Source organism: Heterodontus francisci, unplaced genomic scaffold (assembly GCF_036365525.1).
Source record: "Heterodontus francisci isolate sHetFra1 unplaced genomic scaffold, sHetFra1.hap1 HAP1_SCAFFOLD_157, whole genome shotgun sequence".
NCBI classification, from domain to species: domain Eukaryota; kingdom Metazoa; phylum Chordata; class Chondrichthyes; order Heterodontiformes; family Heterodontidae; genus Heterodontus; species Heterodontus francisci.
The window spans coordinates 1,751,254-1,823,342 of NW_027140118.1; the positions used below are offsets into that span (position 1 = coordinate 1,751,254).

General features: G+C 43.3%; 1 protein-coding gene across 1 annotated transcript; it reads left to right on the forward strand.

Moving 5' to 3' along the window:
- The first annotated feature begins 27,530 nt into the window (after nucleotides 1-27,530).
- Nucleotides 27,531-43,296, forward strand: LOC137358855 (scavenger receptor cysteine-rich type 1 protein M130-like). The gene is made up of 4 exons (XM_068025073.1): nucleotides 27,531-27,669; nucleotides 35,284-35,598; nucleotides 37,927-38,233; nucleotides 43,215-43,296. The coding sequence occupies exons 2-4, from the start codon at nucleotides 35,376-35,378 to the stop codon at nucleotides 43,294-43,296; spliced, it is 612 nt and encodes a 203-aa protein (XP_067881174.1). The 5' UTR covers nucleotides 27,531-27,669; nucleotides 35,284-35,375.
- The last annotated feature ends 28,793 nt before the right edge of the window (nucleotides 43,297-72,089 follow it).

Genomic DNA, 72,089 nt, shown 5'->3' on the forward strand with positions numbered 1-72,089 from the left:
TCAGTTTTTAGCCGTTCAGATAATAATCTGCCTTCCTGTGTTTGCTGCCAAACTGGATAACCTCGCATTTATCCCCATTATACTGCATCTGCCATGCATTTTCCCACTCACTCAACTTGTCCAAATCACCCTGAAGCCTCGCTGCATCCTCCTCACAACTCATCCTCTCACCCAGTTTTGTGTCATCTGCAAATTTGGAGATATTGCATTTAGTTCCCTCATCTAAATCATAAATATGTATTGTGAATAGCTGGGGTCCAAGCACCGATCCCTGTGGTACCCCACGAGTCACTGCCTGCCATTCGGAAAAAGACGCATTTATCCCGACTTTTTTTTTTCCTGTCTGCCAACCAATTTTCTATCCATCGCTATAAAGTACTCCCAATCCCATGCGTTTTAATTTTACAAGCTTATCTTTTATGTGGGACATTTTGAAATGCCTTCTGAAAGTCCAAATAAACCACATCCACTGGTTCCCCCTCATCATCTCTAATAGTAACAGCCTCGAAGGATTCTAGTAGATTTGTCTAGAATGATTTCCCTTTCGTGAATCCATGCTGACTCTGGCCGTTTCTACCACTGTTCTCCAAGTGTTCTGCTATAAAATCCTCAATAATGGAATCTAGAATTTTCCCCACTACCGACGTCAGGCTGACTGGTCTATAATACCCTGCTTTCTCTTTACCTCCCTTTTGAAATAGTGGGGTTACATTAGTTACCGTCCAATCTTTAGGAACTTTTCCAGCGTCTATCCAATCTTGGAAGATGACCACCAATGCATGCACCATTTCTAGGGCACTTCCTTAAGTACTCTGGGATTCAGACCAGCAGGCCCTGGGAATTTATCAGCCTTCAATCCCACCAATTTCCCATCACCATTTCTCTTCTGATACTGATTTCCTTCAGTTCCCATCTCTCACTAAGCCCTGTGTTCCCCAACATTTCGGGTATGATATTTGTGTCCTCCTTTGTGAAGACAGAACCAAAGCATACAATTAGTTGGTCAGCCATCTCTGTGTTCCCCATAATAAATTACCTGTTTCTGACCGTAAGGGACCTACATGTGTCTTCACTAACCTTTACAGTCAGTTTTTATATTCCCCACAAGCTTGTTCTCATACTCTATGTTCCCCTTCTTAATCAATCCCTTGGTCCTCCTTTGCTTAATTCTAAACTGCTCCCAATCCTAAGGTTTGTTGTTTTTTTTCTGGCGAATTTATAGGCACCTTCCTTGGATCCAATTCTTTCTCTAATTTCCCTTGTAAGTCATGGATTGGCTACCTTTCCCGCTTTACTTTTGCACCAGACAGAAATAAACAATTGTTGCAGTCCATCGATGCACACTTTGAATGTTTGCCATTGCTTTTCCACCGTCGTCCCTTTAACTAACGTTTCCCAGTCCATCATGGACAATTTGCGCCTTATACCATCATAGTTTCCTTTACTAGGATTCAGGGCCCTCATCTCAGAATCAACTATGTCACTCCCCATCTTGATGAAGAATTCTACCATATTATGGTCGTTCTTCCCCATGGGGTCTCGCACAACCAGATTATCAATTATTCCTCTGTCAATACCCATTACCCTGTCTAGGATGGCCTCTTCTCCAGTTGGTTCCTCAACGCATTGGTCCAGAGAACCACCCCGTATATACTCCAAGAATTCTTCCTCGACGGTATTGTGACTAATTTGATTTGCCCAATCTATAGGCTGATTAAAGACACCCGAAAATACAAATGTTGCTGTATTGCATGCGTCTTTAATTCCCTGTTTAATGCCATTCCGAACATCACCACTACAGTTTGGGGATTTATATACAACCCCCACCAACTATTTCTGCCCTTCAGCGCTTCTCAGCTCTACCCATACATATTCCACATCGTCAGAGCTAATAACCTTCCTGATTATTGCATTAAAAACCTCTTTAACCAACAATGAAACTCCAATGCCTTTTGCTTTTTATCTGTCCTTCCAAAATACAGAATAGCCCTGGATGTGCATTTCCCATCCTTGATCACCTTGCAGCCATGTCTCCATAATCCAGACTGTATCATACTCGTTTATCTCTATTTGAGCAATGAATTCATCCACTTTATTGTGAATGCTCCACGCGTTAAGGCACACAGCCTTAAGGCTTGTTTTTAAAACATTAGTTGGCCCCTTCCCACTACTTTTCACTGCGGTCATGTTTGATTCTGGCCCTTGATTTCTCTGCCTTTCACTTTTCCTATTCCCCTTACTGTCTTTTGTCCTTGTCTTTGATCGTCCCTCCTCTGACTCTTTGCAAAGGTTCCCATCCCTCCGTGTGTTTGTGTGTGTGTGTGTGTTTGTGTGTATCTCTGTTTGTGTATGTCTGTTTGTATATCTGTCTGGCTCAGATACTGGGGTCTGGTCGGTGTGTGTGTGTGTGTGTGTGTGTGATTCTCTTTGGCAGTCTGTGTATGTCTTTGTACATCTGTCTCGCTCAGTGCCTGGGGTCTGATCGGTGTGTGTGTGCCTGTGTGTGTGTTTTATCAACATCCTTGCTCGTAGATTTGCTAGTGCTGTTGGGGTGGTTGGGGGTGGGTGGAGTTGCTGTTGGGGGTTAAACTAATTTGGCAGCGCAATGGTATATGACTGGAGGTACAGTCGGGATGATGCAGTCAAATAAATAAGAAAATCTAAGTCAGTTTGGAAGGCAGAGCAAATACAGACCTGTTAAGGCACGAGTGAATAATGCAAGGATGGATTGCATCTATTTTTTTAATGCGAGGAGTCTGACTAGCAAGACAAATGATTTGATGGCATTAATTAGCACATGGGATTTTGATATTAATGCAATCACAGAAACATATTTGTGGGAATGGTAGGACTGGCAGCTCAGTATTCAAGGATATAGAATCTTCAGGCGAGACAGACGAGGGGGTAAAAGAGGAGGTGGCATTGCACTGTTGATCAAGTAGGTCAATTACTGCAGTAAGGAAGGATGATATCTTAGAGGGATCCTCAAATGAGGGCATATGGGTAGAACTTCAAAACAAAAAAAGGGGCAATTACTTGGCTGGCAGTGTACTGCAGGCCTCCAAACAGTCAGTGAGAGATAGTGGAGCAGATACGCAGGCAAATCTCAGGCAGGTGTAACACTGATAGGCCTATAGTAGGGGAGTTCATGTGCCCCCAATATTAACTGGGATATTCTTTATGCAAAAGGCTGAATGGGGGTGGATTTCTTAAAATGCATATAGGACAGTTTTTTGAGCCAATACATAGAACGTCCGACAAGACAAAGGGCAGTCTTGGACCTAATCCAAGGGAATGAAGCTGGACAAGTACTAGAAGTATCAGTGGTGCAGCATTTCGTGCTTAGTGGTCATAAATCTGTAAGATTTAAGGTAGCGATGGAAAAGGACCAGGAGGGACCGGAAATGAAAGTACTGAATTGGGGGAAGGCCAGTATCAATATGAAAAACAGGATCTGGCTAAAGTGGAATGGGAGCACCTACTTGAAGGAAAGTCTACATCAGGCCATTGGAAGTCATTCAAGGAGGAAATAGTGAGACAAAAACAAGAAATGCTGGATTCACTCAGCAGGTCTGGCAGCATCTGTGGAAAGAGAAGCAGAGTTAACATTTCGGGTCAGTGACCCTTCTTCGGAAATAGTGAGAGTTCAGAGCCAGCATGTACCCGTAAAGGTGAAGGGTAGGTCTAACAAGCCCAGGGAACTCTGCATGTCAAAGGATCTCGAGGATCGGATCAGGAAAAAGGAGGGCTTATGGCCTATTTCGAGCGCTGAAAACAGTGGAGGCCGTAGAGGAGAATAGAAACATAGAAAATAGGAGCAGGAGTAGGCTATTCTGCCCCTCGAGCCTGCAGAATGTGCAGGGAAAGGAAAGGCCCAAGGCGTTTTATAAGTATATTAAGGGCGAGAGGATAACTAGGGAAAGAGTAGGGCCCATTAGGGACCAAAGTGTCAATCTGTGTGTCGAGCCGGAGGACACAGGTACAGTTTTAAGTGATTAGTTTTTATCTGCTTTGACGATGGAGAAGGAGGATGTAGGCATAGAGACCAGGCAGGGGGATTGTGATATACTTGTACAAATTAGCATTGAAACGGAGGAAGTATTAGCTGTTTTAGTGGGATTTAACGTGGATAAATCCCCAGGCCCAGACGAGATGCATCCCAGGCTGTTATATAAAGCAAGAGAGGAGATAGCAGGGGCCCTGACACAAATTTTAAAATCCTCTCTGGAAACAGGAGAGTTACCAGAGGACTGGAGGCTACTGAATGTGGTACCATTATTCAAGAAAGGGAGCAGGGATCCAACAGATAATTGCATCAGTGGTATGGAAACTATTGGGAAAAACATTCTGAGGGTCAGGATTAATCTTCACTTGGAGAGGCACTGGTTAATCAGCGATAATCGGCATGGCTTTCTCAGGGGAAGATCCTGTCTAACAAACTTGATTGAAATTTTTCGAGGAGGTGAATAGATGTGTAGATGAGTGTAAAGTGGATTCTGTAGTCTACATGAACTTCAGTAACGCTTTTGCTAAGGCCCCGCATGGGCGATTGGTGAAGAAGGTAAGAGCCCATGGGATCCAGGGTAATTTGGCAAATTGGATCCAAATTTGGCTTCGTGGCAGGAGGTAGAAGCTGATGGCCGAGGGTTCGTTTTTGGGGGTGCAGACGTGTGATCAGTGTTGTACCGCAGGGATCTGTGCTGGGACCCTTGCTGTTTGTAGTGTACATTAATGATTCAGACGTGAATATAGGAAGTATGATTAGTAAGCTTGCAGATGGCACTAAAATTGATGATATTGTAAAAAGTGAACGAGGAAAGCCTTTGATTACAGGACGATATAGATGTGCTGGTGAGATGGGCGGAGCAGTGGCAAATGGAGTTAAACCCTGAAAAGGTGATGCATAGGAGGGCTAACAAGGCAAGTAAATATAAAATGGATGGTAGGACCCTTGGAAATAGAGGGTCAGAGGGACCTTGGTGTACTTGTCCATAGATCATTGAAGGCAGCAGCAAAGGTAGATAAGGTGGTTAGGAAGGCACATGGGATACTTGCCTTTTTTAGCCGAAGCATAGAATATAAGAGCAGGGAGGTTATGATGGAGCTGTATAAAATATAAGTTAGGCCACAGTTAGGGTGCTGTGTACAGTTCTAGCCTCCACCTTATTTGAAGGATGTAATAGTACTGGAGAGATTGCAGAGGGGAGTCACCAGGATGTTGCCTGTGCTGGAGTATTTCAGATATGAAGAGAGACTGAAAAGGCTAGGGTTGTTTTCCATAGAGCAGAGAAGGCTGAGGGGGGACGTGATTGAAGTTTACAATATTCTGAGGGCACTAATAGGTTAGATAGGAAGAAACGTATTCCTTCAGCTGAGGGATCAATAACCAGGGGGCATAGATTTAACGTAAGGGGCAGGGAGTTTAGAGGGGATTTGAGGAAAAGAATTTGAACCCAGAGGGTCTTTGGAGTCTGGAACGAACTGCCTTAAGATGTGGTAGAGGCAGGAACCCTCACGACATTTAAGAATTATGTAGATGAGAATTTGAAACGCCATAGCATACAATGGTCCGGGTCAAGTACTGGAAAATGGAATTAGAATAGTTAGGTGCTTGATGGCCAGCACAGACACGTTGGGCCAAAGGGCCTGTTTCTGTGCTGTATTACTCTATGCCTCTCTGATTGACCACCGCACAGTCCCTCTGGAGCCAAGGTCCTGTCTTTACATTGAGGTATACTCACCATTGTAGTGTGTGGCACTGCCACCATGCTAAATGGCATAGATTGCAAACAGATCTAGCAACTCAAAACTGGGTATCCACGAGACGCTTTGTGCCATAGGCAACAGAAGCAACAGCAGAATTATATTAACTATTTCCAGCACTTTCTTATTTAAGGTCAGTGTTTATTGGGCTGCCTGAGTGTTACATTATTATCAGGGATCCCAGAAAATGACATTGTTGGCACAGAGATCCTCACATTTCTGCTTTCATACTGCATTCTCTTAAGTATTTGAGAAATTCTGAGGAGATCTTGCATGTGTAACATAATTTATATAGTTTCTTTGCTGAGTATCAGTGCTGACTGCAATTTCCTTGGTTAGTGTGACCATTTTCAGCATGTTAATGTGTAAGTGCCACTGTATGCAGGATTGATCAGCTCCTCACAGATACAAGAGATTGACCCAAATATCTTCAATCTCCATCATTCTGTGCGTTTGCTTCAGGTTTCTCTGACAGCCGGTTGCTGTCAACATCCATGTCTCATTCTGAAATTGTCAGTCTATGATCTCTGTAAAACACACCTCAGGGGGACAAGTCTATCAGATTGGGAAAGACTGGATACAGCTGCAGAAACCAAAGAGTGTGTGGCAGTGTGATGGGGCGCATTACCTGGTTTCAAATCATTTCTGTCTGGATTGATAATACAGTTTGTGGAATTCTTTTATTCAATGTCCATTTCGGGAGAGTCTTTGTTTCATTCTTTGTGCAATCCAGGGAATTAATCATTTGAAGGTTTTCTACCTGTTATAACTTTACAGTGGCAGCTCAGCTGTGTTCATTTATTGATCTGTTTTCGTTCTTCAGACTCTTTTCATTACCCAGATCTACTTTCACTCCCAGAGAAATCAGGCTGGCATTAAATTTTATTTATTGGGGTGCAGTGGACAGTTTATTTTGAAGCAACTTTCAATCTTCAGATCCCCTCTTTGAATTGAATCACAGCAAATTAACTACTGACATTGACACAGGCTGCATTTCCAGTGATCGGATCACAGAGAGTTAACGCTTTACATTAAAACAGGCTCAATCCTCCTGATTGTATTTGATTATTAACAGTAGTCCTGCTTCATTAACCTATACAGGAAACGGCCTTAACATCTCATGGCGTCTTCTATTTTAAATTAAAACCACAGCGAGAATTGATGCGTTGGTGTATCTGACTTTACTGATTGAATTGGACTCAGAGTGATTTATCGTGACCTGTTGATATTGTGTGTTATTCATTCGGAAATTGTACACAGATTAAAGCAATTATGTACTCTTTGTGATAAGAGATACGTTTATTTGCAGACACTCAGCTGTCAAATATTTCCAGTGAATTAATGATATTGCCCAGACATCCCCCGATACATTGTCCTTCTGGATTTTAGCAACGTAAGTTCAAATTCCAAGCTGAAACATCCTGCTGCAGTATTGATATTGCAGAGCAGCAGGCAAGAAAAACAGAAGCACTGAAATCACCACAACGCCAGGTGCTTCCTCTCAGTAGAACTGAAAAACACACAGTGACTGTTCTGAGGCTCTGCAGACTGTGAGCTGCTTTTCACATATTTCGGTATTGGAAAGCCTTTCTTGACTCCAAGTGATCACCTTCCAGAAAACAGACTCCTTTTTTGAGGGAACACATCACATCCCTCCCTGTATAGATCAACGATGGTGAAAATTCACAACTTATGATGACCAGTCAGTGTCTCTGTGTGATCTGCGTTTTTCACAGTCTTAATGAGTGAACACATTTCCTCAAATATTTGGCAGGTTTCCCGATAAAGCTGCACAGTCCTTATATGAAGTGCAGCAGTTTTGAGAGGAATGGCTCAGATACACTCTGCTGTTCTGCAGTGGGCAAATACAGCAAGAGTGATTGTTGTATTGCTGTTAATAGTGGTAATAGTAATCGAGGTGACTGCCCTCGGTATCAAGGCAATATTGGATCAAGAGTGTGCCTAAGGAGATTACTTTCCTGATCCTATCATATTCTCTTTTCTCAGCCTCTCCAAAGTTATTGATCTATTGTGTGTATGTTTTTCATTCAATTGCAACCTCACCCTATTTCCCCATGATATCATCTTCCTTAAAAAGTCAAAATACTGAGGATGCTGAAAATCTAAAATATGAACAGAAGATGTTGGAAATACTTAGTCGGCATTTTGAGAAAGGGACCGAGATTTAACCTTCCCCGCTGGAGAATTTTCTTCAGAACTGGAAAATGTTGTGCTGCAACAGTGTTTCAGTGAGCACAGAGGCTGGGAAAAGGGGAATGGAGGAAGGAGATAAAGAGAGAAACTGTGATGGGGTGGAAGGCATCAGTGATTAAATGAAGAGCTGAATCATTCCCAGAACCTGCTGTCAAAAATAAATGGGGGCAGTAGTTCCCACGTGATTTTATTTTTGAAGTTGATGCTGAGTCAGGAAAATTGAAACAGTGTAGGAGGCTGAGTACAGAGGGGCCAGCTGGGAGTGGGACAGGGAATTATAATGGCAAGTGAACGGAAGCTAAGGGACTTAATGACTGCTCAGCAAAGCCATTGCAGAATGTATGCTTCATCTCCACGGTTTCGAGGACAATTGTTAAGAATTAATACATTGATGAAATAAAGTAAAGTACAAGTAAATCACTGTTTGTGGGCCTGACGGTTGAAAGAGAGGAGGTGAAAGGGCAGGTAATGCATCTCCAACATTTGCATGGGAAGGTGACATTGGAAGAGTAGTGGGTGTTTCGAGTGATGGAAGAGTGGGTCAAGCTGTACCTTCAGAATGCTGAAAATGGAGAGGAGGATGCCTGGTGGTAGCATTGTGGTGAAGTTGGCAGAAGTGATGGAGGATATTTCATTGAATGTGGAATTGGTGGAGTGAAAGTTGAGGGTAAGGGCAACTTCATTGTGGTTAAAGAAGGATGGAAGGAATGATAGTGTAACTGGAATGGAAAGGTTCAAAGGCCCTTTCAGCCACGGTGGCAAGGAGCTAAAACACATTTCTAAATGGAGAAGAATAATTCTGTTTGCTTTATAATGCCCGATACATTTCAAGTAAGATGTCCTTCTGATACAGGCCTGGGCTGATATTTGGTCAGTCACATTCGCACCACACACATGCCAGTCAATTACCTTGTTCAACAGGACAGATTCCAACCACCTCTTCTCGAAATAAAACGACGTTACCATCGTCGAATACCACAACATGATCATCCTGGGGTTTACAATTGACCAGACACTTGACAAGACCAGGTATTTAAATACTGTGGCTACAGGAGTAGGTCAAATGCTCGGACCACTACAGACAACAACTCATCTACTGGCTCCATATACACCATATACAAAGCACAAGTCAGGAGCTGGTAGAATACTTCCCACTTGCCTGCAGAGTGCAGCTTCAACTATTTATAACAATTAGTTGCAGTTCCATGGAAAACATGCGGTGACTGCACTGCTCTCGGTCCGCTCACTAATATCAAGCTGCACCTTTCAGTCTCACCAGAAACAGATAGAATTCTGCTCATCGAATATCAATCCCAGTATTTATGAGGAATGAAGGACTATTTCATTGTTACATATAGTTACCACAATCGTTTATATTTTAAATAAACTGCTGTTCTAATGTGTGAACTGACATGTTGCCACTCCAGATCTATCCAAATGCAATTGTCCATCCAGCTGAGGCGTAGCTGGAATAGATCACTAGAGGGATGGGGACGGACTCGCATCAGGAATTGACTGTCTGGAGTGGTTATGGATCTCACATTCTCCTTTCTGCCTCGGAGAAGTCAATTTAAAATGTAAGCGTCGCTCCACGATGAACCATTACTGGGAAAGGCGTTAACTGGGATTAACTGCAGGCAATGGGAGTCAGAGGGAAAAATCTCCACTTGTGGGAATCATACCTCGCACAAAGGAAGAGGGTTGTGGGTGTTGGAGGTCAATCATCTCAGTCTCAAGGCATCTGTGCAGGGGTTCCTCAGGGTAGTGTCGTAGGCCCAACCATCTTTAGCTGTTTCATCAATGACCTTCCCTCCATAAGGTCAGAAGTCGGTATGTTTGCAACAGAAAAACTATATACTGGGGGATTCGACACGTGAATCATCTATTCACTAATCCATTCAGAAAATGAGGTGTTAAATAGTTTAGTGTTTATTATACACCCCCAAAAGTGAGCACTAGATTATGGAGTTATTCTGTCAGGGAAGTTAAGAAAAACATAAAAATGGTTACACCTTCAATTACAATAATATAGTCTGGGACAGACCATAGTAATGGAGAAGGTGTAAAACAAGATCTACAATTTCTTCTTTATGTAGTGCCCTTACATAGTTAAAATATCCAAGTCATATTATCAAACACAATCTGATAGCGAGCAGCATTGACAGATATGATGGCAGGTGACCAAATGCCTGGTCAAGGTGGTAAGTTTTAAGCAGCACCTTAAAGAAGGAAAAAGATACAGTGAGGCAGAGGTTTATGGAGGGAATTCCAGAATTTAGGATCTTGGTAGATGAAAACATGAACACCAGCGGTGGAGCGTTCAAATTTGGGAATGCTCAAGATTCCGGAATTCAAGGAGCACAAATATCTCATAGGGCTGAAAGAGATTACAGAGATAGGGTGGGAAGAGCTCATGGCGAGATTAGAAAATAAGCGTGAGAATTTCAATATTGTTCAGGTGAATAACCAGAAGCGAATGGGAGTGCAGCGGTGATGGGTGAACGGGACCTGGAGTGAGTTGTGCGTTAGCCGCAGAGGTTTGGATGTCCTCAGGTTAACTGAGGATGCAAAGATGGAGGCTGGCCAGGACGAGCATTGGAATAGTCAAGTCAAGAGGTGAAGATGGGGAATTAAATGCTGCACTCACTGGATGAAAAATGAATTGTCAGTTAAGGGAAAAGAGAAAGAAGAAATTCATTACAAATTCCATTTCAAGAATATAATCTAAAACCAGATAGAAAGCATAGTGTACAGGGAGAATTGGAAAAGAATACAAGAAGGACAAAGGGAGAGCATAGAAAAGATTAGCAGCTACAAATCTTGTAAAACATGTAAAAGTAAAAGGCATAGTAAAAGGAACGGTGGGGCGGATTATGGAGAAACAAGTAAATATTCCTGTCGAGGCAGAGGGCATGACTGTGGTACTGAATAAGTAATTTGCAACTGCCTTCACAAAAGTAGAGGCTGAAATTAATGTCGCAATCGAGTAGAGGGAAGCAGAGATATTGCATAGGATAAAATAGATGGGAAGGCGTTGCTAAACAGTTTATCACTAAATGTCGACAGCAGCCCTGTTCCAGATGGGAAGCATCCTAAGTGGATGAAGGAAGCTGGGTTAGAGATAAGATCAGCTCTGACCACAATATTTCAATCCTCCTTGTTTATCGCACTGGGGCCAGAGGACTTGAATTTGGTAAATGATAGACTCCTTTTCAAAACGAGAGGAGAGGGTAAGCCTTGTGACTACAAGCTGATCTATCTGACGGTAGTGAAGGTTGAGAGATCGACTAGAGGCCCCCAACAAGGACAAAATTAATTCTCACTTGCAGAAGCATGGGGTAAGATGAGAAAACCATCTCGGATTTGTTGAAGGCCAATTGCGTGCAACTAACCTGAATGAGTTGTTTTATCAAATAAGAGACTGAAGTGGGCCTTGTGTATGTGGGCATTCAATGTTGACGAAGTACCTCATAACAGACTTATTCAGACAATAGAAATGCATATTATTAAAGGGACGATGTCAGCTCGAGCAGTCGATTGGCGAAGAGATAGGAGGCAGAGAACAGTGGTGAATGGATGCTCTTCTGACAGCCGAGCGTGGCGGTTGCTCGGGGGTTGGTTTTAAGACTACTGTTTTTTCTTTCTACATGCAAATTACTTAGACTTGGGGTTAGAATGAATAATTTTGACATTTGTGGATGGTGAAAAACATGGCTCTGTAGTAAATCGTGAATATTATAATAGCATACTTCAGAGTAAACAGTCTGCTGAAATGGGCAAATCAACGGTAGATGCAACTTATTGTGGTCAAGTCAGAAGTGAAGTTCATTGGGAAAATATCATGTCAGTATAGTATAAATGGTACCATTTTCAGGGGATGCTGGAACAGAGGGACCCGGGAAATGCAAGTCCATACATCTTTGAGGATTGCAGGGCAAGTGGAGAAGCTGATTGAAAAAGTGTATGGAATACTTGATTTGAAAATGGGGTAATTGAATTCAAACATAAAGGGCATCAAACTAATCCTTTACTAATCAATTGTTATGACTCAGCTGGCGTCCTGTGTGCAATTCTGGGCACGAATATCTTGGATGAATTTCAAGGCCCTGGAAAGGGTACAGAGGAGGATTAGCAAGAAGTAACCACTGGTGAGGGAATTCATTTACATGGATAGAATGCAGGAGTTTGTTTTTTTCTTATTGGCGCAGAGAAAGTTCAGTGGGATAGAAACATAGAAAATAGGAGCAGCAGTAGCCCATTCGGCCCTTCGAAACTGCTGTACCATTCATTCTGATCATGGCTGATCATTCAACTCAGTAACCTGCTGTCGCTTTCACCCCATATCCTTTGATCCCTTTAGACCCAAGAGCTGTATCTAACTCCTTCTTGAAAACATGCAATGTTTTGGCCTCAACTGCTTTCTGTGGTCTCGAATTTCACAGGCTCACCACTCTCTGGGTGAAGATATTTCTCCCTATCTCGGTCCAGAAAGGTTTATCCTGTATCCTTAGACAATGACCCCTGATTCTGGACTCCCCCACCATCGGGACCATCCTTCCTGCATCTACCCTGTCAAGTCCTGTTTGAATTTAGTAGGCTTCTATGAGAACGCCCACCCCCCCGGCTCACTCTTCCGAACTCCAGAAAATATAGTCCTAACCGACTCAATCTCTCCTCATACGTCAATCCCGCCATTCCAGATCTAACAGAACTCAAAATAATGAGGAGTTATGATGGAGTAAGCATGTGGAAATTATTTCCTCTCATGAATACGTTTGTCATCAGAGATCATGGCCAGGATTTTACTGGCGCCCAGAGGCATGATTGGAAGCCAGGAGGGGTGGGGAGGGGACAAGGAGAAAAGCGGCGGCTGGCAGGGGATATGGCAGGATGGAGATCCCAACGCATCCCCCTCGTCCAGTGATCCTGGGGGCAGGATAGACCGACAACAGCCTTCTCGCCCAGTGGCACATTGACGATCTTAAGTGGCCTATTATGGGATAATTATGGGATCATTCCACCGCCGCTGGGATCTTACCAGCAGCGAGATCCTCCACCACATGGAGAGGACACCTTGTAAAACGAAGCACTCACCCTGTGGCCTTGCGGGTGGGGTGGGGCGCTGCCTCATTCCTGGGTATTTTGTTGCCCACAGAGCACCTCCACCAGGAACCAGTTCATTCCCGGGACCTCCCTCCACCTGCACCACCAGAATACCGCCTTAATCTCTCACCGGGGCCTAACGGACTGTAACTAGTGACCCCGCTTCACCTACCTCTTCTCTGGGCTTCCAGCGCTGCGCCTGGGGGCCGAGGAGTTCGATAGAACCGGCAGAATAACTGGAGGGGGAATGAAGAGACAGTATTTTACACAGAGGCTTGTTAAGATCTCGAAAGCACGACCTGAAAGAGTGATGAAATCAGATTCCTGAGGAATTTTTAAAGACAATTAAACAAGTGCTTGCAGTGGAATAATTTGCAGGGTTATCAGAAAATGCTACATATGTGACAATAAATTAGACAGCTCTTTAAAAACGACTCTGACTAAAGTAGGCGAATGGCCTTTCCTGTGCATCTTTGATTCGATGATCTGGGCGCCAGATCAGTGATTCATTTACTTTTCACACTGTCACATGTCATTATCCTCGCAGGATAGGCTGGTAGTTGGAACCTGGGTTCATTTTATCCATTAATGGTCACATTTCATCTCATTGGTGTATTTTACCAGACTGTAATTCACGGTTCACACAAGTCAAAATCTATTGGGTATTTGGAAGGAAACATCGGTTTCTGTAGAAACTTCTGTCAAAGAATTAATTTCCACAACAGTCAGAGTTTCAGAAGTTGCTGGAAGGAGCTCTTAGTCTTTGAGAATAGCGTTCGGTTAATGTTCTGTTCACATCGCTGTACCCGGCACCAGAACGATGCTGCTGTCCTTCCTCACCCTGTCTCTACTGCAGCTTTTGAACTGTGAGTTACAGATTATTGAATGCATTATGTTATTTACTGATACACTGATTATTATTACAAGATATTTATTATTAATCTAATTATCATCTTTAATACAGAACACATTCAGGAGATGTAGAAAGTAAATAATGCTTTATGCATTTTTATATTCTTGTGTACAGTGCAATGAAATATCGGAACTTGTTTATTGCCTTCTACCTGCCGCTCGTACAGACAGAGCAGACTGGAGTTGAAAATCTAATGGGTCTATTTAAGCAGGGTCTGTTGGAAAAAGAGCCACTTCGCTGTTACAATAGAATCTGTCAGTATCTGGGATCAGTTTACAGAAAACGCATCTATTTTATTTACAGTTGTCATTCATTGGGATGATATGAAATGGATACTGAAAGGTTTATACAATTTGTAGAAGTTTCATTTGACACACATTTGGGATTGATTGTTTCCATTTTAAGTTCTATCAACAACAAATAGGAAAAAACCTCCACATATATAAAAATGACTTGCGTTTATGTAGCGCATTTCACGACGTCAGGACGTCCCAAAGAGCGTTACTGTCAATTAAGTACTGTTTTGTAGTGTTGTCCATACTGTAATGTAGGAACCGTGGCAGCCATGTTGCACAGAGCAAGCTCCGACAAACATCAATGTGATAATGGCCAGAATACCTTTCGTGTGTGTGTGTGATGTTGATTGAGGGATCAACATTCCTCAGAGCACTCGGGATAATTCCCCTGCCCTCTCTCCAAATACTGCATCTGAAAGAGCTGACGGGGCCTCAGTTTAACTTCTCCTCCGATGGAAAGCATCTTGGACAGTGCAGCACACCCTCAGTACTGCACTGGAGTGGCAGCCCACATTTTGTGCTCAAGTCTCTGGAATTAGACTTGCACCCACCATCTCCTGACTCAGAGGCGAGAGTGCTAACAATTGAGTTATTGCTGACAGTAATATTGTATTGGTGACAGTAAACGAGTTTGGAATATTCTACATCTCATTAACGGGTATTTTAAATTCCCAGTTGAATTTGTGTTGGGCACAAAGACCAAGGCAGTTTGTTTTATTACCCGCCCCCACCCCCCCCGCCCCCACTCCCCCCGCCGTCCCGCCCTGCGTTTTTTACACTGACACAGCCAGCTGGAATTGAAATTCTAATCTGATTATTTAAAGCGAGACTGTTAGAAGTAGAGCGCCGTCTTTGTTTGAATAGACTGTATATGAGTCTGTGTGTAAGTTATCTCACTGAGTGTCGAGCACCAGTCAAAACTGCTTCTACGGCTGACATGAACCGCCACACACATTTCTGTCACAGATATTTTTCAATACAAATGTTGTCTGCTCTTCTAGTGATACAGTTCATGAGACAAAATATTTTAAAATAGTTTGTTCAGTTTTGAAGTGTAATATTCAATCTATAATTCCTCTCAAATGTAGATGGAACCAAAATTTGTCAATTTGTTTTCATTGTTAGTATAATTATCAAGTGCACTCTGCAAAAAATGGCGTTACTGAAAGTTCCTGAATCGTTGGGGAATTTGCTCTGTCTTATTGATCAGTTAGTGATGATCTTCAAAATTAGTATCTTTTACATTAAATTCATTATTATATATCCTCCATTTGTATGTACAGTACCTAAAGATAGTTCAGTTTTCACAATCACATATTTTTACACAGTGTCATGTAGTGTGTAATGAGTTCGTGATAATGTTCTTTATTCTTGCTCCAACGGCTCATGCTTGTTGCATATTTGTTGTTTTATTCCATTGATGATTCAGTCTGTTTCTCACTATTTACCGTGTGTGTTTGGTTACATTCATTAATCTCTGTCCATTGAAACTTTATTGGTTTACTGACAGGAAAACTTAGTCCGAGTGCTATCCAATACTTTATGTATTCAGCGAATTATACTTCCGTGAATATTAACTAATTGGAGAGTAAAATCCTGTTTTGTGGATTATTTAAAAAAAAATTATTCAAGCCACTGAAAAGATAAAAAAAATGAAGTGCACATGACTCCCTGTATCCTTTTCTCCAATCGCTAGTTGCTCCGAATGATTTTTAAAAAGCAGGCATGCTTTATGACAAATAAACAATGTTTCATTGCTGTCATATGAAGCGAATATTGAAATAGTTTATATCATTTGTGGAATTCGCATTGAATACGGATCTTGGGCTGTTGGCTTGATTTTACATTCTATCAATATTAAATACAGAACAATTATCCATTCTTTCTCTATCAGAAATCATTGTTTTTATAATATCTTACATCTGATGAACACGTCTTCTCAATTCCCTGGTGGGACATGTGCGAAACTTTCATTTAAATCCAAAATTGAAAACAAATAACGTGGCAATTTATTTTATGTGGTCCTCTGCGGCTATTGTACCGACACGACAGACTGGAGTTGAAATTCTCAGCAGATTATATAAACACAGCAATCGAGCAGCAGAATGTGATCAGAGTGAGAATAGAAGGTCTCGGGGTTTGGGGTCTGGGGTCCATGGTAACACAGAGATTATAGAACAGCAGTCAAAGCTAAATCTACTGCTGACTGAACCCACACGGGCATTTCTGTCCCAGGTATTTCACATTAGAAGTGCTGTCTGACACTATATGATACACTGAGTGGAACTGAAATAATTTAAATAAGTTTGTTCCACGTTAGAGTGTTGTACATGATCTATAAATATTGTATAATATATTAACTCGAGACAGAACCAATATTACTTGAATTAGCATCAGTTATTACTGTAATTGTGAAGTGTCTGTCCAAAAGATAATGTTAGTGAATATTCCAAAATCTGCGGAAGATTTTACATTTATTATTGTTTACTTAATGATGACCTTGAAACATTCGAACTTTGTATTATAAATTCTCAACTTATTTCACATATTCGTATGTACAGTGTCAAATAATGATTAGTGTGACAAAGTCTCCTTCCACATGCTCCTTTTTTGTAAAGCATCGTGAAGTGTTTAATGAGATATCATGAATAGTCTCCTTCCACCTGCTCGATATTTTTGCAGAGTTTTTCGGTCGATGATTCGATTCAGTTTCTCACTGTTTCCAGTGCGGGTTTGGTTACATTTGTTAATGTCTATCGACAACAAATGCAGGTTCACGACAGGGAAACACTCCCTAAATGTTATTACATACTTCCGTGATGAATTTTCTTTTGGTTTTGTAAAAGGGATTGTGTTGTAAAATCCTGATCTTGAAAGTAATTTAAGAATATTTTCTGCAAGCCACAGAACAGAAGGAAAGTATGAAATGCAGCTGACTCCCTGAATTTTTGTTTTTAGCAATCCGCACCAGATCAAAATCAATTTATAGGAAAGTGCATATTTATTTTAATTTGTCATTTATTGAGATCGTATAAAGTGAATATTGAAACAGTTTCCTTAATTTATAAATTTGTCATTAAATACATTTTGTCCTGTTTGATTTCAAATAGGGAAATGTTATCCATTTTTGTCGTTGACAGCAAAAATTGAACTAATATTTGTCATCTGATTAACATTTAATTGCATTTCCAGAGGAGATATGAGTTAAATTTAGTTTTAGTACCAAAATTGAATATAAACACCGTAAGAGTCGGTTTTATGTTGTTTCCTAAGACTCTAGTACAGACGCAGCAGACTGGAGCTAAAGTTCTAATCAGGCGTTGAAAACGGAGACTCCTTGAAGTAAAAAGTAGTCAGTGTTGCAATCGAGTTTATGGGAGTCAGAACTGCAGAATACCGGGATCTCCATCCAGTCGACTCATCCCACATTGAGATTTCTGTCCACGGAATTTCTCAGTGAAGTGCCGTGTCATACAGAGAATTAGATTAAATATTGTGTACAGCATTTGGAATATTCAGAAAGGACAATAAATATTGTATACTATATTAATTGGAGGTGGAATCCAATATTGGTTCATTTGTACTGATTATCAATAGAGTTATCAATTACACCCTCCAGAAATGATGCTATTGGTTTCAGGGGGATTCGGTGTGTGAACAGTTTTATTTGGTCACTGACAATCTTCAAAACTATCACTTTTTATAATAAATCATGCTTTCTGTTTCATACATTTATGTGCACGGTGTTGTGTAATAATTAGTATTTCTCAATCTATTTCTACATGATTCATACATTTGATGTAGTTTCCAACATCCAGACGTGTTTCGGCATCTCTTTCCACATGTCCCATACTTTTTGTATCGTGCGATGCGGTGTTTAGTGAAAGATCTGGAGTTTTTTCCCAATCTCTGGGGAAAGGTGGGAAAGTGGAGATGGGGCAATAGATCATTCATGATCTTATTGAACGGCGGAGTCGTCTGGGTAGGAAGTATGGCCTAACCCTACTCCTATTAAATTCTATAATGTCCTTCCACAAGTCCCATACTCTGGTCAACTTGTGGAACAAATCCTGAATTCTTTTCCATATTTAAAATTAACAGACAGTGCCCAGAACAATTTGTCTCAGTTCTGTAAATGTTTGATGCGTGTTTGGTTATTTATAACAATGGTATCATTTCTTCAGGCACTAGCTCATGTGTTATGGAGATAGATTGTTAAAAATTACTGATAATGCTATTGACGCACAGAATCCGGATTGCTTGATATGATTTCCTTCTGTCCGCTGCTTTGCTTGTGGTTGTAAGCTGCAATAACTGTAATTCTATCAATTCATTTGCTTCTGAAATCTAAAAGAGTTCGCTTAATTGCGAATGTTGTTCAAGTTGGACCTAAAAAAGATGGATATAATCATTTTGATTCTTGACCCACCGAGTAAACTGCCGTGAGAAATATGCACTTATAAACTCTCTGCATTGACTGTATTTTGTAACCCCTAAACCACCCCTATCCTTGGTTTTTTAACTCATTCAAGAGTTTCAATTCTGTGCTTTGAATATCCCACGTTTGTCCCGTTTCAGTTCACCTCTTTTGAATTTATTGTTATTTCTAATTAATATTTCTCTATAACACCTTTTGTGGTAACATGGTGCGATAGCAAGTTAATATCAGTATAACATGTATAAATAACTTAACAGTTTTGCACCAAAGCCATTGGTCTAAATATCAGGAAGTTAACCGTGCGACCACTGAAATCTGAGGTGCTGGGAAGTGGGAGTCGCTGTTGGTCAGTAAGAGCAGGGGAAATGGGTGAGCGGGAAAGTCCACACCAGGATAACAGCAACAGCAGAAACTTTGAAAGTTACCAGTGGAAGATTATGCAGTAAATTAAAAGGCATTGAAATTTACCACAGGATGAGAAAATCTTTAATTGAATTTAAATGTTCCCATTCCTTCTCGAACTTTCGATCGGAATGCTGAATTCACTGAGAGTGCCATCACCAGTGGGTTTAAAGGCGGCTACATCACCACCCTCTTCTCAGGACACCTACACACGGGTCAGAGCACCATCAGCACAAATTTACAGGGCGATGGGGAAAGGCAGTGGGACTAATTAGACAGCTCTGACAAAGAGACAGCATAGGCACCATGGGCCGAATGGCGTCCCTCTGTTCTGTTTCATTGTAAGATTCTAGAAGGGAGAGGACCATCACCACCGCCTTCTCAGAGCACCTTCACACTGGGAATACATGGAGCCCACCTACCATCACCACAAGGAGACAGTGTATCCGGGTGTCAGTGTGTGCATATGTGAAAACATTTCTGGATACATTTTGGCCCATTACCAATATTAATTTTTTGCAGAAATTGTATTTTTTGTGTTAAGAAATGAAATCACAGATCCCGGTATAATTTCTTCTGCAAAGCGAAAGGAATAATGACCCTGCAGTTAGTTGTATTTGTCTCTTTTCTTTCTGACATTGTCATTCCTTTCTTGTCCCAGTGAACTCTAATTGTTAACTTCTCATTTCAGGCAGACCTGGGAACAGTCAGGCTGACCCGTCAGGTAATCGCCCATTATTTTCACACGACCTGCTATCTCTTTGCTCTAATCCAACCCATTAAATATTAAGCTTGGACGACAATCTCTGTACTATTTTTGATCACGGATTAACCCGCTGCCCGGTTGCTAGCCAGAAAGGGAGTGTGTCCCTCATAATGTTAGCAAAGGTCTTTAATTCTAGCTGAGAGATGACTGCTGCCTTCATGTGGAGGGACAATAACTGAGGGTCTCTGAAGAGCAGAGTGTGAAGGATCCGCTCCACTCACACAGTTACCTATCTGAGAGATCACTGCTATCTTCATGTGGAGGGACAATAACTGAGGGTCTCTGAAGAGCAGAGTGTGAAGGGTCAGCTCCACAGACACTGTTACCTAGCTGAGAGATGAATGCTCTCTTCATGTCGAGGGGCACTAACTGAGGGTGTCTGAAGAGCAGAGTGTGAATTATCAGCTCCACTGACACTGTTACCGGTCCAAAGGTCCACCTCACCAATCTGCTCTGATCTCCAGATCACATCACCATCCAGCCCTGTCTTTATTGGCTATGGTGGGTGAGGGTGCAATTTACTCTGCTCTTTCCAGGTGCTGGGATCTCACTGTGTTCGTCCATTCAGTACTGAGCACGTAAACATGTGATCATACCAACCACGCCCATCTCCCCACTTCTGCAGGTTAAATATATTATGAGCTTGTCTCTATTCAGATCCCATTGGAGCCTCTGTGTTGGTGGGAATATCTCGCTGCCGCCCGGTTCCCTGCTGGTTTGCACTGTTTATTAGTAATTCCCTTTCATTTTTCTTCATGTGTAATATTTACTCCGGGTTTTATTAGGGTCCAGGGTGCAGACCGATGTTCCTATCAATTCATGCCCAGTGAATAGGGAGGGTCCGTTCGCTGGGAACCTGTGGGTTTAACACACCATGACCGCTTGAAGATATTTCTGATATTTTACCTAGACGGTGAAGCTGAGACTGGTGAATGGGGAGGGTCCGTGCGCTGGGAACCTGTGGGTTTAACACACTATAACCTCTTGGTGATATTTCTGATATTTTACAGAGACAGTGAAGCTGAGACTGGTGAATGGGGGCAGTCGGTGCGCTGGGAGAGTGGAGATTCACTACAGGGGACAGTGGGGGACTGTGTATGGATCGTACTGGGACCTGCCGGACGAAGCTGTTGTGTGTCGGGAGCTGGGCTGCGGGACCGCGGTCTCTGCACCGGGCTGGGCTCACTTTGGGGAAGGGACCGGACCCGTTGTGACGGCTGATGTAGCGTGCAGCGGAACCGAGGCCGCTCTGCGGGACTGTGAATCATATCAATGGGATCACTATTCCTTGTCGCACTCCGATGATGCCGGCGTCATCTGCTCAGGTAAAAATCTTTCTCAGTTTCTCATCTGCCGCCGCAGCAGATAGAATCTGTGAAGAAGCGAAAATAAAACAATCCGGGTCGGTCCGTACCTGGAAAATCAGATGATAATAATTCCAGTAATCTCTGGTTAAAATTATCATTAATATTAGGTTCACTGTTCAAACTTATATCATTAGTAATATATTTAGTAAACATTCTCCACCGGGAGCAGTAAATACCTGATACTCAGCACATTTGCAATACAGACAGAGCACTTTCCATTGAGATTTTCCCTAAAGCTGCAGTGAATGAGCTGAACAGCAGGAAATTTCGCAATCTTAATCCAACTATCCATTCATCAACCCAGCAGCCGCTACCGGGCATGTACTGTCAGCCCAGCTGTCCACCTGCAATGATCGCTTGGCCTCAGATCTGATATATTACACAGATTGTGAAGCTGAGACTGGGGAGCAGGGGAGGGAGGCAGATTTCTCAGCCTTGGGGAGCCAAAGTATCACAAAGAGGAAACGGCTCTGTCAGATCCCACCGCTGCGTGCACATTGCCATTTACATTTTGGCAAATATTAAGAAAGTGAAATGCACAGAATATTAAACAAAAGAGCTAAGATAGTTCAGGAAGCAGTTGCAACGATTAAACTCAGCACCGTTGAACTATTGGAAGAAAAGCGAGTAGGGCGACACAGTGGTACAGTGGTTAGCACCGCGGCCTCAGAGCTCCAGCGACCCGGGTTGAATTCTGGGTACTGCCTGTGTGGAGTTTGCAAGTTCTCCCTGTGTCTGCGTGGGTTTTCTCCGGGTGCTCCGGTTTCCTCCCACAAGCCAAAAGACTTGCTGATTGATAGGTAAATTGGCCAGTATAAATTGTCACTAGTATAGGTAGGTGGTGGGGAAATATAGGGACAGGTGGGGATGTTTGGTAGGAATATGGGATTAGTGTAGGATTAGTATAAATGGGTGGTTGATGTTCGGCACAGACTCGGTGGGCAGAAGGGCCTGTTTCACTGCAGTATCTCTAATCAAATCTAATCTTTTCCTGAAATCCTGACCAGTTACTATAAGGAGGATAGTGATAGACTTCAAGAGGACAAAGAGAGGCTGGTGAAATGGGCGGACAGGTGGCAGATGCAATTTCATGCAGAGAAGTGTGAACTGATACATTCTGGTTGGAACACGGAGGAGAGGCGATATCACAGAATCACTGAACTGCTAAAGAGCGGAAGGGGGTTATTCGGCCCATCATGTCTGTATGGGCTCTTTGAAAGAGACATTCACTCAGTTCCATTCCCCTCTCTCCATAAGTCTGTACAATCTTCCTTTTCATAGAACTGTCTAATTCTCTTTTGAATGCTTCAACTGAACATGTCTCCGCCGCGTTCTCGGGTAAACATTCCAGATCTGAAACACTCGCTGCATGAAAAAGATTTTCCTCATGTCACTTTTACTTCTTTTACCAAATGCTTTGAATCGATGCCCTCTCCTTCTCGATCCTTTCACCAGTGGAAACAGTTCCCACCCTGTAAGTGGGATCTTTCTGAGCATTTTCCTCTTGTGATACCCACAATTACTGCGGACCCATTACTACGGCTCCACGAGGCTGAGAAACCTCCCTCCCTCCCCTGCTCCCCAGTCTCACCTTCACAATCTGTGTACTATATCAGATTTGAGGCCAAGCGATCATTGCAGATGGACAGCCGGGCTGACAGTACATGCCCGGTAGCGGCTGCTGGGTTGACGAATGGAGAGTTGGCTTGAGATTGTGACATTTCCATGGAGTAGATAGAGACCCTCATGATTTGGAATACCTCGATCAAATCAACTCTCCGCCTTCTCTTCTCCAAGGTAAACAGACATAACTTCTCCAATCTAGCTTCATAACTGAAATTCCTCAATCCCTGGAACCATCCTCATGAAACGTCTCCATACTCTCTCCAATGCCCTCACATCTTTCCCCAAGTGCGGAGCCCAGATCTGAACCCAATACTCCAGCTGAGGCCGAACTAGTGTCTTATATAAGTTCAACAAAACTTCCTTACTCTTGTACTCCATGCACCTATTAATAAAGCCCAGGACACTGAACGCCTTATTAAACGCTCGCTCAACTTGCCACCGTCAATGACTTATGCACTATTCAACCAAGGCCCCTCTACTCCTGCAACCCCTTTCGAATTGAGCCCTTCATTTTATAATTTATCTCCATGTTCTTCCTACCAAAATGAATCACTTCATATTTCTCTGCATTGAACTTCATCCGCCACCTGCCTGCTCATTCCACTAACTTGTCAATGTCCTTTTGAAGATCCGCACTATCCTCCTCACAGTTCACAATGCTTCCAAAATTTGTGTCATCTGCAAACTTTGAAATTGTGTCCTGTACACTATATAGATTGGGAACCGAATATTGAAGGATACATGGCATTTAGGAAGGACAGGAAGCTAGGAATAGGTAGAGGGGTCGCTCTGTTAAATAATGATGGTATTAGCGCAATAGTGAGGGATGAACTAAGTTCAGCAGACCAGGATGTGGAAGCCGTTTAGGTAGAGATGAAAATTCATAAAGGCAAGAAGTCACTTGTCAAAAGTGGTGTACAGACCACTAACCTTAACCACACTGTGGGACGGAGTATAAAGGGATAAATAATGGAAGCTTGTCCGAAAGGTACACCGATAATTATGGGGGGATTTTCACCTACATATAGCTCGAAAAAGCAGATGGCCGAAGTCGCCGAGATAAGGCGTACATAGAGTATTTTCGGGATAATTTCTTGGAATAATACGCTGCGGTGCCAACCAGAGAGCAGGCAATCCTAGACCTGGTATTGTGCCACGAGACACCAATAATTAATGACCTCATAGTTAAGGCGCCCCTGGGATGCAGCGATCATGATATGATTGAATTTTACATTCAGTTTGAGGGAGAGAAGAGTGGGTCCATGACTAGTACTTTAAATAATGGCAATTATGAGGGCATGAACGCAGAGCGAGCTAAAGTGAACTGGCAAATCAGGTTAAGGGATAATAGAGATGCAGTGGGAGATATTTAGGGGAATATTTCATAATATACAGAGTAGATACAATTCAATGAGAAAGAAACATTCCAAGAGTGGGACCGCAATCTGTGGTTAAGTAAAACAGTTGAAGGTCGTATCAAACTTAAAGAAAAAGCCTATAATTGCACAAAAATGGGAGGCAGGTCAGATGATTGGACAGAATATATACAAAAAAGCAAATAACGACTAAAAGATTGATAAGGAAGGTAACATTAGAGTACCAGAGAAAGCTAGATAGAAATATAATGACAGATAGTAAGGGTTTATATAGATATTGTTCAAAAAAGAAAAGAGTTAACCAAGTGAGCGTTGATCCTGTAAAAAATAAGTCTGGGGAATTAATTATGGGTAATAAGGAGATGGCAGGTGAATTGAACAGATATTTTGCATCGGTCTTCAATATTGAGGGTAAAGGTAACATCCCAGTATTAGCTGTAAGTCAGGAAATGGAAGGGAGGAAAGAACTCAAAAAAGTTACAATCACCAGGGAAATGGTACTGAGCAAATTGTTGGAACTGCGAGCTGACAGGTCCCCGGGTCCTGATGGACTTCATCCTAAGGTGTTAAAAGAAGTAGCTAGTGAGATAGTTGAGGCGTTAATTTAAATTTTCCAACATTCCCTGGATTCGGGGTAGGTTCTTTTAGTTTGGAAAATAGCAAATGCAAAGCCTTTATTCAGAAAGGAAGGGATTATATAAAGCAGGAAACTACAGGCCAATTACTTTAACATTTGTCTTGGGAAAATGTTACAAACTATTATTAAAGATGTTATAGCAGGGCATTTAGATGAATTCAAGGTCATCGGGCAGAGTCAACATATTTTTGTGAAAGGGAAATCACGTTTAAGCAAGTGATTGGAGTTCTTTGAGGGAGTTGCAAGTGCTGTGGATAAAGGGAAAACGCTCGATATATTGTACTTAGATTTCCAGAAGGCATTGATAAGGTGCCATATCAAAGGTTATTGCAGAAAATAAAATCTCATGGTGTAGGGGGTGACATATTGGCATGGATAGAAGATTGGGTAGCTAACAGGAAGCAGAGAGTAGGCATAAATAGCTCATTGTCTGGTTTGCAAGATGTAACGAGTGGTGTGCCACAGGGATCTGTGCTGGGACATCACATTTTCACAATTTATATCAATGACTTGGAGGAAGGGACCGAAGGTATGGTTGCTTAATTTGCTAATGACACAAAGATAGGTAAGAATGTAACTTGTGAAGAGGACATAAGGAGTCTGCAAACGGATATAGATAGGTTATGTGAGTGGGCAAAGACCTGTCAAATGGAGTTTCATGTGGGAAAGTGTGAAATTGTCCATAGTGGCAGCAAGAATAGAAGAGAAGCATATTATCTAAATGGTGAGAGATTGCAGAGCTCTGAGATGCAGAGGGATCTACGTGTCCCAGTGTATGAATCTCAAAATATTAGTATGCAGGTACAGCACGTAATTAAGAAAGCTAGTCGAATGTTATCATTTATCGTGAGTGGAATTGAATACAAAAGTAGGGAGGCTATGCTTCAGCTATACAGGTTATTGCTGAGACCACATCTGGAGTATTGTGTACAGTACTGGTCTCCTTATTTAAGGAATGATGTAAATGCCTTGGAGGCAGGACAGTGAAGGTTTACATGAGGAATAAGTTATTTACACAGCGAGTGGTTAGGATCTTCTGGAATGTTCTACCTGCGAGTCTGATGGAGACAGATTCAATTGTGGCTTTCAATATGGAATTGGACAAGCACCTGAAGAGAAAATCTTTGCATGTCTATGTAGAAAGGGCAGAAGCATAGGACTAGTGAGGTGCTCTTACAGATATCCAGCATGGACACAACGGGCTGAATGGCCTCCTTCTGTGTTGTAAACATTCTATGATTATATGCTGACTGCTGCAGCTTGTTAGTCGCAAACTGTCTGTCCAGTTTTTAAACTTAAAACTGTGAATGTGGTTGCAGGGTAATTAATTGCATACGAAGGGCTTTGAAGGGTGATCAAGACAGACTGTAGCAAACTGGCTACAAAACAGTCAACAAATTGTGGGTTAAAGGTAGTTATTCAGACTGACAAAAGTTGAGAAGTATTGTGTGACAATTCATGTCAATGGGTTAGCGCTGTGCAAATGCGTTCTATTGTTTGGTCCATTCCGAAGATTACGGCACACAACATTAAGAAGCGGCTGAGCACGCAGCACAAAGCAAAAGTTAAAGGCCTGATAATACTCCAGCTGTAGTGCTGAAGATCAGTGCTCTAAAACTAGCGACAACTCTAGCCAAGCTGATCCAGTACAGTTACAGCAGTTACAGCACTAGGATTCAACTGATATGGTGTGAAGTTGCTCAGTTGCACACTGCCTAGAAAAGTAGGGAAACACTGACTGGTTAGTACCCAATCAACCTCCTCCCAATCAACACCAAATCTTTCCTTGTGCTGGGTGTGACTCCCCTTTCAACGTATCTCTCTTTAATAAAACTCATTTTTTTTTGTATTTTCCAGAGCTTTGTTAACCTGTATTGCTATTTTATTGATTTTTATATCTGCACCCCTGAGTCCCATTGCTCTGCGACACAATTTAGATTATCATTGTCCAAGGAGTATGGGTTCTCAGTCTTCCTACCCAAATGTGTAAGTGCACATTTATCTGCATGAAAATTCATTTACAATTTCGTTAACATGAAGTATTTTTCTCACAATCTGCCTTTGTATTAACTATTGCTCCAAGTCAATGTCATTAGTGAATATTACAATTGTACGTCCTTTTTCTGAGTCGAAATCATTTATGTTAAATATGAACAACAGTACTCCCAGCACCAGTTCTTGTCACACAATACTTCTTGCCCAGTTCTAACTGCTGATACAGTGACGGCGACTGGGTAAGTTATAAATAAATAAAGGCACATTTTAAAGATTATAGTCCTGTCACATTATAAGCAGTAGTGATACAGGAAACCCAGCATCATCAGTTTTGAACAGAATCTGAGAACGGCTCGTGCCAGATCTGTGATTAATCAGATGCGTATTGAAATAAAAATCTATGTATTATTGTGATTATTAACGTATTATGCTAATTATGATATAATATGCTTATTAAGATCACAGATATCCTCGACTAACATCCGGAGACTCCCCATGCTCAGGCAGACTGGAGATCCAGTACGGTGAAAACTGGGGAACAGTGTGTGACCTTGACTGGGATTTGAAAGACGCCAATGTGGTCTGTAGTCTGCTTCAGTGTGGAGTCGCCGTGTCAGTGCCAAGATATGCTCATTTTGGAGAGGGCATTGGGCTCGTACGGTCTGATATCTTTGACTGCACTGGAAATGAGACCAGTTTATTGGACTGCCGTCTTTTTCAAGGAAATCAGCAGGAGTGCAGCCACAGGAACGATGCCAGTGTGATCTGTTCCGGTGAGTACAGACTTACTGAAAAGCAGACAACTCCCTGCTTAACATGTGGAAAACTGAGGAAGGTGGCATTCCCATGTTTCTGTCTGAAAGGTTCATATCTAAACTAGTCATTATAGTTTATTATTACTGCTCAAGGTCTGGTGTAACGTGGTACAAAATACCCACAATTACTGGTAAACAAGATGGTTCTGAAACTTAACATTTATTTTGCAAGAAGCAGAATTTTCGCAAGTTTGTTTACCACTGCACCGAATGTATATTTAGAATTGAATATTGGCTGCAACAGTTGGGAGTTGACTAAATGAATATGCACTGGCCTATTTCGATACTTTAATTTGAACACCACGAATGATCCGACATTACAATAGCCTTCTGATCCTCCCTGCCCACGTTAGTATTCTTATCATACAGTACTGAAGCAGGCCCTTCGGCCCACCGACTGTCTGTCGACCAACAACCACCCATTTCTACTGATCCTACATTACCTACCACTCTCCTTGCCCCTACCCACAGTCGGGTTAATTTACAATGGTCAATTTACTTTCGACCTGCAAGTCTTTCACTGTGAGATGAAACCAGAGCACGCGGCAGAACCCCACGCATTCACAGGGAGAACATGCAAACTCCGCACAGACAGCACCCAGAACTGAACCCAGGTCACTGGAGCTGTGATGCAAACCACTGCTCCACTGTGCCCACGTTAACACTAACTGAACGGCAGGGTATAAAAGCACGGCTGTACTCCAGCACTGCTCAGTGCAATCAGGCCAGAATTGAAAGATTACAAAGTTATTTTATAGAAAGTGTGTATTTTACCCGCTAAATATGACAGGATCGGACACATATCCACATTATCAGTACAGAGCTTTCAGTTGCACTAGCCTGTTCGATCATTCAGTTAGATCATACCTGATATGTTCTTCAAGTCTCTTTACCTGGCTTTGAACCAGATTCCTTGATACACCGAGCTTACAAAAATCTATCAATATTAGTCTTGAAAATTTAGATTAGATGTAACATCCACAGCTCTTTACTTTGGACGTTGTTAGGGAAAGTTCCAGATTGCCGCTGTTTTTATAGAAAAATGTGTTTCCTAATTGTTCTTTGAGGCCCAACTATCTTCTGGTGCTTCGTCAGTTACCTTCCCACCATCAAAATGTCAGAAGTTGGGCTTTTTGCTGAGAATTGCATGGTCTTTAGTTCCATTCACAATTCCTTGGATTAAGAAACAGTTCATGCCCAATTACATCAAGAATCCGGACATTATTTAGACTTGGGCTGATAGGTAGAAAGTAACACACTCACCACCTCCGTGTCAGTTAATGACTATTTCCAACAAGAGAGACAATATCATCTCCCCTAGCTATTATAATCAGTGAATTCACTACCACCATCAAATCCTACTGGGTGTTGTCAGTGACAAGAAACTGAACTAGACCATTCACAATAATGTAGTGGCGAGTGGAGCAGGTCAGATGATCGGCATTCTGTGGCAAGTAGCTCACCTGCAGAATTCCCAAAGACTTTCCAGCAGCTGGAAGACATAGGCTGGGAATGTGAAAGGACATGACTCTTATAAATTTCAGGGAACCCAGCCACAGTTTGTGTAATCCTTCTTCATAATGAGGGGAGGCAATGGTGTGGTGCTAATGTCACTGGACTAGCAATCCAGAGTCCCAGGCTAATTCTGGGGACGCTGGTTCAATTCCCACCATCGCAGCTCGTGGAATTTAAATTCAGTTAATAAATCTGGAATTAAAAACTAGTCTCAGTAATGGTAACCATAAAACCATTGTCGATTGTTATTTAAAAAAATCTTGTTTCGTCATATCCTAAGGGGATGAAATCTGCCATTGTTACCTGGTCTGGCCGACATGTGACCAGAGACCTACAGCAATGCTGTTGACTCTTAACTGTCCTCTTACATAGCCTAACAAGTCACCCAGTTGTGAAAGGTAACGATGCATGAGCAATGAATGCTGGCCTTGCCGGCGACACCCACATCAAATGAATGAATAAAAAACAGAAACATTTGAAGCCAAGGAATCATTCTCGCATCTTTTATGCTGCACACTCTCCTTGGTCAACATATCCTTCCCAAAGCATATTGCCCATAGCTTAACATTACACCAGATGGGGCCTGACCAGTTTTTTTTTAGCTGCAGCATCATTTCTTCACCCTTGTATTCCATTCCTCTAGACATAAATCCCAGTATTCCATTGGCTGCTTTGATTTTCGTTCCTGTACTTTCCCATGACCCTGAAGTCTATTTTCCCTGTGCTGCATCCGGCTTTTCACCATGTAGAAAATACTGTAATCTGTTTAAGTCCAAATTGGACACCTCACGCTCACCAATATTGAAATAGTTTTACACAGTCACGGAATCTTTTTTTTTGTAAAGTTATGCTTAAAATATGCATGATTACAATATGGCTGATATTTTATTTCAATGGCAATATTGAGTATGTCAATTATATGTGGCTTTCTATCCAGTCATCTAAATCATTAATAAATATGGTGAATAGTTGAGGTTCCTGTGGGACGGCGCCATCACATCCTGCCAGTTAGATGATCTGCCCATTATCCCTGCTGTCTATCTCCTGCCACTAAACAAACGTCCGAAGCAGGTCAATAATTTCCCTAAATTCTATGAGCTTCAAGTTTAGCCAACAATCAGTTACAAGAGATTTTGCTGAGTGCTTTCTGGAAGTTCATCTGAATAACATCCATTCAGGTTCCCCTGTTCTCTACTTTAGTTACCTCCACAAAATATTTGATCAGGTTCATCAAGCATGATCTACCTTTTACAAATCCACGCTGGCTCTCTCTGATTGGCTGTCACTTTTCAAGGTGATCAGACACTCCATCTTCAAATGTACACTCTAGTAATTTCCTGACAACTGCTGTTAGGCTAACCAATCTATAATTGCCTTGGTTCTCTCGCTAACCTTTCTTTAAATAGCAGTGTGACAATTGCAATTTTCTAATTACTGATCCAGCAGTTTGCTCTCAATCATTAACAAAGGGACGGAAGGTGTTGTTTACAGCGCTATCAAGCAGTACTTACCAATAAACTACTCACTGATGCTCAGTTTGGGTTTGTCGGACCCCTCAGCTTCAGACCACATCACACCCTTTGTACAAACATGTATGATAAAGCTGCATTCCAGATGACAGTGACTGCCCTCAATGTCAGGGCAGCATTTGTCCGACTGCGGCAACAAAGAACCTTAATAAAAGTTGTGTGCATGTAAATACTGATGCAACGAAATTATGCATAATTCCTGCCATTTCCTTATTTTCATTTATAATATCACAACTGTCATTGTAATGAGACCACATTGCTTTTAATGACAATATATTTCTGAAGTTATTGTAAAAGATTTGGAGCTCTTGCGAACTGTTTTGTCATCCTTTGCTATTCTTTGTATCTCTGCCATTCACGAAGATCTGTGCATTTTTCTTTTTGCATTTTTGCATGTTTTTGGTCTCTTTTATACTTATGATGTTCTTGTGTCGTGCACGCCAGTCCATAATAGATGAGGTTGAGTTTGAAATTGGACCATTCAATGCGGTGGTCATTGAGTTGAGCTTCCTTGATGGCAGGCTTGTGCCGTTCACTGCGTCAAGGAAGCTATGGAGATCGATAAACACAAGACCTTCCCCCTAACAGTGACCTGTTCCTCGGTGAATATCAGGGTTTCCCTCCTCGAGAAACGCACAAGCACCTGCTGTGCAGCCAACAAACCACGACCAGAACAGTAGCATGGATTGACTTGCCACGATGCACAATAACTGACGAATCAGCAGCAAGAATAATGGCATATACTGACCTCTCATGGAATATAATTAACTGACCAAGAAAAAACAGAACAAGAACATGTAATAACCTATCAGTAGTAAGATCCTGCCCACATTCCCGTTCTGCACTGCATATAAACAGACTGCTTCCACCAATTACAATTATTTCTCCAGACAATGGGCAGAGTACATGGCCCAAAACGTCGTGGTCTGTCAGTATTTCTAACAACTGCTTTTTCAAGAAAGCAACTGCTGTTCTCAGCGCAAAGGCACGTGATGTAAAACCGTAAAATGGTCTGACTCAAATGTTGCATATTTTAGTTTTCTATTTCCCTGTAGCACCTAGATATGCTACATTTACAACTGTGCTCTACCCCGTCACCCCGCCCCCCACCAGCCTCCCCTCACCCATTTACTAGTTTAAGGTTCCTGTAACAACCCTATTTATCCTTTATTCTGGGACCCTGATCCCAACCCGATTCAGGTGCTTCACATTCCAACAGAATAGTTCTTTAATATCCCAGTACAGGTGCCAGGGTCCTTTGAAAGGTAACACCTCTTTCCAACACCATAACCTTCAAGCACGTGTTCATCTCCCTGATCGTTTATTTTTCCTATGCCAATGTGCAAGCGGCTTGTATAATAATCCAGATATTATAATCCTTGAGATCTTCTTTTATATTTCAGCTCCTGGTACTCTCCGAAAAGAACCTCTTGCCTACTCTTAGCAATGTTGTTTATGCCTAATTGGTCCACAACGACTGGATATTTCCACCCCAATCTTGCATTCTGATTTGAGATAACCCTCACTTCGCACAAGTTGGGAAAATACTGTGTGGGACTCTTAATGCCCTAATTATTGAATCACTTAAAAGTATCACATTATGCACCACTCCTCTTCCTTTTGAACAGCTTCCTATTCGAAGGTATCACGGTCAACATTGTGGCTGTCCTTCTAACAGTCTTCATCCTGACCTTCACAAATAGACAGTACTTTGTTCCTGTTCACTTCTGTATATCCTCGTTCTCCATTACATCTGGATTTCAAATCTGTACACTATAAGCTGCAACAACATCATTCTGATCCTGCAGCTCTCGACAAGGTGTGACTGAAATCTGCAGCAAACTGTCAAATACTCTTCTTGCTATCATATGTGTTGGTGTTTTTCCAATTCCCACAACAGCTGTATGATCCTGAGCCAGAGAGGTTCCAGGTTGAGATATCTACTACAGACAAGTTCCCTCGGTTCAGTTCCATTATCTACAAATTCCAATATCCAGAAAAAAACCTGCTCTGCCAGAACTTAGTCTGTCTTTATTTTAGAGGTAAAATTATTTGTCGATGCATTTTAGCTTTAACACTATTTTACTGGTTAGCTAACGCCGAAACACTAAGCACTCATCAATTAACTTAGTACGTATTTACAACTTACCCACGCCCTCTCACACTCTGACCTGACAATTGCTTCACTGAGTGAGTTTGTCCCTCTATTTGCCAGGTGTCTGTCTCTCAGCCCCTTCCAATAGGCTGTGCTACTGCTGGCTGTGGCGCTCTTTTAAACCGGTTGCTCTAGTCACTGACTCCAGTTTAACAGACAAAACAGAACACCTCCATCCGAACGCTCACCCTCTACTACCTAGAAGGACGAGGACAGCAGATGCATGGGAACACCATCTGCATGTTCTCCTCCGAAGCACACACCATCCTAATTTGGAACTATATAACCGGTCCTTCACTGTCGCTGGGTCAAATCCTGGAAGTCCCTTCCTAACAGTACTGTGAGTGTACTGAAAGCGCATGCACTGCAGTGGTACAAGAAGGCGGCTCACCACCATCTTTGCAAGGGCAGTTCGGGATTGGTAATAAATGCTGTCCGAGCCCGAAATTCCCACCCCCTGTGAAAGAATAAAAAATACCTCCTTTTACCCCTCTGCACCGAATTCTTACTCTGAGCAAACTCTAACTTCCCACTATGTTCATAATGTATTCAGTTAACATTGCAATCTTTGTTTTCACTCTGCCTTACCAGAAGTCTAAATATAGAATCATAGAAAATAGGAGTAGGAGTAGGCCAGACAGCCCTTTGGAGCCTGCTCCGCCATTCAAAAAAAGTAATGGCCTATCATCTAATTCAGTACTCTGTTCCCGTTTTTCCCCATATCACTTGATTCCTTTTGTATTAAGAAAGATATCTATCTCCTTCTTGAATATATTTAGAGATCTGTCCTCCACTGCCTTCTGTGGTAGAGAATTCCACAGGTTCACCACCTTCTGAGTGAAGACATTTCTCCTCATCTCGGTTCTAAATAGCATACTCCATATCCGGAGACTGTGACCCGTGGTTTTGGACTCTCCAGCCATCGGGAACATCCTCCCTGCATGGAGCCTGTCTAGTACTGTTCGAGTTTTATAGGTTTCTCTGAGATCCTCTCTCATTCTTCTAAACTCCAGTGAATATAGTCCGAGTCGATCCGATCTCTCTTCATACGTGAATCCTGCCATCCCAGGAATTAGCCTTGTAAATCTACTTTGCACACTCTTCATGGCAAGGGCATCCTTCCTCAGATAAGGAGACCAAAACTGCACACAATACTCCAGGTGTGGTCTCACCAAAGCCCTGTATAGGTGCAGTAACATCTTGCTCCTTTACTCAAATCATCTTGCAATGACGTCCAATATTATATGCTTTTTGAGGCACATTCGAGATGCAACAGTCCAGACAGTCTCCAGCTGACAGTAATTACCCGAGTTCGCACAATCACAGCTGATTGACAGCTTACTGCTAACCTGACTTACCCTGTTAACTGCGAACAATGAACTGCCTTGCAGTTTGGTTTTTAATTCCAAGCGAATTGCTAAATGTTAAGGCTGGATTTCAGTCTTCGTCACTAATTACCAAATTCCAAACTTCCCACTCTGCTGACAACACATGCAGCTAAAGGTACAGTCTATGCTTGCACACTTTGCCTTAACTCTACCTTACTGCATTGCAGAAGAACATTCCCCATGCAGGCAATTGCAGTTCAAGAGGACGGTCCTGACACCGGTTTCAAGGGCAAATAGAGTTGAGCAATAACTGCCACCTCTGCCAGAGATGTCCACATCCGCATAAAGAAAAGCAGCTCCGAAATGGGCTTGTTTTGTATTTGTTCTCCAGATCTTCTATAGCTCATCTATCAAACCCCTTAACCATTTTAAACACATCAACGAGATAAGCTGTAATCCTTCTAAACTAAATCTATTACAAACAAAGTTTATGCAACTTATCTTCATAATGTACCGTTTAAAGCATTGTTGCCATTCTAGTGACACTGTCCTGAACAACCTCCACAGCCAATGGTTTTGTGAAGTGCCGTGCCCAAACGTGACAACAGATACAACAGAATCATCACATCCTTCATCGTTTACATTCCAAAATCCAAGAGATAAAGACCAACAATCGATTAGCGTTTGCAAGAAGAGCTGTTAATTTTTGAGTGTTCAGCCAACTTCTTAAAGAGGTCCTGTAGTAATTATTGTGATGAAAGTACACAGACCTGAAACATAACTCTCTTGCTCTCTCCACAGATGCTGCTAGCCCTGCTCAGTATTTCCAATATTTTCTGTTTTATTTCAGATTTCCAACATCTGCAGTATTTTGCTTTTGTGTTGCTGTGGTAATTCTAATTGTTTTTTGATAGATAATTTGTGTAAAGTATGGATAGATAATCGTGTACATAAGATTCAACTTTTATACCCATTTTCTATTTTGCTGTTTCTATGCAGAGGATGATTTATAAATTATTTGGATTTGGATTGGTTTCCAATACAGGGAAACATGGACCTCGATTCGTTGATGGGACGAACAGATGCTCTGGCCGGGTGGAGGTGCTGCATGGAGACCAGTGGGGGACGCTGAGTGACATGTACTTTGATCTGGAAGACGCCAACGTGGTCTGTGAGCACTTGCAGTGTGGGACAGTAACTTCAATCCCGGGAGGAGCTCACTTTGGGAAGGGAGCCGGTCCAGTGTGGAAGGAAAGTTACAGGTGTCGGCGGAATGAGACGCGATTGTGGGATTGTCCTGTTTCATCCTGGGAACAGTTTAGCTGCTCCCATGAAAATGATGCCAGTGTCATCTGTACGGGTGAGTCATCTCAGTCAATTGAACTGAAATACACCAACTGTTCTGCTGTCAAGCATCATTAACTATTTCCACAGGTCGCTGATTCACTAGTTTGCTGATCCCATGCTTCCTTCGACACTAAGATTCCGAGATGTGTTTGTCGGTTTATTGGTCTGAATTAAATTACAAATGAATCAACGAGCTTCACTCCAGTAAACATTGAATACATACAATGTCTCGTGATTAGTACATATCGATCATATAATATCTCTTTTGTGGTAAATCTAGGGCATTATTCAAGGGCTATAGAAGCAGCAGTTTGCTCCCAGGACCACTGCCATAGAATGGAAATGTTGCTCGAGCATTGAAACTGTTATCAGTGTTGGCCGTTCAAATATGAATTATCATGGAATTCTCTGCAAAGATCAGCTGTGCAATAGAAAAAACTGTGAACTTGTTTCCAACTAAATAGCATGAGATAAATTTTAATTTCCATTACATTAAGGGCAATAAAATGATAGTGAGTGAAGTAACTCGTTATTTCACCAATATGCCATGTCTTTGATTATTTCACAAACTTGATGTAAATTACAATTCTCCCAGTTATCCCTCAACCAGCGCCCTCTTATAACAGATTATCTGCTCAGTTAACTGATCGCTGTACGTTTGACATTGCTCAACGCAAATTGCTCCCACGTTTCACAATTTAAAATATAGGTAATAAAAACAGTAAGTGCTGAAAATACTCAGAAGTTCTGGCAGCATCTACGGTGAAAGAAACAGAATCAACCTTACAGTTTGCAGATCTTTCATCAGAACTTAGAGATTTAACAGTTTTTAAAGAAAGGGGAAAGCAAGGAAAGAACGAAAGGAACAATCTGTGATATGGTGGAAGGCAGGAAGAATTAAATGGTAAATAGGACAATGCAAGGCAGAAAGAGATAGGAATGGGCCAAGTGAAAAACACATTTCGAGAGGAGCTGCAAATTGGAAGGCAAGACATCGTCCAAAAAAGGGGAGGGAATCTTTCCTGAAATTGCTGAATTCAATGTTCATTCCAAAAGCCTGTAAAGAGTCTAGTGGAAAGAGGAAGTGCTGTTTCTCAAACTTATGTTAATCTTCATTGGAACTGTGTCGGAGAAAGAGGAGAGAGATGTCAGAGTGGGAGCAGAATAAATAATGAAAAGGACAGGCAACTGGAAGCTAAAGGTAAAGCTTGCAGACTGAACAAAGGTGTTGTGCAAAGTAAGCACTCAATTATGTTTGGTGTCCCAATGTAAAGCAGACGGTATCATGATCAGTCAATACAGTGAATACAGTATACTAAAGAGAAGGCAGTACAAGAAAATCGCTGTTTCACTTGGAAGCAGTATTTGGCGGCTTGGATGGTGAGAAAGGTGGAGGTAACAGGGCAGTGGTTGCACCTCCTGCGCATTCATGGGAAGGTCATGGGGGAAGGGGTGCTGAGAATGATTGAAGAGTGAATCAGGGTGCCACAGAGCGAATGGTCCCTTCAGAATGTTAAACGTGGAGGGAAGGGGAAGATGTGCTTTGTAGTGGCACCACATTAAAGGTGGTGGAAATGGTGGAAGATGATCTGTTGAATATGGAAGCTGATGGAGTGGAAGATGAGGAGAATCAGAATCCTATCATTATTCCGGGAGGGGGAAAGGGTGAAAGCAGACGTTTGGGGAATGGAATGGACGTGCTTGAGGGCCCTGTCAACCATGGTGGGTGGATGAGGAGGTGAGGAGAGTCCTCGGTTGAGGAAAAAGGAATACATATCTGGAACCACTGGTATGGAAGTTTGCATCACCAGACATTGCAGATGGAGCAAGTGAAAAAATGTGATAGAGTGATTCGAAGAATTGGGTTGTGAGGAAGCATAGACAAGGTAACTGTGAGAGTCACTGGGTTTAATCTTTATATTAGTTAATAACCTATCCCCAGAAGCAGAGACAGAGATGTTGAGGAAGAGAATAGAAGAGTTGAAGATGGACCATGTGAATATAAGGAGGATAAACTGGAAGAAAAGTTGATGATATTTTCAAGTACAGGGCGAGAGCTGGAATATCAGTGCATGTGGACAGGAGGACGACCTTCAGTCCCTTGGCTATCACCTACAGTTCATTTTACCCTCTGTCCCCAGTTCAGCAACCGTAAGCTACTCGGTACGTCTCTAAAATGTATTTACAGAGAAAAGGTAATGGTGAAAATGATCTTTCAACAAGCCTTCTGAACAATGATGACAGGAATAGTAACCATTAATATTAATGACTTTTCGGGTGGCAGTAAATTCTGAGATATTTTGCTTCAGTTTCACCATTCTCAATGTGTTTCATGTTGTAGATGAAAATTGGTCACTAAGACTGACTAACGGGGGAAGCTGGTGTGATGGGCGAGTGGAGATTTACTACAATGGCAGCTGGGGGAGATTGCAGGATAGACACTGGACCCTGAATGATGCCAACGTAGTCTGTACACAGCTGGGTTGTGGTGAAGCGACAGCCGCTTATAACTATTCAAAGGATGGAGAGAGTGAAGCACCCATCTGGGTGAATGATGTCCAGTGTGAAGGAAACGAATTGCAGCTCCAGAACTGCATCTTATTCACATTGAATTCGTCTCTCACTGACAGTATGGATGTAGGGGTCCTGTGTTCTGGTAAGCAAATTCTTCACTGCTTTTACAAAAACATAAAATTGAAATGTCTAATCTGCTGAGAAAAGTGATAATATCGGTTACTTGTTCCTGGGTTTCTCAAACCAGTAATTTCACTCGAGGAGAGTGGGAGAGGATGGTGGGCGGTCGGGGTGCTGGGGTGGTGTACAGAGAGAGAGGACACGGACACAATTAAACAGCAAGAACGTTTGTATTACAGAAATTTCAATTAACACATACATCACTAGGGGTTTAACAGGAATGTAAACGGAGAGAAAACTGACACAGAGCCAAACAAAGAGATGTTGGAGTGGGTGACGAAATTCTTAGTCAGATGGTTGGATTTGAAGAGCCGGAGACACGGAAATATTTCTGGTGGAAATTCAGATCTGGGGGTTAGATGGTTAAAGGCGAAACTGAAAGTTGTGGGCAATTGAAGTGGGTGAAGTACAAGAAGCTGTATTCAGAAAAAAGCAGAGCCCCTGAAATGATTCAGGCTGGAGACGGTTATACTGATGCAGGGGGAGAGCATGAAGGTGTCTGAACAGGAAGATCATATTTGGAAACTCTAGGTATTGATCGCAGGGAAACCAGTAGATCGTCGAGTGCCATGGCGTTCCTGAGAGGAGCTTCATGTAGGGAAGGCAACAAAACTTTGGATGAGCTGATGTTTCTGGAGGATGCAAGATGTGTGATCGCCCAGGAGAACATTGAAATATTCGATTCTGCAGGCAACAAAGCATGGGTGAGCATTTCAGCAGCAGATGGGCTGAGGCAGGAAGGGAGGTGAATGATGATAGAGGTGAAAGATAACGGCCTTATGAGAAAGAGAATACGGAATTGGATTCTCAGCTGTGGTATCAAATCCGGCGCCAAGCTTGCAATCAGTTCGACTGTATAGTATATAAGTGGAGGTAGCTGAGTGGGAGTTGGTCTGGTGCTAGTTTCATTAGATTGTGTGTAAAAGTAGACAGATGTTTTGGACTAGACACTTTAAAGTTTCATTGTGTGGCATGTTAATGCATGCATGTGTTCTGGGGATGTTGCATTATGCAGAGTGTAGTTTAGTTTTGTTTAGTTTAGAGATACAACACTGAAACAGGCCCTTCGGCCCACCGAGACTGTGCCGACCATCAACCACCCATTTATAATAATCCTGCACTAATCCCATATTCCTACCACATCCCCATCTGTCCCTATATTTCCCTACCACGGCTAGGGGCAATTTATAATGGTCAATTTACCTGCCAACATGCAAGTCCTTTGGCTTGAGTGTGGGCAGATGTTTTCGGGTTGTTCCAATGAACATTTATTTGCATACGACATGTGGAACTTACAACATATGAGATAGTTAATGATTCAGATTTGATACCGATTGGTTACAGTAAGCATTTTCTTCGGACACTGCGGAAATCAATACATTCCAGCGTTTCACGTCAGAAGTTTACAGTGCTGAATGGTTATTACACACTCAGTCACTGGACAGAGTCGAGTATGTCATCTTGTTCTTCAGTTAGGTAGATGTTAAGCTCCACCCAACATTTATGCCCACCTACAGAAGCCATGTGTCTTCTCCTTGTCTTCTACTTCTGTATCTGATGGGTCACATTGCTGATGTTTATTCTCCAAAGTGCCTGACGCAATTAGTCCAATCATTTTTGTCCAGTCCAGATTAAATACTGGTTTCTGTTCAGCCGGGAGGTCTGCACATCGACAGTTCAATTGCCCGTAGGCGCTTCCTGATCCTGTCCAACATTTTGCAGAGAGATCCTGTTTTCTGCCCTCTTTGGTCCGGTCCAACAGTCATATATTGATAGAATTAGTCGTTTAGTTCATTGATTTTTTACAGACAATCGCAATTGCTAATGTGCCTCACATGTTTCGTTTGCTCATTTAACATAATTGCAGCAGTCTGTCTGGACAGACAGGTCTGCATCTTCTCTGTTCAGACATGCGGTTTATGTATCTAAAATTACTCAAATATATTCCTTGTCAAAGACAGAGTCCCATCCTTTCAAAGGTAAGTGATTCTCTTATGCAATTAATATTAAATTGATTTATGATAATGTTAATAATGTTATAATCAACACAACCCTCGAACGTAGTTCCACACGAAGATACTGCATATTGCAAGGCTGATGTTTAAGGGTAGGACTTGTGGACCTTACATTCTCCAATATGAAGTGGAGTAATAAAGTAATCATGAAGTAATACATAGCATGGATTAAACTGCTGGTCTTGCCAGTGACACCAACATTCCCGGAAATAATTGAAAAACAGAAAGGCACGGTGACATGTGGGGAACTATCTGGTAATATAATCCTGAATGTATCAGTCGCATAAAGCATCATTGGGTCCTCTTCATCTTCACTAAATCCTCCTGTTTGACAAAGATTATCCAGGAAGCCAAAGAAAATGCACAGCAAATATTCTCCATCATAAATCTTCCTCCTGAACCACTCCCCTGCCTCATCCACCCTGAACTCCAAAAATAATTGAGAGGAGCTCATAGACTTTTTGTCACAAAGTTCAAAAACATCCGTTCAGTCACCTCCCTTTCTTCCCCAACCCATCAGGCCTAACTTCCTATCAGTTCCCACCCCCATCCCATACGATCACCCTGAATTCACATTTCTTGTTTCTCTCCTAGAATCCTTCACTCTCTCTCTGAACCTGTGCTGTTGATGGTATCCACATTTTGCTGTCTACACCTTATTTCTACTAAACTACTGAACACAAACATTCCCTTCCTGGGTTCCATATTAGCTGGCAATATTAACGATTCTCTTTCTCTCTCTCTCTCTCTACATTTTCAGGCTCCTCTCCATCAAATCAGCAGTCATCACACCTCTCCTCAGAAAGGAACCATTGACCACCTGTCCATGCAGGTTACTGCCCAGCTCCAACTGATCGTACCTCGCCAAAGTCCTTGAATGTGTTGTCGCCTCCCAAATCCATGCTCATCTTATATGAAGCTGCATGTTTCAATTACGCAAATCAATTTTCTATCCACACCACAGGCCGAAAACAAATGACATCCGAAGTGATTGTGACAAATATAAACGATTCCACCTCCTCTTTCTTGACTTGTCTCAAATTTTTATATGATTGATCATGAAATACTTGTCCAATTCCTCCCCATTAACACACGGCTGGGTGGGACTGCACTCAGCTGGTTCTAGTATTATCTGTACAGTCATGGTCAGAAAGTTGCCAGCAATGGTTTCTCTTCCTGCTTCTGCAAAGTCACCTATAGTGTCACCAGAGGATCGATCCTTTGACACTTCATTACTCATTTACATGCTGCCTTTCAGCGATATCCGCAAACAAAGCCTCAGTTTCCACATGTATCTCACTGTATCCAACTCTACCTCACATTCAACACTCTTGAGCCCTCCAATGCCTGTACACTGTGAGAATTCCAGGCTGACATTCAGTACTGCATCAGCAGAAAATTCCTGCAACTCAGTATTGAAAAGATAGAAACCATCAGTCCCCATCGCATGTTTCCTTGCTGCCAACTCCATTTCTCGCCATGCCAACTGTCTGTCACTCAGCCAGACAGCTTGTAATCTTGGTGTTATATTTGTCCCCAGGGTGATCCTCCTATCAAATCTCCATATCCTCATTAACACTGTCTATTTTCACCTCCATGACATCACCCGCATTTGCCCTTATCTCGTCTTGTCGATAGCGTTGTTCCCTCCAGACTCGATGATGCTAATGCAATCCTGGCTGGCTTCACTCGTTGCAACCTCTGCAAGCTCCGCTGTCTCGACCATTTGCCACTCAGGCATCTGCCCTCTGCCCACTGACCTACTTTGCCCAGCAACGAGAGGTTTTAAAATTCTCATCCTTGTTTTCAAATCTCTTCCTGGCCTCACAGCTCCTGTCTTTGCAATCGGCTCCAGACCGGCAGCTCCCAGTTCTGGCTTCTTGAGCATTCCTGGTTTTAATTGTGCACCATTGGCGGCCGTGCCTTTATTTGCGAAGGTCACATGCTCTAGAATTACTTGCTTAAATATCTCTGCCTGTCAACCAGTCTTTCCTGCTTTAAGACGTTCCATAAAAACTAACTCTCTTACTTAGCTTTTGGTCATCTGACCTAATATATTTTTCTGTGCTCTGTGTTAAAATGTCTTTGATATCACTCCTGTATCGCGCCTTGGGATGTTTCATTACGTTAATGGCGCTAGATAAATGCAAGTCACTTGTAATTGAAGATGAGGGAAAAAGGAGATGGCAGTAAATGTCTGACCAAGATAACAAATTAGGGTAACATACATGGACAAGGAACAGATACAGTTATATAACATGAGTATAAATTAACTGTGAATCGTGTGAGTGATTGCCTGTTTGACACCGTACACAGCGTTCAAAACATAAAAGGGGAACTGGAGATCAGAACTTGTCAAAGCCAGATGTAATAGCATATCTGAAACATTGCCGTTCTTTACATTCTATGTCAGAAGTAAGTGTAAACAGATATTCTGTTGTATAGTTTTATTTACCTGTCACAGGTGCTTTTCACGTTCATTTTTTGAGCTGGTGATGGTAAAATCAGTTGTATTGAGTGATGATGTGAATGTCTATTGAAAGTATAATCCTCATGTACTGTTATCCAACAGACCACGTGCAGTTAAGGCTGTCTGACGGTGGAAGCCCATGTACTGGCCGAGTGGAGATTTATTACAATGGGACTTGGGGCTCAGTTTGTGATGATTCCTGGGATCTGGCGGACGCTGACGTGGTTTGCAAACAGCTGGGTTGTGGAAAGGCATTGGACCTGGCACTTCCTGCATCTTGTGGACCAGGCTCAGGGCCAGTTTGGTTGGATGAACTGACGTGTTCCGGTAACGAATCATTTCTCTGGGAATGTCCCTCAGCATCGTGGGGTCACCACGACTGTTCTCATAAAGAAGATGTGAGGATCATGTGTTCAGGTGAAGGTGCTTCCATGTGCCCATTTTCCGTAGTGTTGTGCACGTGGTTTCACAGGGAAGATATGGCTTCGAATTGCATACAATGGACAGCACGGAATCTGGCCATTCGGACTAACTGGTCAATGTGGTGTTTACGTTGCCCACGAGTATCACCCCACATCATTGCACCTAACCCTCTTTGCATATCCTCCTGCTTCTTTCTGCCTCATGTACCTGTATAGCTTTACCTTAAAGGCATCAGTGCAAATCACCTCAGCAATTGCATGTGTTCGGAATTCAAAATTCAAACCACTCCCTAGGTAAAAAAACAAACAAATTCTCCTGAATTTCTTATTAGATTTATTCGTGATTATCCTATATTTATGATCACTAACTTCGGTCTCTGTCACTTTCGAAGTGATTAGTGCCTCTGTATCCCGAGATCTCTTTGCTGATCGATATCATTTTGACTCTTATTTTACAAGAAGTACGTGGCCTCTTTATTCTTCCTGTCAACACTGAGCACCTTAGACTTATCTCTATTCAACTTATTTGGCAATTGTATGCCCATTCGGCCCGTTTATTAACGTCTTCCCGTATTTTGTCTCTGTCTTTCTTATTGTTAACTATATCCACAAATTGCTGTCATCTTAAATTTTGAAATTAAGTCTCCCTTGTCTAAATCCAAATCGCTCATGTAAATGTTGAGCAGCAGTGACCCCAGCCCTGTGGAACACCACTTCCCAACTTCCACCATTCTGGGTTACCACATTGTACCCGGACGGTGTGCTTTGTAGCTGGTTTCCTATCATTCTTCCACTGATCTCTTGACTTCACAGGCTCTGACCTCAGCCATGATCCTTGTCAGAGGCCTTCTGAAAAAAAAAACATGCATATTACATCGACTGCATTATCCCTGTTATCTTTCTGTAACTTCTTCAAAGAATTCAATAACGTTGTTTGTCTTTCTGTTGCGAAATCCGTGTTGATTATTCTTTATTACTTTATGGGCTGTCGGTGTTTTTCTATCGCTTTTCTGAAATAATTACTGGAAAACAGTGAACACAACTGGTGCAGCATGTGTTGAGCTGTGCAGTATGAACATACAACGAGTTATCAATCTAACCATCGGGATATTTCTTGTGTCATTGACAGAGCACAAAGAGCTGCGGCTGGTGAATGGGAAGCATCGCTGTGAGGGGAGAGTGGAAGTGTTCTACAATGGCACCTGGGGAACAGTGTGCTCGGATACACTTGTTGAACGTGTTGCAGAAGTGATCTGTAAACAATTACAGTGTGGTACCCACAGTTATATCGATTATTATGCTCAGTCATTCGGAGAAGGATTCGGACCCATTTGGCTCGATGGGATGGAATGTATTTCACACGAATCGTTCCTTTGGCAATGTCAAACAGAACCGTGGGGTAAACACAACTGTGAACACAGGGAGGATGCTGGTGTTGTTTGTTCAGGTAACACAACAAACCTCTAAATGTGCGAGTGTCATTTCAAACATTGGTGTGTGATACAGTCAGCATGTTTCTCTTCTCAACAGAAGCAAAAGTAACTGAGGAGCAGCCCCACAGATCAAAGGACTGCATTCGAGAATATGATTGTAAACGTGGGCTTTCACCAGGTGCTACTTCCTCTTTATTATACCAACTATCTGACATGTACTTCTTTCTTATACTACATCAATAATAACCATTGATTCTCTTTGCCAGATTCTGGACATTGGTTGCGCCTGTTTGGAGGTAACACCAACTGCTCCGGGAGAGTTGAGATATTGTGCAATAACAGCTGGGGCACGGTGTGTGATGATTCCTGGGATCTGGCCGATGCCAATGTTGTCTGCAGACAGCTGGATTGTGGTCAAGCTCTTTTGTCCCCAGGAGGAGCTACTTTTTCCCAGGGTGACGGTGTTATCTGGCTGGATGAGGTGAAATGCACTGGAAGCGAATCTTCTCTGGCCGACTGTCCTTCTTCATCGCCGGCTCAGTCTGACTGTGATCACAAGGAAGATGCCAGTGTGATTTGTTCCGGTGAGGGTGGCAGGGTTTGGAGAGTGGGGTTAGGGTGCCTTGTTTTGTTAAATTGACTCATTAGTTTGGAAATTAAGAACAATATTTATCGTTTAAATGGAAAGTGCTGAAATCCTCCTGAACGTTTTGTACAATATATTCCACAGGACTCGATGTGCCTCCGATTGTTTACCCTTCCTCATCTGCAGGTACTTACCATTATTAGTATTCCAGCTAGCGTTCGGGTTTGTATTAGTTGAATTGGTACTGTTGTCATTTCCTCAAGATACTATAAGCATGTGCTCACTGACTGGAAAAAAATTTCCCTCGCCGCATATTTCAAATGGTCCGGTTGAAAATCCGCTAATCCCAGTTCCTGACTGTACCTGAACTGTCCTGTGCTGATCAGAAACATGGGGGCACTGTCTCTGTAATTTAGATTGGTTCACACTTTCCTCTGGTGCAATGTGTACCACACATACTGGGGAATGTTCAGCCCAACTCATTGCCTGGAAGCAGTGGTTATAATTATTAAAGACGGACTGTGTCTGTATTAAAGCTTTCTGTATTGTTGTCATCAAGAACAGGGATATAAAACAACTTCCATCCTCATTGCGGTCTGCTTCGGAGTCCTGCTAATCTGTGTGTTCATCTCGCTGATGGTCGTTATACAGAAAAAGTCAATCAGAAGAGGTGAGGCTCATATCTTACCGCGGATCCAACACAAAATCCCAGATATTGTGTCATATACTGCCAAAACTCTCGTTCATTGCAGCTTTCTATGGACCGTCAAGTGGCCTTGTCAGAAACACATTGTAATTTTTTTTGCTGGTTTTCTCAATTCAACGTGCTCGCAATTAGTGAAAGGTGACATTTAAACTGGAGAGTAATTTCAAGTGTCCACATTCACTGTGAGAGTTCATCACATAATACATGAAACTCTGGAAGAATTTACTTATTGTAACAATGGATCAGGAAATTTGATTGGAATTTCTGGGCTGTGCATTCAGCTATTTATTTGACTGTTAAATCTTCCTTCATCCATTGGGTATCAATTCCAGCCCTTCAGATTCTGGCTCTGGGCATCCAATCTCGAGCTGTCTAACCGGGTCTGCCTGTTATTTTGACAAATGAAATTTGTATAGGACCTTCTGCATTCACCAGCGGTGATTCTACATTCCAAAACAACGCTTCCACTCATATTTCACCCAACTAACACACTCCTGATTTATTATAAGAAATGGGCCTCTTAATAAAAAACACTTTCCATAATAACATAGAGTTCTTATAGAAATAGCTCTCTCTCTCTTACTCAGAAAGATTTGAAAGCTCGGACAGCATCGGCCTGTTATCTCTGCCGAGGACCCGACTAGAACAGGCTCTGAAACAAGACAGTCCAAAAGCTGATACGATCAAGCTTTCTAACCTCACTAGACTGGCAGTAGTTTACAAACGAACACAAGCAGCAGATCAGGTCATCGAGTCATAGAGTAATAGAGTTATACAGCACAGAAACTAGCCCTTCAGCCCATTGTGCATGTGCCGGCCATCAAGCACTTATCTATTCTATTCCCATTTTCCAGCACTCGGCCCTTAGCCTTGTATGCTATGGTGTTTCGCGTGCTCATCTAAATACCTTAAATGTTGTGAGGGTTCCTGCCTCCACCATCTCTTCAGGCAGTGTGTTCCAGACTCCACATCCTCTGGGTGAATATTTTTTTCCTCAAATCCCCACTAAACTTCCTGCCCCTTATGTTAAATCCATGTCCCCAGGCAACTGACCCCTCTGCTAAAGGAAAACGTTTCTTCCTATCTATCCTATCAATGCCCTTCGTAATTTAGTAAAGTTCAATCAGGTCTCCCCTCAGCCTTCTCTGCGCTCAAGAATACAACCCTAGCCTATCTAGTCTCTCTACAGAACTGAAATGCTCCAGCCCAGGCAACATCCTGGTGAATCTCCTCAGCATCCTCTCCCGTGCAATCACATCAATCCTATCGTGTGGTGCCCAGAACTGTACACAGTACTCCAGCTGTGGCCTAACTAGCATTTCATGGAGCTCCATCATAGTCTTCCTGCTCTTATATGCTATGCCTCGGCTAATAAAGGCAAGTATCCCATATGTCCTTCTTCACCACCTTATCTCCCTGTGCTTCTGCCTTCAGTGATCTATGAACAAGTCCACCAAGGTCCCACTGACCTTCTGGACTCCCTAGTGTCCTACCATCCATTGTATATTCCCTTGCCTTGAATGTCCTCCCAAAATGCATCACCTCACACTTCTCAGGATTAAATTCCATTTGCTCGGACCCCATCCATCTTCCCAGCACATCTATTTCGTCCTGTAATATAAGGCGTTCCTCCTCACTGTCTACGACATCAGCAATTTTCGTGTTATCTGCAAACTTTCTGATCATACCTCCTGTATTTACATCTAAAGGTACAGTGCAAACAGCAAGAGTCCCAGCATCGATTCCTGTAGTACACCACTGGTCACTGGCTTCCACTCGCAAAAACAACTTTTGACCATCACCCTCTGCCTCCTGCCACTAGGCCAATTTTGGATCCACTTTGTCAAATTGCTCTGGATCCCATGGTCTCTTATCTTTAAAAAGGAAACAGTGAGAGCTCAGAGCCAGCATGTTCCCCTAACCTTGAAGAGTAGGACCAACAATGCCAGGAGACCCTGGATGTCAAGGGATTTAGAGGATTGGATAGGAACAAAAAGGAGTTTAATGGCAGAATCAGTGAGCTGAAAACAGTGGAGGCCCTAGAGGAGTATAGGAAGTGTAGGGGGTATTTAAAAAAGTAATTAGAAGAGCGAAGAGGGGACATGCAAAAACACTGGGGAGCAAGATGAAGGACAATCCCAAGTCTTTTTGAAGTATATTAAGGGCAAGAGGATAAGATTACCACCGATTAGTGGCCATCAGTGTGTGGAGTCGGAGGATGTAGATTAGGCTTTAAATGATTATTTTTCATCTGTATTCACCATGGAGACGACCCATGTAGGTGTAGAGATCAGGGAATGGGATTGTGATATACTTGAACAAATTATCATTGAAAGGTAGGAAGTATTAGCTGTTTTAGTTGGCTTAAAATGGATAAATCCCCAGACCCAGATGAGATGTGACCCAGGCTGCTATGTGAGATAAGGGAGGAGATAGCAGGAGCTTTGCCACACATTTTCAAATCCTCTCTGGTACAGGAGATGTATCAGAGGACTGAAGGACAGTGAATGTGGTACCATTATTCAAGAAAGGTAGCAGGGATAAACCAGGTAATTACAGGCAGATGAATCTAACATCAGTGGTAGGGAAACTATCGGGAAAAATTCAGAAGAACAGGATTAATCTCCACTTGGAGAGGCAGGCATTAATCGGGGATAGTAGCATGGCTTTGTCAGGGGAGATCGTTTCTGACAAACTTGATTGAACTTTTCCTCAGTGAACACATTTGTCCCCAGTCTGCTGCAGGTGAACATATGAGTATGTAGAAAAATAGACACAAAGACATATACACAAATACGGACAATAAAACTACTCCGCATTCACAATACCTGGCTTTATCTCTTTACTATCACAATCTCTGCCATTTTGGAAGTGTTCACAGATAATTTACTGTTAAACGCTCATTGGTTGCAACTAAACTTTAATCTCCCCACCATCCACCTGACAGGTTCTGTCACTAGCGGCAAGGGTTCACTGGCTGGTTTGTACCAAGCAATTTATGAAGAGATTGGGAATATTCCACCTGGCAAGGATTCCTATCAGGTCCGGCGTTCAGGTCTGTATTTTATATTTCATACCGAATTTTCACTAGACAAATGTCACTTCCGCTTAAATACCCCATTTTAATAGTCAGGTTACTGACTGAACACTGTCAGAAATCTGCTCACTATCACCATGTGAAGGAGCCCTGTCACAGTGCGAGTGTGTCTTTCTGTGTGTATAGTAAGATGAGCAATGGGTTTGGGAAGATTCCCACCCGCCGCTAATGCTGAAAGAACGTGATTTCTATTTGTTTATAACTATCATGTCATTTCATTCCATTTAAACTAGACCATAAATAATCACTGCTCTCAGAAGGAGATAGTCACATTGACTCAGATTTTATTTTTCTAGGTGACTGGAATTCTGGATCAGAAACACTTTCCCATCAGGAATTCCTTACCTGAAATCGGTGGTTTCCACCAAGAAACTTATTATAACACCTTGTATTCTGAAGTTTAACATGAAATCTACAAATTCTGCTTCATGATACTGGGGCAGCAACACCACCATACCGATATAAGTTCTGTCCTGAACTATATTTGCAGGGCGATTTAACCATTGAGATAAATTACTCAGTTTACAACAAAACACACAAAGACGATTTCCCTGGCAGCTAAGATAACGGAGAATCATAAAAGATTCGAGAAGTATATTAAGAGTAAAAGCGTAACTAGGGAGTGAGTGGGTCCCCTTAAGGATCAGTGTGGGAATCGATGTGTGGAGACATGGGAAATGGGCGCGGTCTTAAATGAATACTTTAGTTTGTATTTACCGTGCAGAAGGTTATGGAAGCTAGTGAGTTCAAGGGAGAGAACAGATATCCTGGAGCATATCAACATTACAAAGGAGGAGGTGTTGGAGGTTTTGAAGCGCATTAAGGTGGATAAATCTCCAGGGCCTGACCAGGTGTATCCTAGGATGCTATAGGAAGCAAAGGAGGAGATTGCTGGGGCACTGGCAGATATTTTTATGTCATTGTTAGCCACAGGTGAGGTATCGGAAGACTGGAGGATGGCTAACGTTGTGCCTTTATTTAAGAAGGGAAGCAGGGATAAGCCAGCGAACTACAGGCTGGTGAGACTTACATCATTGGTGGGATTCTGAGAGACAGGATTTACAAGCATTTGGAAAGGCAAGGTTTGATTAGGGATTGTCAGCATGGCTTTGTGCGTGGGAAATCATGTCTCACGTATTTGATTGAGGTTTTTGAGGAGGTGACCAAGAGGATTGACGAGGGCAGGGCGGTGGACGATATCTACATGGACTTTGGCAAGGCCTTTGACAAGGTCCTGCATGGTAGGTTGCTCCTAAAGGTTCAAACACATGGGATCCAGGGAGAGGTAGCCAATTGGATACAATATTGGCATAATGATAGGAGGCAGAGGGTAGTGGTGGAGGGTTGTTTTTCAGATCAGAGGCCGGTTACAACAGGATGTAGATCAACTGGAAAAGTGGGCAAGGGATTGGCAAATTGAATTGAACGCAGACAAGTGCGAAGTGATGCATTTTGGGAAGTTAAACCCTGGCAGGACATATACAGTGAATGGCAGGGCCGTGGGCGTGTTGCTGAGCAGAAAGACCTTGGGGTGCAAGTACATAGTTCCCTGAAAGTGGCAACACAGGTAGACAGGGTGGTGAAGAAGGCATATGGCATGCTTGCCTTCATTGGCCGAGCCATTGAGTACAAGATGTGGGACGTCATGTTTCAGTGGTACATAGCGTTGGTTCGGCCGCACTAGGTGTACTGTGTGCAGTTCTGGTCGCCAGACTACTGGAAAGATGTGATTAAGCTGGAGAGGGTGCAGAAAAGATTCACAAGGATGTTAGCTGGTTTGGAGGACTTGAGTTAGAAAGAGAGATTGGATAGGCTGGGTCTGTTTTCCCTGGACGAAGGAGGCTGAGAAGGGACATGATAGAGGTATGTTAAATTATGAGGCGTATAGATAGGCTAGTTAGCCAGAGTCTGTTTCCCATGTTAAGGGTGACTAAAACTAGAAGGCATAGATTTAAGGTGAGAGGGAGGAGGTTTAAAGGGGATCAAAGGGGTAAATGTTTCACACAAAGAATAGTGGGTATCTGGAATTAGCTGCCTGAGGAGATGGTGGAGACAGGAAAAGTAGCAACATTTAAGAGGCATCTGGACAGGTACTTGAATGAGCAATGCATGTAGGGATATGGAATTAATGCAGGAAGGTGGGATTAGTATAGATATTCGTTATGGTCGACATGGACGCGATGGGCCGAAGGGCCTGTTTCTATGCTGTACGACTCTATGACTTTCAGAACAAATCCGTTATTAGCCTCCTTGCACTCTTTTCTGCCCCATTATCCGGGGTGGGGTTCGGTTTTGGAGCCAACATCGGCCATTTAAGACTCTAAAATGGAAAGAGATGGGGACAGGGTGGAGGGATTCTGTATTAAGAAACTGTGCTAACTGACTATTTTTTCACTGTTGTTTCTGCGCTGATGTCTGAAATCTGAACGACCAGCTGTACTGTGTATTGTTTTAACTGCTCGCTGTCTGAGCCAACATTATTGGTCCATCCCAGGATGCTCCTGAACCACTGCAGTCCCTGTGATGAATGTTCCACAATCGTGTCAGATACAAAGTCCCAGTACATTGTCATCAGATGATGACGGTTTATTGTTATTTGCTCGAACGTCCCACTCAATCTCTCCAATAACCCTCCATGTTTGTGTTTAACAGTTACTGATTCCATTCAGTCCCTCAATCAGATTGAATATTACACCCGTCACAGTTTGGGTGACACGGATCCTGGATCAGAAAATTCTGAAGGGAACTCCTCCAGTATTCAGGGTGGGTACATTTTTACTTGTTATCATCAGGCTTTTTAATCCATCACGCTGTCTGCTATCTAAAATTAACAATGAAATATATCAGAACTTTCTCGCTGTAAAATGATGCTGCTGAAGACATGGAGATTTGCTGATTGATTTTAGTTTTAAAAAATGTAGAAATAATTTGGATTTCTACAAAATCATCCCGATTGCACCCAGTAGTATAATGGAATTAAACTTTCAGTTCATGATGTTTTCTGGCACTGTTGTCTGGGCAGTGAAATGTGAAATTTGTGTGCATGTTGGATAGGTGATTCAACGGGATACATGTGACTTTAATACGGAGGGCAGAATTTTATTACACATTGGCTGCAGATTGGGAGGGAAATTGCCACTGGATAGCGGTGCAAAGGAAGCTCGACATCTTTACACTGTTAGGTGATATTCCCAGAGTCGGCAGAGCTGGTGGGTGGAAGCTGCACTATAAGGCTCTGGGCAGATAACTGAGCCTATAAAACAGGAAATTCATGGCAATTTTCCGAACTATTCACAAATTAGTGAAAGGCGGGCGACAACAACAGCTTTCAGAGACTCGCCATCTACACGGAGGCGGAAGCTCAGAGGAAGGTCAGTTTTGGCTGTGAAAAGCATTGTGGCACTGGAGGGAGGGCGAGAGATACTGAATCACGTCATTGGCAATCTGGAGGCTGACCGATCTTGGCGATCACAACAGAAGTATTCAGGATGAGCATCCTCTCCGACTTGCAACATATGTATGCAAAGTGAAAAGAGTGGAGGCATTGAGAAATGAGTGCAACAATTTACAATAGATGTCATCCACTCCTGTTTAGAGGTCTCCCATTGTGGAGGAGCATCAGAGATGGAGAGAACTGCAGTCCGCGAGATTTGGGCTGCAGCACCCAGAGAGGGACAAGGATCATGACGCTGGAAGAGAGGGTGGCCGAGCAGGTCTCACAGTAGCACGCAAGCAGCTTCTTGAGTGCAGAAGATGCGACACATCAGAGAGGGTTTACCATCAGAGTCTCTGCTTCCTGCAAATGTCAGAACAGCAGTGTCACTGAAGATTGTGCCTCTCCAGGGAGGCGGTCACTGAGCTGTGCACTATGATGGAGGAGGATCTGAACCAATGAGTGGGGGCACCCCTTCCCCAAATATATTTTCATATTTTCTGACATTTGAGGCCGTCAGCTTAATGTTAGGCACTGCACTCACCTTGCCATACTACATCAGGGCATTGATCCTGTTTCTGTATTGAAACCTCTTACATGGGACCACGTCACGGCTGGTTACCTCCTGCTCAATCTCCTGCCATGCCGCCGCCCTGCCCACCTGCCTAGCTGGCCTCCTCCTCCCTTCCCGATGAAAAAGCGCTTCCCTCCTTGCCCTTTCTGTCTGAAGGAGCACTTCCATGGAGGCATGCGAAAACCTGGGCGCCACCCTTGCTCTGGCTGCTGCCATCTGCCAAACATGCAGGTTGCCAGTCTCCCAACCAATGTCCTACTCTGCCGTTCCTTTCAGTCGATTGCAGGCTGCATTTTAAACATAGCATGAGCGATGACTTACCTGTTGTGACACGACAAGTTCCCACCATTCGCCAGCCTCTAATCTCACTATAGTTGAAGATCAAAGTCTACCCTGGCCGGCCCGTATATAATGACGTCTAATAATATAATTCTAAGCATTCAGTGTTACCATTTATTTTCAGTGAAAATCATTATTTCCTTTCAGGTCTGGTTCCCGCTGATTATGATGACGTTGATATTGGAGCCATTGACATTCAGGATGGGCACTTTTTGCTGGACAGTGGTCCTGATGATCTCTTCACACTGACAAGTGCCGGCGGTGATCTCTCCACTCTTGGTGAGTTAAACTCCCACAGTCACCAGCTGATCCATTTTATCTGCTATCACCCAGCGGTAAAAAAAAAACAACGCGGTGAATGGAGCTGGAAAACATTCAGAGGCCACCAAATTCCAGTCCCCTCTACGTTATTGACACATATATAGATAACCCGCACTGAACCCGCTTTCAGTCCAGTCATTAATCCATAATCTTTGTCTCCACAGTATACAGCTCTCAAACCCGAACTGATCCCGCTTCCAGTCCAATCATTAATCCATCATCTTTCTCTCTACAGTATACACCTCTCAGACCCGCACCGTTCCCGCTTTCAGTCCAATCATTAATGCATAATTTTTCCCTCCACAGCATACAGCTCTCAGACCCGCACTGATACCGCTTTGCTGGTTCCCTCCAGTCCTGAAAACAATGAGGATGTTCACTGTGACACGTTCACAATAGCAGACATTCCACTAACAATGGGCAGTGACTGTGTGGTTCAACATCTTACATCTCCATCACACCGGTAAGATGAATGCTTTATTATTTGTTCCATGTATTTGTGCTGACACGGCAGTCCCGGCTGTTTCCGATATTAATATGATAATTAATGGTGTTTTCAATGGTCAGTGATTCCAAAGTATCAGAAGAGAACATTTTCTGTACTTACTAAAGATATAGGAGGCTTATTGAAGCAGAAATATTCTGAGGAGATCAGATACGGTATTTGATGTATTTGTTTGATGGGTAACATTGCTGTAAATCTCTCAAGTCGTTTTTATTGTCTTTTCAGGTAAAAGTCAGCCTCAAATCCTGTGAATGATGTCTGGAGGCGAATCTGTGTTAAATCTGAGGGAATGGCATGATTTTTTCCAACAGTGTGAACATGATGAATGTGCTTTGCTTTACTATATAAACATCACTTTATTTTAATTAACTATCATTTTACTTTGTGTTGAAATAACTAGATTTGGCTTTTCTCCATATTTTGTTTGAAGGTGTGTGTTTTCTGTTTAATTAAAATACACAACAGAATTGATATCGGATCATTTCTCTGTCTATACAAATAGTGAGATATATTACTCCACATTTAATTACCAGCACTGTTACAGAGATGAAAATCATTGCTGATTAATAAAGAGTTTATGTAATGTTCGTTTTGTAACCGATTCACTTTTCCATAGCCTGTTAAAAAAAGGTTCAGAACACGTCAGGTGACAAATAAATTGTCTGTCTCTTTAATCTGCATTTATTGTATCTGCTTCCTCCATCGCCATCTACTCGATGTGGACAAATTACTGCAGTTTATAATGTAAGTGCTGATGTACAATAGGAATAACCTTAAAAATAATTTTTAAAAGCATTTATTCAATGTTGCAGTTGGAATTTGTGCCTTTGTCAATATCAAAAACTCTTTTATGTTTCAAGTGCTAAATAAACACCAATTCCTAGATACAATACAATGTTCTTTTACTGTGCTACACTCTCCCAGAGGATGGCGTCAGAGTAGGAGAATCTGGTCAGAAATCCATGCGTTTTTGCCGTCAATTTTAAACATTTCAGTGAGTTATCAGCAGAGCGCAATTGTTACTCTGTCGGGAGAGCAGCAACACCAGAAAATTGTGATTTTTCTGACTCGTTGGCTTACTGAAATACCCGTATCCACCAGCAGACGAAGACCATCATTTGAATTGAAAACGAATCATGCTGGAAATACTTAACAGCTAAGATATCATCTGTGGCGAGAGCTTTGAATGTTAATGTGATTTCTTCAGAAATATATATTAGTCAAAATTTATTACTTTTAGCAAATACAGAACCAGGGAAAAAGGGGGACTTGAGAGAGTAAAATAGTGAAGGTTTGTGTTAAGATGGAGGCAATTGTGATGAAATGAATCCTGCCCCACTTTACTCTTTGTTATCAATGTCCCTGTGATCTGCAGCAATTCATTCTCCCCACCCTGACGTTGTCATTAAACCTGCAGACTATGGAATCGCTGTTGATGTTTTCTGAAAAGACCTCTACCTTGGGGAGCCTAAACACGAACTCTCTGACATATCGCTCCACCTCACCCAGACCATGACCACAACACTGTACATCATGTCATCCTTTCCCATACTATCATTGAACTCATTTCCTCTTGAGATCTTCACCCCGTGCCTGTAACCGCGCACAGACCCATCTAAATCCTGCAAACATCCACAAACAAGACTACCTCGATAGACTCAACATTTCAATCTGTTCCTTTCCGATGGAGCTTAACTCTTTCCATTGCACTTTCTCCCCTTGTCTTCTGCTGTCGCCAACCACGATTTTAACTACTCTGGTGTCCTGGCCAGCAATGTTTCCTTTTCGCCATGGACATCCAGTCCAACACTGTAAACAGGACATGTAGACTCCCTCAACTCCATCCCTCCCCAGGCCGTCCAACCACTCTACATTTACATCTCCCACCAAGATGTTCATTCCCTTTAAACTTCTCTTTCTCTCTCCAGAGCATGTAATTCTGCTGAAACTCTATCACTCACCAGGAAGATCAATCCCTTTAAAACCCAATCCATTCAAGAAATTCGGATCCCTACTACTCCATCCCTCATCAGGACGGCCATACCCTCAACACTTCTGTCACTAACCAGGATGTTCAAACAATCGACAAGTTAGCCCATTCAAAATATTCAGTTCTCTACTTTACCATCCCATACCGGGATGTCCAGTCGCTTTACAATCCATCTTCTACCAGGATGTACCTTCCACATACACCAGTATCTCTGACTACGACGTGCAGCCTCTCTGCATCGTTATCACTTGCCCAGCCAACCAGTCCTTTGACACCCTCAACTCCCACCAGCACACGGCATCTTGTTTGGGTGCATTGATGACTATTTCAGTGTAGTTTCCTGACCTCATTCTCAACTGAAAGGAATGAACTTTGAACAAAGAACAAAGGAAATTACAGCACAGGAACAGGCCCTTCGGCCCTCCAAGCCTGCGCCGATCCAGATCCTCTATCATGAACATGTCACCTATTTTCTAAGGGTCTGTATCTCTTTGCTTCCTGCCCATTCATGTATCTGTCTAGATACATCTTAAAAGACGCTGTCGTCCTCGCGTCTATCACCTCCGCTGGCAATACGTTCCAGGCACCCACCACCCTCTGCGGAAAGACATTTCCATGCATATGCCCCCTAAACGTTTCCCCTTTCACTTTGAACTCGGGACCCCTTGTAATTGAATCCCGCAATCTGTGAAAAAGCTCCTTGCTATCCAACCTGTCTATACCTCTCATGATATTGTACACCTCAATCAGGTCCCCCCTCAACCTCCATCTTTCTAATGAAAATAATCCTAATCTACTCAACATATCTTCATAGCTAGCGCCCTCCACACCAGGCAACATCCTGGTGAACCTCCTCTGCACCCTCTCCAAAGCATCCACATCCTTTTGGTAATGTGGCGACCAGAACTGCACGCAGTGTTCCAAATGTGGCCGAACCAAAGTCTTATACAACTGTAACATGTCCTGCCAACTCTTGTACTCAATACCCCGTCCGATGAAGGAAAGCATGCCGTATGCCTTCTTGGCCACTCTATTGACCTGCGTTGCCACCTTCAGGGAACAATGGACCTGAACACCCAAATCTCTCTGTACAACAATTTTTCCTAGGACTTTTCCATTGACTGGATAGTTCACTCTTGAATTGGATCTTCCAAAATGCATCATCTCGCATTTGCCCTGATTGAACTCCATCTGCCATTCCTCTGCCCAACTCTCCAATCTATGTATATTCTGCTGTATTCTCTGACAGTCCCATTCACGATCTGCTACTCCACCAATCTCAGTGTCGTCTGCAAACTTGCTAATCAGACCACCTATACTTTCCGACAAATCATTTATGTATATCACAAACAACAGTGGTCCCAGCACGGATCCCTGTGCAACACCACTGGTCACACGTCTCCATTTTCAGAAACTCCCTTCCACTGCTACTCTCTGTCTCCTGTTGCCCAGCCAGTTCTTTATCCATATAGCTAGTACACCTTGGACCCCATGCGCCTTCACTTTCTCCATCAGCCTACCATGGGGAACCTTATCAAACGCCTAACTGAAGTTCATGTATATGACATCTACAGCCCTTCCGGCATCAATCAAATTTGTCACTTCCTCAAAGAATTGTATTAAGTTGGTAAGACATGACCTTCTCGGCACATAAACATGCTGCCTATCACTGATAAGCCCATTTTCTTCCAAATGGGAATAGATCCTATCCCTCCGTATCTTCTCCAGCAGCTTCCCTACCACTGACGTCAGGCTCACCGGTCTATAATTACCTGGATCATCCCTGCTACCCTTCTTAAACAAGGGGACAACATTAGCAATTCTCCAGTCCTCTGGGACCTCACCCGTGTTTAAGGATGCTGCAAAGATATCTGTGAAGGCCCCAGCTATTTCCTCCCTCGCTTCCCTCTGTAACCTGGGATAGATCCCATCCAGACCTGGGGACTTGTCCACCTTAATGCCGTTTAGAATACCCAACACTTCCTCTCTCCTTATGCCGACTTGACCTAGAGTAATCAAACATCTGTCCCTATCCCCAACATCCGTCATGTCCCTCTCCTCGGTGAATACCGATGCAAAGTACTCATTTAGGAGCTCACCCATTTTCTCTGACACCACGCATAACTTTCCTCCTTTGTCCTTGAGTGGGCCAATCCTTTCTCAGGTTACCCTCTTGCTCCTTTTATGTGAATAAAAGGCTTTGGGATTTTCCTTAACCCTGTTTGCTAAAGATATTTCATGACCCCTTTTAGCCCTCTTAATTCCTCGTTTCAGATTGATCCAACATTCCCGATATTCCTTCAAAGCTTCGTCTTTCTTCAGCCGCCTAGACCTTATGTATGCTTCCTTTTTCCACTTAGCTGGTCTCACAATTTCACCTGTCATCCATGGTTCCGTAATCTTGCCATTTCTATCCCTCATTTTCACAGGAACATGTCTCTCCTGCACGCTAATCAACCCTTCTTTAAAAGCCTCCCACATATCACATGTGGGTTTACCTTCAAACAGCTGCTCCCAATCTACATTCCCCAGCTCCTGCCGAATTTTGGTATAGTTGGCCTTCCCCCAAATTAGCACTCTTCCTTTAGGACCACTCTCATCTTTGTCCATGAGTATTTTAAAACTTACGGAATTGTGATCACTATTCCCAAAGTAGTCCCCTAGTGAAACTTCAACCACCTGGCCGGGCTCATTCCCAACCACCAGGTCCAGTATGGCCCCTTCCCGAGTTGGACTATTTACATACTGCTCTAGAAAACCCTCCTGGATGCTCCTTACAAATTCTGCTCCATCTGGATCTCTAACACTAAGCTGCCAATCATGCCCTTCCCTCAACCAAGTCTCAGTAATAGCAATAACATCATACTCCCAGGTACTGATCCAAGCCCGAGGTTCATATGCCTTACCTACTACACCTCTTGCATTAAAAAAATGCACCTCAGACCACCAGTCCCTTTGCGTTCATCATCTGCTCCCTGCCTGCTTAGTCACACTGACTTCATTGTTCGGGAGCAGAGCGTGCGAGCGAGTGAGCAGCTGGGAAGGTCAGTTTCAAAGCAAACTTAATTTCCTTTTGTTTTCGGCGGAGACTAGGGGGCTGCTGGGTAAGTAAAAACCTATATATTTGGGCTGTTTAAAATAACGTACCTTTCATTGCAGCAGCTTATTCGGGAAGCAGAGAGTGCGAGCGAGTGAGCAGCTGGGAAGGTCAGTTTCAAAGTAAACTTAATTTCCTTTTGTTTTCGGCAGACAGCAGGGGGCTGCTGGGTAAGTTAAAACCTATATATTCGGGCTGTTTAGAATAACTTACCTTTCTTTGCAGCAGCTTATTCGGGAGCAGAGAGTGCGAGGGAGTGAGCAGCTGGGAAGGTCAGTTTCAAATTAAACTTAATTTCCTTTTGTTTTCGGCGGACCTCCAGGGGGCTGCTGTGTAAGTAAAAACCTATACATTTGGGCTGTTTAAAATAACTTACCTTTCATTGCAGAAGCTTATTCGGGAGCAGAGAGTGTGAGTGAGTGAGCAGCTGGGAAGGTCAGTTTCAAAGCAAACTTAATTTCCTTTTGTTTTCGGCCGAGACCAGGGGGCTGCTGGGTAAGTAAAACCCTATATATTTGGGCAGCGGCTGAACCCGAGACACTACACTGTAGTGTCTCCCAACTGCCCTCCTCCTCGTACCAAAAAAAAGGAATCGGTGGTGTGTAGATAAGGAAAGGCATTTTCGATTTTTTTTTTAACGTGTGATTGGTACAAACTTTTCGTTCCTTTTTTATTTAACTAAGTTAAGCTTAAGATTAGCAATGGCAGGAGATCTCAGACCCGTGTCATGCTCCTCTTGCTCAATGTGGGAGCTCAGGGACACGGCTGATGTCCCTGACTCCTTCACGTGCAGGAAGTGTGTCCAGCTGCAGCACTTGTTAAACAGCATGACGGCTCTAGAGCTGGGGGCGGACTCACTTTGGAGCATCCGCGATGCTGAGGTGGTCGTGGATAGCACGTTTAGCGAATTGGTCACACCGCAGATTAGGATTGCTGAGGGAGAAAGGGAATGGGTGACCAAAAGGCAGAGAAAGAGCAGGAAGGCAGTGCAGGAGTCCACTGCGGTCATCTCCCTCCAAAACAGGTATACCGTTTTGGATACTGTTGAGGGAGATGGCTCACCAGGGGAAGGCAGCAGTAGCCAGGTTCATGGCACCGTGGCTGGCTCTGCTGATCGGAAGGGCGGGAAGACGAGTGGAAGGGCTATCGTCATAGGGGATTCGATTGTTAGGGGAGTAGATAGGCGATTCTGTGGTCGAAAACGAGACTCCCGAATGGTATGTTGCCTCCCAGGTGCACGGGTCAGGGATGTCTCAGATCAGCTGCAGAACATTCTGAAGAGAGAGGGCGAGCAGCCAGTTGTCATTGTGCACATAGGCACTAACGATATAGGTAAAAACGGGATGAGGTCCTACAAGCAGAATTTAGGGAGTTAGGAGCCAAGTTAAAAAGTAGGACCTCAGAGGTAGTAATCCCAGGATTGCTACCAGTGCCAAATGATAGTCAGAGTAGAAATGAAAGAATAGTCAGGATAAATGCGTGGCTTTGGAGATGATGCAGGAAGGAGGGGTTCAGATTTTTGCGACATTGGGACCGGTTCTGGGGGAGGCGGGACTATTACAAATTGGACGGTCTACACCTGGTCCGGACTGGAACCAATGTCCTTGGGGGTGCTTTTGCTAATGCTGTTGGGGAGGGTTTAAACTCATGTGGCAGGGGGATGGGAACCAAATGAGGAGGTCAGTGTCCGGTAAGGAGGTAGTAACTAAAGCCTGTAAGGAAATAGATAGAACAAAGAACAAAGAAAATTACAGCACATGAACAGGCCCTTCGGCCCTCCAAGACTGCGCCGATCCAGATCCTCTATCTAAACATGTCGCCTATTTTCTAAGGGTCTGTATCTCTTTACTTCCTGCCCATTCATGTATCTGTCTAGACACAGCTTAAAAGACGCTATCGTGCCCACGTCTCCCACCTCCGCTGGCAACGCATTCCAGGCACCCACCACCCTCTGTGCAAAGAACATTCCACGCACATCACCCCTAAACTTTTCCCCTTTCACTTTGAACTCGTGAACCCTAGTAATTGAATAGCCCACTCTGGGAAAAAGCTCCTTGCTATCCACCCTGTCTATACCTCTCATGATTTTGTACACCTCAATCTGGTCCCCCTTCAACCTCCGGCTTTCTAATGAAGATAATCGTAATCTACACAACCTCTCTTCATAGCTCGCGCCCTCCATACCAGGCAACATCCTGGTGAACCTCCTCTGCACCCTCTCCAAAGCATCCACATCCTTTTGGCGTACTGTCTCGTGTTCAGAAACGGCCCAAATATATAGCTTTTAACTTACCCAGCAGCCCGCTGGTGGTCCACCGAAAACAAAAGGAAATTAAGTTTACTTTGAAACTGACATTCCCAGCTGCTCTCGCTCGCACTCTCTGCTCCCGAATAAGCTGCTGCAATGAAAGGTACGTTATTTTAAACATCCCAAATATATTGGGTTTTACTTCCCCAGCAGTTCCCTGGTCTCCACCGAAAACAAAAGGAAATTAAGTTTACTTTGAAACTGAGAATCAAAGCTTTTCACTCGCTCGCACTCTCTGCGCCCGAATAAGCTGCTGCAATGAACGGTAAGTAATTTTCAACAGCCCAAATATATAGGTTTTTACTTACCCAGCAGCCCACTGGTCTCCGCTGAAAACAAAAGGAATTTAAGTTTACTTTGAAACTGACCTTCCCAACAGCTCACTCGCTCGCAGTCTCTGCTCCCGAATAAGCTGCTGCATTGAAAAGGCAGCTTCTAGCTGCAATACCGACCTTATCTTTACACAACCCATCCCAAATTCAAATCCTCGAATTACTATCTTCATAACTGAGGATAGGCAGGTAGGTCACAATGTCTATCATTCGCCACCAACTCAGAGAACTACCTTGATTATGCACCCCGACTTCCTCCATCATGCTTTGTGTCAGGTCTCTATTGCCTTTTCCAGGTATGTCCGTCTCTGTGACAGCAGTTCCAACGACGCCATCTTCCACATCATCATTTCCGAATTGGCTTCTGTCTTTGCTCGGCTGAAGACTCCCCTTCTTCGGGCACATGACCTGCAATTCCGCCCTCATCCCTTCTCGTCGCCACCAGAGCCATGATCCAGTTCGCCTTGTCCTCACTTTCCACAGCAACACTTACATATTCTACAATTTTCTACAATTTCTGCGACTTCCTGTGCCATGTGACCACAAAAGGTATCAGTCCCCCCTCTCCTTTAAACAATCCAAAGGCTCTATTCCCTTTGTGAAACCCTAGTTTAGTGTTCTATCTATCCCAGAATCAATCCTCTTCCCACAAAAACATCTCATGCAAGTGTCGGATGATGCGACACCTGTTCTTTCCCCTCCTCCCTTTTCACAGAGAGTGTGCCGAACATTCTTTCTGAATGAACCAAGCATCTAATTGTACTTTTTCCAACTGAGTTCATGCTATTCATTACTCCCAATGGAGTATATTCTGCAGAGACCCAACGGCGATTGGATGAGGCTTCAGTGAACACATCAACTTTCCATTGGCACTTTTCAGCCTTAAAAGCGCTCCTGTATTTTTGAATAGCGGGTATTGGTAATGAACAAACAAGTTGAATTGGAGGAAGTGTGGGTTCGTGCTCGGTGTGGGGATCCCCTATTGACTCACGACAGTAGCAGTTACCCTGGGATCAACCTTCCTCTTTCCTATCTCATTGGCAGATATGTGGTCCTCTTTGACAGATATTTCATATTTCCCTCCCACTGCCCTGTGTCAGCAGCCAGACCTGGAGCCCACACTGAGAGATGGCTCTGCCGTGCCAGTCACTGCACTGTCATTGTGCAGCTGAATTGGAGACCACACCGAAAGCTGACCATGTGGTGCCTGGCATTGCACGTTGAAGCAGCGAGTGACATATGAAGTCTGAGAACAAGTGACTAAATATCGGTTGTATTGAAATGCTACTCACACCCCTTCCTCCCACCCCTGCACCAAGTGATTCACGAAGTTGATTCTTCCCCTACATTTTGCTCAAATCTCCACTGCACCAGGACAGAGAAAATCCCTGCAGGAGGCATTCACATGCCCACATACTGTGAAGGCCCTATATTATTAACAAAACATTTTGCACAAATTGACATGGATAAATGTTTGACTAATACTACGTTAATGAATTGCACTCAAATTAATATTCATTCATGTGCCACCTAATACTGTTTCCTTGAAGGCTAGTATTTTATAATTATGGAGCTGCCCCTTTTAGTTCAGCGTGGTGGACGCTTGCTGCAGTCGTAAAAATGGCACTGCAGATATTTACAACCGGCATTTTCGGCTGTGCGACCGAGAATGGGACTGGCTTCAGGTTGGTGCATCTAGACTAACTTGCTGGTGCCTGCATGGGCATGGGACTAGGGTCTGTCAAGGGCACAGATGCACTTCCCTCTTGAAAGAGGACACTATCTGCAGCTGCTGTAGCGCCGGTCTGAACCCATGGGGCTGCACATCATCAACCAACTGATCTGCATGAGAGAAAACTAAAGGACATCAGTAATCCGACCAAAGCTCCTCTAGAAATCAAACCACTAAATCTGTCAACGCTGCTTCTCTACTTTTCGAGGCTGGAAGATAATGTAGAAACCACAGCCTCAATAGCAGCAGTTTGGGCTTCAATCAAAGCTGGCCTTGGTGGTTACCAGGGCTCTTGAATTGTAAGCCTAATTGCAGCTTCCGTAGAGGACAGCACATTCTCCATAACAGAACACAGGCAACTCGTCCCATGAACAGGAACGTCCAGGTGCCAGTCATAGACTGTTGGCTCCTCCATAGTCTCATCCATGATGTGGACACTCTTTAACAGGTTTCCCACGCAACCGTTCTCTGCTGGTAGTATTCCAATTTCCTTTGCGTGAAGACTCAGGCATTGAATTGGTATTCCCCATACTAGTTTGTGTCAGGGCTCACTCACCACCCTCCTCTCTCCTCTGCTGCACCTTGCAACACTGCCAGTGCTACTCACTTATAATGTGAACTTCACCCTGTACAGACTGTGCTATCTCACCATCAGTCCCATGCATTTTGCTAAATGCCGAACTGGTGCGTGCTGAAGTATGAGGGGTGACTGTTCAGATTGGAATTGCTGGCTTGGTTCTCCTGCTTCTGAAGGGCCTCGCCGTGCAGAGGATTCTGTCAGCGGAGACAGTAAAAGTGAAATATGAGAACTAGGCAGACTAAGCAACCACATAGCTGTGAGAGTGGAGAGGCACCTACAATTTTCCGCAACTCCCTTAAAGTGATGCACATTTAGGACAAGAAACGAAGAGAACCCATCACAAAACAAATCGATGTCGATGGCTATGTATTTTGTTGCGATGTGTCAGCTTTAGAGACCTGTTCAGTTAATGAGTCACGCAGCATTTTATGAATAGTTTAGATGTATGGTTGGGGTCAGTTTATATGAACTTGGTCAGTTTGTCCGTTGTAGGTCAATGAAAATATGGGCGGCACAGTGGTGCAGTAGTTAGCACCGCAGCTTCACAGCTCCAGCGACCCGGGTTCAATTCTGGGTACTGCCTGTGTGGAGTTTGCAAGATCTCCCTGTGTCTGCGTGGGTTTTCTCCGGGTGCTCCGGTTTCATCCCACATGCCAAAAGACTTGCAGAGTGATCGGTAAATTGGCCATTATTAATTGCCCCTGGTATAGGTAGTTGGTAAAGAAATATAGGGACAGGTGGGGATGTGGTAGGACTATGGAATTAGTGTCAGATTAGTATAAATTGTGGTTGATGGTCGGCACAGACCCGGTGGGCCGAAGGGCCTGTTTCAGTGCTGTATCTCTAACTAACTACTGACTGTTTATGGTTAGTCACCAGTTGATGTTCTGTGTGCCATTCAATAGATGCCGTGTACATTTATTTTCTTGACCTTGAAACAGTTAAGAAATACTGTATGAATTTAGGGTGTCTCGTGTGAAAACACATATTGCATCAGTTGGAGCCATTAGTGCAGTTTATGGAGGAGGATCTACCAGTGGCGGTAAGCATCATGATATTAAACATAATGTCAAGAAAACCTGCTGTAAAAAGGGGATTTAAAAAAAAAAATCATGGATAGGAAACCTACTTTAAACGTTTAATGAAACAGAAGAAGCTGGAATTCGACAGTTAACTTGTTTAGAACGCTGGCAGACAAGATGGTCACCACAATTTGTATTTGAACACCTTGCACATTCCAAGGCCTCAAAGAGGAGACACATGTCTGATGGGCCTGTACACAAAATAATGACTTGCTCTACTGAGTTAATCACAGGAGATTCCTTTCATTAGAAGGCTGCACAGAGCCAGCCTACAACATTAACCTTGAAAGAGCCAATCCTCCAGGTGTAAACGTTAACATCCTGAGGCCTGAGGGACTGAAATTACTAAACTTGAATCCCATTACAATGTTCCAGGCAATACACTGAGGCAGTCATGTGACCGTCGGTCCATCTCTGTGAAAGCTGGGAGTTACCCCTTGGAAAAAGCACACAAGCCATGTGCAGAAGCCATGACGGGTGTCTCTTTCCCTCGCTCCAGAAGACCTCGTGTGGGGCAAGTAAAGCTGTTTGCTGGATGCAAGATAGACTGTGTTCTGGACTCTAATCCAAACACCAATCAACTTATTATCACGCTGTAATTTAGGTGTGTGTTTGCGTGCCTCTGTTTGTTTGTGTGCCTGTGTGCGTGTGTGAATGTGTGGTGTAATTTTTTTCTTAGATCGGATTATTAAGTATAATAAACTCACCTCTTCCTTGTTTAACCTCAAGAAAACCTGTCCAATTGTTTATTTTACGATCACAACAAAGGAAAAATGTAAAACACTCACTGAAGTGATAAATACATCCAGTGTTTAGAAAGGAATAAACCCTGCTGCGGTTAAATAAGAGGAAGGACAAGTGTGGAGTCGTGTGACCCTCATCACCTGACCGTAACAATAACCAATGCACTAATCCGTATTCCAAAGAGACGAGGATATCACTGTGCAAATGTAGCCAGTGCACTGTTTAGTCTTCCCCACCAGAGGGAGAAACTGGTATTCACCAAATGAGGTAGATATTACTATATCAATGTAGTCTTTGCGCTCATCGTTGATATATAACTATAATACTGCACTGTCATACCGACAAAAGAATGGAGGTATTACTGTATGAACGCAACAATTGTACTATGCAGTATTCACCAGCAGAGGGAGGCAGTACTTGTTAAATGCACGCATGGCACTGATCAAAATCCACAGGCAGATATGGACAGTATTATATCAATGTAACTATAGCGCTGTGCAGTTTTCAGCAGTGGAATAGTCAAACAAATTATATTCTGGGCTTTGGAACGTTTCAATTCCTGCCTGTGCAATATCTGGCAAGTACACTGTTTGACAAATAAGGTGTTCAGATGAAAGCATGTCACTGACCTTGTATGTTTAGTGACTGTCACAATGTCAGGCGCTTCCTGTCAGTTCAACAGAACAACAAAGCATACAGTGAATGTTCTGAGGCTCTGCAGACTGTGAGCTGCTTTTCACATATTTCGGTAATGGAAATTATTTTTTGATTCTAAATGATCACCATTTATAAAGCACATTCCTGTATGCTTGCAGGGAACACACCACGTCCCACCCCGGACAATTCAACGATGGTGAATTTTTAGACCTTCTGATTACCAGTCAGTGTGTCTTTGTGTTCTGCTTCTCTCGACAGTCTCTCTGAGTGGCCACGTTTCCGCAAAGATTTCACAAGTTACCTTCTAAAGCAACACAGTCCTTATATGGAGTATAGTTGTGCAGCATTTCTGAGAAGAACGGTTCAGAAACACTCTGCCACTCTCCAGTTGGCGAATGCAGCAAAACTGTACAAGAAAATAAGTGATTGCTGTATTTCTGGTAATGTTGGTAATGATAATGGAGGGGACTGCCCTCAACATCAAGGCAGCATTTGACCAAGTGTGTGCCTAAAGAGATCACTTTCCTAATCCCATCATATTCCCCTTTGCCATCCTGATACCATCTTCTTCAGAAAAGTCGAAATACTGCGGATGCTGGAAATCTGAACTGTGAACGGAAAATGTTCGACCTACTTTGTAGGCGAGGCAGCATTTTTAGAAAGAGAAACAGACTTAAACTACCCTGCTGGAGAATTTTCTTCCGAACTGAAAAATGTTGTGCTGCAGCAAAGGTTAGAAGGTTATCGTGGTACATGGAAATGTGCACTTATCAGTTCACCCATGAACTTATTGAATGGTGGAGCAGGCTCGAAGGGTCGAGTGACCTACTCCTGCTCTTAATTCGTATGCTCGTATGTCTGTATGTTCATATGACACTACCCTGAGGAACTCCTGCAGTGATATATGGGAGCTGAGATGATTGGCCTCCAACAACCACAACCTTCCTCCTTTGTGCTAGGTGTGACTCCAGCCAGCAGAGCGTTTTCCCACAAATTCCCATTGACTTCAGATTTGTTCCGGCTTCTTGATGCCACACTCGGTCAAATGTTGCCTGGATGTCAAGGCTGCCACTTTCAGGATGTCAAGGCAGTCACTTTCAACCCATGTCTTGAGTTCAGCTCTTTTGTGCATGTTTGAACCAAGGCTGTAATAATATCAGGAGCTGAATGGCCATGGTAGAACCCAAACTGAGCTCACTGCGCAGGTTATTGCAGAGCAAGTGGCGCTTGAAAGCACTGTCAACGACACCTTCCATCACGTTACTGATGATTGAGAGTAAACCGTTGGGGCGAAGATGGCCTGGATGGACTTGTCCTGCTTTTTGTGTACAGGACATACCTGGACAATTTTTCACATTGCAGGGTAGATGCCAGTGTTGTAGCTATACGGGAACAGCTTGGCTAGGGGTGTGGCAAGATCTGGAGCACAGGGCTTCAGTACATTTGCCGGAATGTTGTCAGGCCCCATAGCCTTTGCAGTATCCAATGCCTTTAGTCGTTTCATGACATCACACGGAGTGAATCGAATTGGCTGAAGACTGGCATCTGTGATGCAAATGACCTCAGGAGGAGGCCGAGATGGATCATCAACTCAGCACGTCTGGCTGAAAATTGTTGCAAATGCTTCAGCCTTATCTTTTGCACTGATTTGCTGGGCTCCCCCCATCATTGAGGATGGGGATATTTGTGCAGCCACCTCCTTCAGATAGTTCTTTAATTGTTCACCACAATTCACGACTGGATGTGGCAGGACTGCAGAGGTTAGATCTGATCCATTGGGTATGGGATGGCTGAGCATTGACTATCACATGCTCCTTATGTAGTTTGGCACGCAGATACTCCTGTATTGTACCGTCACCATGTTGATACCTCATCTTTAGGTATGCTTGATGCTGCTCCTGGCATGCCCTCCTGCACTCTTCATTGAACCAGGGCTGATCTCCCGGCTTGATGGTAATGGTAGAGTGGGAGATATGCCGGGCCATGAGGTTACAGATTGTTGTTGAATACAATTCTGCTGCTGCTGATGACTCAAAGCGCCTCATGGATGCCCAGCTGAGCATTACTATATCTGTTCGAAATGTATCCCATTTAACAATGTGGTAGTGCAACATACCAAGATGAAGGGTTTCCTCAATGTAAAGGCGGGACGTCGTCTCCACAAAGACTGTGCGGTGGTCACTCAGACCAATACTGCCGTGGACAGTTGCACCTGTGGCAGGCATATTGGTGAGGACGAGGCAAGTATGTTTTCCTTCGTGTTGGTTCCCTCACCACCTGCTGCATACCCAGTCAAGCAGTTATGTCCGTTAGCACTCGGCCAGCTCGGTCAGTCGTGGTGATACGGAGTCACTCTCGGTGATGGACATTGAAGTCCTCCACCAGAGTACATTTCGTGCCCTTGCCACCCTCAGTGCTTCCTTTAAGTGGGTTTCAACGTGGAGGAGGACTGAGCCATCAGCTGAGGGAGGGCGGTAGGCTATAATCAGCAGGAGGTTTCCTTGTCCATGTTTCACCTGATTCTATGAGGCTTCATGGGGTCTGGAGTGTATGTGGAGAACACCCTGGCAGCTCGGCTACTCCCTCATGACCGTATGCCACTGGGACGCCACCTCTGCTGGGTCCGTCCTGCCGGACGGTCCAGACATATCCGGGAATGTGATGCAGGTGTCTGGGACATTATCTGTAATATATGTTTCCATGAGTATGACTATGTCAGGCTGTTGCTTAACTAGTCTCTAGGACAGCACTCCTGACTGTGGCACAAGTTCCCAGATTTTAGTGAGGAGGACTTTGCAGGGTTAACAGGCCTCCATTTGTCGTTGTTGCTTCTGGTACCTAGGTGGATGACGGGTCGTGCCGCATTGCCCAGGTATTGATGCATTTACACATTGAGTCACAAATGGTGCTGAATATTGTGCACTCAGCAGTGAGCATCTCCATTTCTGACCGTAGGTTAGAAGGAAGGTGATTGAGGAAGCAGCTGAAGATCGTTGGGCCGAGGACACTAACGTGAAGGAACTCCTGCAGTGATGTCCTGGGACTGAGATCGATGGCCTACAAAAACTACAACCAGCTTCCTTTGTGCTAGGTATGATTCCAGCCAACGTCGGATCTTTGCCTCTGATTTGCATTTATTCTAGTTTTGCTAAGGCTCCTTGATTTCCGACTCGGTCGAAAGCTGCCCCGATGTCAGCTCTTGAGTTCAGCTCTTTTATCCATGTTTGAAGTAAGGCTGTATTGAGGTCAGGAGCTGATTTGCCCTGGCAGAAACAAAACTGAACTTCACTGAGCATACTACTGCTGAGTGAGTGATGCTTGATAGCTCTGTTGATGGCAGGGGAGGCGTTGGCTTTGTGATAATGACACTGCAATAGTAATCCAGAGGCCCAGGCTATTGCTCTGGGGTCATGAGTTAGAATCCCACCAGGGAAGATAGTGACAATTGAATTCAATTTATAAAATCCGGAATTAAAAAGCTGGTCTCATGGTGCCATTGTTGTGAAAAGGTAATACAAAATTATTAATTGTTGTAAAGGCCATTTGGTTCACTAATATTCTTTAGGGATGGAAATCTGCCGTCCTTACCTGGTCTGGCCTACATATGACTCCAGACCCACAGAAATGTGGTTGACTCTAAAATGGTCGAGCAAGCCACTCACTGTTAAGGCAATTTGTGACGGGCCATAAATGCTGGCCTTGTCAGCGCCTCCCACATCCCATGACCTAATGAGAACACCTTCCATCACTTTTCTGAGCATTGAGAGTAGTCCGAAACAGTGGGAGCTAGCCAGGTTGGATTTCTACTGCTTTTTGTGGGCACGGTATACTTGGGCAATTTTAGACATTGCTGGGTTGATGCCAGTGTTGTAGCTGTTCTGGAACAGTTTGGCTAGGGGCATGGCAAGCTCCAGAGCACAAGTTTTCAGTACTATTGCTGAAATATTGTCAGGCTTATGGCCTTTGCAGTATCCAGTGCCTTCAGTCGTTTCCTGATATCATTTGGAGTGAATAGCATTGGCGAAAGACTGGCATCTGTCATGTTAGGGATCTCAAGAGGAGGCCGAGATGCATCATCCACTTGGCCGTTCTGGCTGAAAATTGTTGCAAATGCTTCAGACTTATCTTTTACACTGATGTGATGGGCTCCCCCATCAATGAAGATGGGGAAAGGTGAGGAGCCACCACCTCCAGTTAGTTGCTGAATTGTCCACGGCTATTCACGACTGGAAGTGGCAGGACTGCAAAACTTAGATCTGATCCATTGGTTGTGGGATCACTTAGAATTGTTTACTGTATGCTGCTTCCGGTGTTTTGCAAACAACTAGGCATGTGTTGTACCTCCACTAGGTTGACACCTCATTTTTAGATATGCCTGGTGCTGCTCCTGGCATGCCCTTCATTGAACAAGAGTTGGTCCGCCGGCTTGATAGTAATGGTAGAGTTGGGTAAATGCCGGGCCATGAGGTTACAAATTTTGATTGAGTACAATTCTGCTGCTGCTGATGGCCCACATCGCCTCATGCGTGCCCAGGTTTGAGTTGCTGGGTCTGTATGAAAGCTATTCCATTTAGCAAGGTGCTAGTGTCACACAACACGATGGTGGGTACCCTCAGTGTGAAGACGGCACTTTGTCTCCACAAGGACTGTGTGATGATCACTCCTACTAAAACTGTCATTGACAGATGCATCTGTGACAGGCAGATTGGCGAGGACGAGGTCTAATAGATTTTCCTTTCTTGCTTGTTCTGCCACCGACTACCGTAGACCCAGTCTGGCAGCTGTGTTCCTTAGAACTCGGCCACCTCGGTCAGTAGTGGTGCCACCCAGCCATTCTAGCTGATGGACAATGAAGTCCCCTACCCAGAGTACATTCTGTGCCTCTGCTACCATCAGTGATTCTTCCAATTGGTGTTCAACAAGGAGAAGCACTGATTCAATAGCTGAGGCAGGGCTGTAGATAGTAATCAACAGGTGGTTTCGTTGTCCATGTTTGACCTGATGCCATGAAGCTTCATGGGGTCTGCAGTCAAGGATCTGTCCTGCCGCTGGGAGAGGACACGCCCAGGGATGGTTATGGTGGTGCCTGGAACATTGTGAGGTACGAATCGGTGAATATGAGTATGTTTTCTGCTGCTAATCTAGTCTGTGCTACTGCTCTCCCTATTCTGGCACAAGCCCCCAGATGTTCATTGACGATTTCGCAGGGTCGAAAAGGCTGGGTTTGCTTTTGTTGTTTCTGGCGCCTAGCTCGATGCAAGGTTGTCCCTCCAGTTTCATTGCTTTTCTTAGATTTTGTAGTCGTTCAATACAATTGAGTAGCTTGCTAGGTCATTTCAGAATCAAGCACATTTCGGTGGGTCTGGAGTCACATGTACGCCAGACCA

Bases quoted from the DNA above. Each gene is read 5' to 3' on its own strand.
- LOC137358855 (XM_068025073.1), top strand. From the start codon at position 35,376: ATGTACTTTGATCTGGAAGACGCCAACGTGGTCTGTGAGCACTTGCAG. The intron at 35,599-37,926 runs GTGAGTCATCTC...TTCATGTTGTAG, and splicing joins TGCCAGTGTCATCTGTACGG to ATGAAAATTGGTCACTAAGA. The intron at 38,234-43,214 runs GTGTTCTGGTAA...CATTTTCCGTAG, and splicing joins AGTATGGATGTAGGGGTCCT to TGTTGTGCACGTGGTTTCAC.